The 60,948-nt window shown below is 41.4% G+C and overlaps 3 protein-coding genes across 10 annotated transcripts in view; all 3 read right to left on the bottom strand.

Moving 5' to 3' along the window:
- Positions 1-523: 523 nt before the first annotated feature.
- Positions 524-29,382, bottom strand: pcp4b (Purkinje cell protein 4b). Its single transcript, XM_086035787.1, has 3 exons — positions 29,234-29,382; positions 10,716-10,767; positions 524-1,118 (listed from the first exon to the last, which is right to left on the bottom strand). The coding sequence occupies exons 1-3, from the start codon at positions 29,240-29,242 to the stop codon at positions 988-990; spliced, it is 192 nt and encodes a 63-aa protein (XP_085891913.1). The 5' UTR covers positions 29,243-29,382; the 3' UTR covers positions 524-987.
- A 15,789-nt stretch (positions 29,383-45,171) lies between these two features.
- Positions 45,172-59,158, bottom strand: igsf5b (immunoglobulin superfamily, member 5b). 2 transcript variants are annotated; one of them, XM_086036663.1, is made up of 10 exons: positions 59,033-59,158; positions 57,573-57,669; positions 55,907-56,215; positions 53,394-53,521; positions 52,329-52,494; positions 51,518-51,649; positions 49,430-49,454; positions 47,530-47,618; positions 46,531-46,595; positions 45,172-46,295 (listed from the first exon to the last, which is right to left on the bottom strand). In XM_086036663.1, exons 2-10 carry the CDS (start codon positions 57,619-57,621, stop codon positions 46,185-46,187), a joined length of 1,074 nt encoding a protein of 357 aa, XP_085892789.1. In that variant the 5' UTR covers positions 57,622-57,669; positions 59,033-59,158; the 3' UTR covers positions 45,172-46,184. The 2 variants fall into 2 exon arrangements, with proteins under 2 accessions (XP_085892789.1, XP_085892790.1); XM_086036664.1 differs by lacking the exon at positions 46,531-46,595.
- Positions 59,159-59,626: 468 nt separating this feature from the next.
- sh3bgr (SH3 domain binding glutamate-rich protein) overlaps positions 59,627-60,948 on the bottom strand; it is an 11,208-nt gene continuing 9,886 nt past the window's right edge. For all 7 annotated transcript variants that reach the window (XM_086036206.1, XM_086036201.1, XM_086036207.1 and 4 more), the window contains one exon: positions 59,627-60,270. The gene's annotated coding sequence lies outside the window, so the exon portion shown is untranslated. The remainder of the gene's footprint in view (positions 60,271-60,948) is intronic.

The following is a 60,948-nucleotide window of genomic DNA, read 5'->3' as shown; positions in this document are numbered from 1 at the left end:
AATGCATCTAATTTCCTTTTTTTTTTTTTTTAACTCATTCACATTTTCAGACCCTCTTTTACCTTAACGTTTGAAAAAATTTGAAAAAAATATAAATAAATTCCTGGGATTGAATGGTTGGACTGTGAAAAGACGAGTAAATCTGTCAATGGCAGTGAATAAGTTTTTTTAAAAAATTTTTTAAATGTATTTATTAATTTAAATCATAAGTTTTGGGCGGACATGCTTGCTTGAATATGCTCTCCTGAATGCTTCGTACAACTTTTAATGACAAGATTTTGTTTGTTTGTTTGTTTGTTTTGTTTCAACAGGAGTTCAATGCTCAACTGTTAGCCGGACAGAGATTCCTGCCTTTTGTGTTTGTGTGTAAAGAAGAAAGGCTACACTGTACATTGTCATCTATGACCTCATTATGCAAAGTCTTGTTTAAGAAAAGTGTTTCCCGACCGGCAGCAAACCTGCACCACAGTGCTATTCTGGTTTCGTTCCAAATTTAAATACACACTATTCACATACTAGGAACTTGTTCCACAAACAGTCTTTATTCATTCAGTGTGTACATGCGGGTATAGTGAAATCATCTGCTAGAATATGATGCAGGCTAATTTTACTACAAACCATCGTCTCACTCTAAAACAACCTTTTGCTCCATCGACGAACACGATATAGATTCATTTGGGAACTAATGAGGCTGGGAAGTGAACGAACGAAAACATATCCCATCTTACTTACTTCAATGATCTAAGAGACAAATACGACAAGGAAAAAAAAAAAAAAAAAAACACAGTTTCTCATACGTTCTTCCAAATACAGCAATTGATTAATAATAAATATGACTGGAATAATAGTGTTGTTTTTTTTTTTTCTTTCACAGACATGTGTTTAAGAGGCTATTGCATTCCTTCGCCTTCCCCCAAACTCCTACTAGTGGAGTTCAAACAGGTATGACTCATGCAAATGTCACTGTGCGGTCACAGTGGCCGTCAACTAGGACTTCTCGTCGCGCTTCTTCTTCTGGAACTTCCTGAACTGCGACTGGATGGCTACGGCCGCCTTCTCAGTCTCTGGGTTTTCCATGTCGATGTCAAAGTCTTCCGGGACGTCCGTCTTGGAAGCGTCTGGAAGGAGGGGGGGGGGGGAGGAAAGGAGAAATGTGACCAATGGAGTAATTCTATTACCAAAAAAAAAAAAAAAAATCCGACTCAAAGCTTTGCAGTTTCATCATTTTCCACTCTTTGTGGAGAAATAAGGCGGAGAGCCCATGTATAAGACGTGGAATGTCCAAAGTTGAGGAGTATTTCACACTTAAAAAAGACCAAAAAGTGCAATGCGTCCAACTGCAAAGCAGAACTAACTACCGCACCACAGCAGCATGTCTACGATCACCGACAAATTAAGTCTCAACTACCACTGTTAGAAAGCATCGTAATACCCCCACAATTGGTCATGGATAGACACAGCGACCGGTTCACATTCAATTTCTTTGCTGAATAAAAACATCATACGCACATAAATAAACAAAGTAAGACTGGCTAGCCGGTTAACAGCCAGCTGCTAACCTGAGCTCACAATCGCCAACTCTCCTCTTCTCTTCGCCAATTCTCTGACTCCCACGTCACTCACCAGGCCAGGCCTTACCTTTTAAAGCCACATACTGTACATTCAAAGTGACAGATAAAGAGTGGAACGGAAGGATGGATAATATATGTGCCCGGCATGCGTATTTTGTTGTTTAATCATGCAAAATCATTTTGTATCACATTACTCGATGGGATCATGCGTAAAATGATCGATTCTGAAATTCGATCGCTGCAGCCCTACCATGTTGCCTGCTCTTTAGTTCTAGCCAAGTAAACCACAAAGGCTACCAGTAACTTATTTGGAACATCATATTTATTTACATCACAAATGATGAATTCTGTTTGTTATGCTTAACACGAATCCAAGAAGCAATGTATGGTCAAAATTCGACAATACGGAATTTTGTCGTATTCTACATTTGGGACACTTGAAGGCTTTATGGAACGTTTGCAAAATGTATGAATTGTGACTACATATGGGAAAGGCGCATGCGGAATGTATTATATGCATCTGAATGAGTTATGAATCATTGAACAGTGCTGTCATGCAGCACAGCCTTCAACTCATTCCACATTAATGTATGTCATCATTCAATGGTAAAGATTTCGCGAACTGCGATGAAAATGTTGACCAAAAAAAAATGTATTTGTGCACGATGAGACCTATATGTGTTGCGTTCCCTTCGTTGACATAAACACAACGCATTTGTCGCTTTGCTTAAAGAACGCTTCAATAGCGGCAAAAGGTCCAATGTCCATTGCTCACTTACAATGCCACTTTTTCTCAGGTCAAAGACGATTGATAAATAGCATTTCATCATCACCAAGGCGCCATAACTGCGAAACGAATGAATCCAAAAATAATGAAGTCCAAAACAAGAGGGACGGTATATTCTTCTTATCTATTTAGAGGCATAGTGCAAAAATGAATAACACATGATGTGCTTCACACACACATGCTTCTACATAGAATACATTTCTGTATTATAAGATATAAGGATAAGATGCACGGTGTGTATTTTAAAGCTGGCTTTCATAATGCATAACAAAAATGAATGGATTTTTTTAAAATTCTTTCAAGCTTAGCTTGCCTGTATGTTACTGTGAGTGTTATGTCCGTTTGAATCCGTGAATCCGTTTGAACGTCGTCATTACAATGAAAAAGGCTGCAAATATAAAGAAATGAAGAAGAGCAAATAACGTTTTTTTACCCCCATTAATTTTAATGTAATGTAAAATTTCCCCACATATGCATGTACTATATGCAGGGATAGACACATATGTTATTAATCCTGGGGAAAATTCGAATTTAATATTAGCAAAGTAGCATCTAGGGCAGCTGTTTAAAAATGGACGATGTCACAGTTTTTGCACACATTTACTCACAAAGTAAACCTTTGTGAATAGTGTAAACATTTGATACCAACACAGAAAACGGATCTGACATCCACATCGTATCCGAACAAGAAGTGTAATCCGCAATTGCCTCGGCAACAATGACACGTCATCAATTCCCATTATTGGTTGAGGTGAGCGCATACGTCAGTGTAACTGGGATCTCCGGGGCTTTAAAAGCCACCGCACGCTAACATTTACACTCTAAATGCCACTGAGGTTCAAACATCTGTCAATTTGAAACCCTACCAAGCACAACCAAGGAAAATCACCCTCCATCCACCATTTTTGTTTCACAATGATGATGCCGCATGTGTGTTCGAGTATCCATTCCTGACTAATTAAGGAGCAACAAACAGCAGAAGCTGAAAATCCACGGGGGCATTAAAACGAGCCTGCTTGTGCATTGACAATGTTGCTAATCCCCAATGATCCCTGGCGGCTGGTCACAACTTCTACTTTCTTGCTGCTCAAGTGCGACTCGCTAATCACCGTGTCGGGACACGATTCCAAAGCTACATTAATTGCTATTGAATTTTCCACTGGTCCAACGACGGCTGTTTGGAGCCCCAGAAGACTATTGAGCCGGGCCCTTGATCGTGATAACAACACTAGACATACCAGTGCCGACATCTCATTTGGAATACAAACGAGCGCGCAATATTGGACGCCCGAGCATGTAATGATCTGCAAAATTCTTTTTCCAAAGAATACAAAAAAAAAAAACAACTTCTGAGAAGGTGGCTGACTTCCTGTTCCTGCTCTCAAAAACAAAACAAATCCAAAATGTCCATACAGGGAATGATGCAACGTGACGTCATTTGATCCAAGCTCAACCTGTCACCATCATAAAACTTTAATTACCGTCAACCTCAAAATTATGTTCTATGCAGCTACATTAATCTAAACACGTCATTCTGATTAATATGACGTTTGTGGAATATGAGTTAAGCAGTAAAATCCACCCATTTTTGTCCATCTAAGGGGACGGCCATTTTGCCACTTTCTGTCGACATTGGCCCGCCTTCTTCTTCTTAGATGTTCCTTCTCCATATGCTTAATTTCCGGTTCTATGGTTAGCATCACACACGTTTTCGTGCTGGCGCCACGAAAAAAACAAACAAATGAAAAAGCAAAACTGAAGCTGAAAAATCATTCACATTGCAAGTCTTAGTTTGATTTTGGAGGCATTTGAATTTCTGTAGCGTTCCAAGATCCTCCGTACTTGGACTTTCATGTGCATATCATGTTGACAAAGGCCTGAGGTCAGCTCTCACTGTGTCTCCCTCTGTGACAATGACAGATCGCGTTCCCTCTGAAGATGACGATCAGCCTATTACCTCTGGCAGAACCATCAGTGCCCCCGTCTTCACCTAATGAGCGTGTAAAATCGGCTGTCAGGGGGCCATTTGGATTCACCTCCACTTTCCTAGGACGGGGGATGTATTTATTTTTAGTGTCGTTGATAACCGGCGGGATCCATGCACCAGGAGATGCGCGGCTTTAAGGATCTAACGTCAGACATGACTCCCCAATTTTTCTCCAGAGTCGTGTGGATGGAATGTGTTCACGAGTGACACGATAAGGCCGCGCTCGCTTGGCTGTCTTTCACAATGTCGTTTAAAAAAGTGTCTGCGGAGAGGCGTGAAATGCGGGACTTCTTATTGATTTCACCGCTTTAAAAGCAGCTGAGCCATGAGACGGGATGGGGTGGGTGGGGTGGCGGGGCAAGATGCATAAAAGAAAGCCTTACAAGACCTTGACATAAGTGAGACAGATTTGGAAAGTCAAAACTCGTCTTCAAGTAATATAATGCAAGGTTTTAGACAGTGAGAGGGCGTTTATTTTTCGGCTTAAGGGGCTACTTTATGTGATTTATTCATACTGGGAGTCCCTGTAGTGTGGAGCCAATTGCAACGCTGAAGCTATTTAGTATGTTTACTGGACAGGGGAACCTTTGGGACAACTCTTGGTCGACCTGTGATTTTTTTTTTTTTGCTTAATTCACTTTATGACCACAGTCGTAAGTCATATCTCTCTTATGTTGAATCTTCTTTCCACATTGAAATGAATTGAAACGCCAAAACAACAACAACAACAAAAACGTACGTGTTTTCAACACGACAACTAAATAACATTCTACAGTGCCGTGTGTAAAAACATGCAGCAATGACATGATTAAATAGAATGTAAACCATTAAAGAGTTTCACACATTTTTTTTTCCATGCTTTAATTCAATGGGCATTGTGCTACTCCTTCTGGTGTGCATGCCTTGGCCACCAGGGGGCAATATAGTACATATAGATACATAATATAGAATGATGGTAGAAAACGAAGAAGTCGAAGCTGCAGTCATTTCTCACAAGGCCTTAAGATTATTAACCTGTGAGTATTGCGAAATAATCTTTCTACATGTGTTGCTACACCACCTGTGTTCAAATATACGTTCTTAAAATGTTAACTACCGCAATATCGGTGCTAATTTTATTAGCTCATCATTTTGCGCTGTGCGTTAGCATTGATAGCTGATTTTCGTAAGTTATGCGATTTTTGTTAACTCATCCACTGCCATTGACGTATTTATTTGTCTTTTCATAGTCCAGCCATTGAATCCCAGTAATTTATTTATATATATTTTTTCACATTTTTTCAAACCTTAGGGTTAAAGAGGTTCTGAAAATATCTGGCAATGAATGAGTTAAACACACCATATGTAATTCTCTTTGTTTTATGTTTAATTTTACAGTAAACCTCACTTGAGAGTGCTAAAACCACTTCCATTTTTTTCACCTTCCAATTAGCACTTTGAGTTGCATTTTATGTGGAAAAAGCGCAATGGGGAAAAAAGACCAGTGGGCGCATTTTAACATGCATACAAAAGGATGCAAGGGCTGACTATATTGTATTGTGTTTTTTCGAAAGGAAAAATACCAAATTCCCACAAATCAAATGTTGAATCGCGTGAAAAAATGCGTTGAATGCAAAAGTGTGCTTGTATGTGCGTTGCAGGCAGCCAATTTTTGCATTTGTAGTCAGGAAGTCAACATGAGAATACAGACGCCCTCCAAAATCCTTGAAGTGCAAGTGTGTGTGTGTGTCAGAGAGACCCGCAGCGATCAATACACACGTACACATGAAGAACTGTATTGATTACTACTGCGGGCTCACACTGTGTCAACTTTTACTTTGCTTTCAGGTGGATGCACAAGTGTAACCTATGGGCTAAATCTGGCGTGTTTAAAAGGCTCAAAAAGAGGCTGCTGCAAAATGATCTTTGGAATTCCTTCTTGTTGCGAATGCCTCTCAAGAGTGAACAGGAGATGAATTCAGCACAGCAACAACTCAGTACAGTAAAGCTAATTAGAAAAAAAAAAAAAAAAAAAGATGCGGGAACTGGGTCATCATCGCTGAGGGCCCACTGCAATCTATTTATAAAAAGGATAACTTTGATCTCTAAAGGTGAGCTAAGTTGAATCATTCCTGGGCCTTTTCACAAAGGGGGAGCGCTTACTCGAGCAGACTTGCCGATACAGTAAAGACACAAACGATGGGACTATAATGAATGTGATAATCAGTGGTGGAAAGTACAAATACTTATTTACCGTACTGTACTTGAGTAGATTTTACAGGTATCTGCAGTAGGCATATAGTATAGGCCTTTTGTCACTTCTGCGGACTGGAAATGACATCACAGATGCTCAGGTAACGGCCAATCACGGCTCACCTGTTTTCAGAAGCTCAGTAGTTTTTCAGTAGTTGTGACGTCATTTTCAGTCGACAGAAGTGACAAAATGGCCGCCCCAAACATATTTTGTTCAAGAATATGTTCCCAGCAGGCCCACTCGTTGAAACATTCTGATTAATTTTGTGTTTGGGGAATATAAGTTAAGCGGCAAAATGCACTCGTTTTTAGCCATCGCTGGGGGCGGCCATTTTGTCTTCTGTGGCCAGAAAATGACATCGCAACTGCTCACAACGACCAATCAATCATGTCTGACCTGTTTTCTGAATCTGAGGGTTGACTTCCGCTTCAAGTACAGTGCACCCATGTTTTGAACATTCTTCGGCCACAATATTAGGAACACAGATGAAGACACATTTCTATTCTTTGGCTTTCGATCCGACGTGAGACTGAGAGTTGCCTGCTGTTTTCTGGTGTCTACTCTATCTAGTCGTTTTGTGTTTTAATGTATTGCTTTCACTTGTATATTATTGCCATTGCTGTTATGTCAAGTGCTTTGATTTTGCTGTTATGCTTTGACACAGCTGTAGCTGCTATGAAATGTGCTGTCTAAATAAAGTTGTATTGTATTGTATAACCCTTACAGCGTTCTCTCTGAGATTGTGTTTTGCTATTCCAGTGTGAGATAAATCTTAAACTCATCAGTGCACCCAGACAGTCAATGTGGAGCATAATGGTGTGCTGCAAATCGACTAAAAGACAACATCTGGACACCGCCTGAGTTGACCAAAGTCACAGCAGACAACGTAGAAGGCTTTTGTGTACATACACATACACACCTTTGTCTTTGTTTTTTTTTTGTGTCTTCGCACTAGAAATGCATCTTTAATAACGTTGTAAAGTTGTCCTATGCGTAATATGTCAGATAAAAAATGTAGTATTTTGCCCCACTTGTATCGGTACATCTGATTACTATTCCTGATGTAAAACGCAAGGAATATCTCCCCCCGTTTTGTGTTTATTAAACCAAGGTGATGCGTGATCAAATGCCATCTCAACAGCAGCGCACGTCCTCAGACATGACAAGCGGTTGGACTTCAATCGTGCGTCCTCGGGCAGTGGTGATGCGGCAAAGTGCTACAGGTTCGATTCCACCGCATCCATCGGCTCAAATGTCACTTTTGCAAAGTAATCCTTCCCATCCTGGTGATTCGCGGCACTTCTCTAATGAGGCAAACAGCCTTGCTGCGTGACTGAGGGACACGCGGCGCGATTGTCTCGCCTCGCGCCTCGAACACGTCCTGTTCAAATAAATATGAAGAAATTCATATGTGCTGCTGTCCTTGAGCCTGTGAGAGGTTGTCTGGAAAGATGAACCGCTTGAGATGGGCTGGAGTTTGAGCCAGAACCGGAGCCGTTGTTAACACCTTTCTCCTCGCCCACCCATTTTTAAAACCTCCCACCCACGAGCATCTCTCTAATAAGAAACAGGCAGAGTCACTTCCGTCTTTTCACGCGTTAAATAAACTGTCAAGGTCAGACGACAAACGTGTCATGGATACTGGATACTGAATACCTTTCCTTTTCTTCTTTCCTCATTCACTGAATACAAAGGTGGTGAAACATTAAAGAGATACTTGAGAACATCAAAGTGACCCTTGAGCGGGCTGAACATTGGCACTTATATAATAGGTCTGTATGTAAAAAGTGATGTCAGCACTGAAATTCACCCCCATCCCCCCCAAAAAAAAAAATCTGTAGTGATTTAAGGGCTTTTTGGGGATGAGATTTACCAGGAATTGACCTGCCGCTTTTGGGGGCGTGGCTTGTTTTTATTTATTGATTTATTTATTTTTAATGGGGAAGTCTACCAAAACATATTTTTTTCAAGAATATGTTCTATGCATGCCCACTAGTCGAAACAAGGCAATATGATTGATATGAAATATGAGTTAAGCAGCAAAATCCACCCGTTTTTAGCCATCTCGGGCTATTTTGACGCTTCTGTGGACTGAAAATGACATCACAGCTGCTCAGGGCTCAGCTAACGACCAATCAAGGCTCACCTGTTGAGCTGAGCTATGATTGGTCGTTATCTGAGCCTTGAGCAGCTGTGATGTCATTTTCAGTCCACAGAAGTGACAAAATGGCCGCCCCAGAGATGACTGAAAACGGGTGGATTTGATTGCGTAACTCATATTCCACAAACACAATATTAACCAGAATGCTGTGTTTCAATTAGTGCGCCTGCATAGAACATATTCATTAAAAAAATGTTTGGGTTGACTTCCTCTTTGAGTAACCCTCCCAACCCTGTTAATAGAAGAAAAAAAAAAAGTACAGAAAATGTGTGCGTGTATGCATAGGCAAATGACTTTTTAAACAAACACCAAATCTCAAACTGATTGTTTCCCCCTCTTTGCATAAAGTGATTATCTGTCTTATTGTGCATTCCAAATCGATTTAATTAATTATTTAAGGAATTTGCAGCACGCTACAAAAGATACGACCAGTCCATGTCGTGGTTTGCTTTGCTTCTGCGTTGCCGTATTGACAGAGAGCTTAACATTCAACGCGATTGGCGAAGTCATTATTTTTTGTCGCCCCCCCTCACAGGCTTGAGCAAATACGGTAAATCGCGGTCCAATCGTGCATATTCTCGTCAGAGGATTTCAAACTGAGGGGTCACCTCATCTTTGCCTCCTTACGTGTGCTGCATTGTTTTACCCGACTGAGTCGGATCATTCTAGCTCAAAGTGATTCGTGACAACGGCGTAAAGCACGGCCACATATTCTAACAAAGGTTACTCGGGAGTAAAATTGGCTTTACGAGGCAGCCGCCGTCGCCGCCGCCGCCGCCGCTGCCGCCGCAGTAGCAGCGGCGGCGGAACATGGGCTGAAAGGTCCCATAGTTGCAGAATGTATTTTGCTGAACCAAGTGTCATTTTAAATAAATAAGCGTGGCCGCAGCAGCCTGGTGATGGATGGCCCAGCTCTCCTGCTCTCACTCACACAATCTGAACTCCAGGGGACAACATATTACCAGGAAGTGACAGATGAGCTCTTTTTCAAATTTGTGTACTGTATGTCACCGCCATGTCGACAATGACGTGACACTCGGTTGTGGTCCGTTTGTAATCAGATCTGATGGCAAGCCCGCAGGTCCCTTAACGTGTGTGCGTGCGCGCGCGCGCGCGTGAGTGTGTGTGTGTGATGGCAGCTGTCCTTCAGCCTGTGTTACTGTCAATCATTGGACGTGTGCCTTTAAAAGCTCATCATGAATACATGAGCCATCATGTCCTATAAACTCTGGTGGACTTATCCTTCTTCCCACTCTATTCCGGTCGCCTCATTCAATCATTGCCTGGCATTCCCTCTACGACTTCCTGCAGTCTCACAATTATTGCTTTGGTTTCGAATTTTTTTTTTTTTTTTTTTTTTTCCCGCCAGAGATGGGTTCTTTACTCTTATCACCCTTATTTTCGAAATGGAAATGTTAGCATCTTTTACCTTTTTTTTTTTTTTTTTTTTACCTCGTCCAAATCACCTGGCCCATCTGTTGATTTGTGTGGACCTTGATGGAAACATTTTCCCACCACGGCTTGAGCTAATGAACGGGAGGCAATCGGAAATCTCTATTATGGTTTTCATGTGCAAAACACTGCTGTCGCAGTCTTCAAAGAGCATTCCCAAACAACTCGCCTCAACCACCACAATAACTTCTGAACGCCCCACCAACAACACGCGACATGTTTTCTTTTCTACGCTGCAAAAGTGTAAACGCAACAAAATGTACAAAGTGAGTCGTCATCATTTACTGGCTTGCTCTACAGCGTATGCTTTTCAAACTGTCCGGGGCAAGGGAAAAAAAAAAAAAAAAAATCAAGGTTGCAGAGTGTTTCAATAACCTGTTTAGTCTCTTTTTTTACCTGCACCTACACAATATATATAAAGTGACAACATCTAAGTGTGGCGAGTGATGCATCATAAATGCACTTTAATATTAGAGTTTGCTGTGTGTGCCTTATTTGACCTCAGGAATGAGAATGCAGCTTACCTTGTCCTCCGGAGGTTTTGTTGTTGCCAGCCGCAGGCCCAGATCCTTGCCTCTGGAGAGAAAAAGAGCAATCGTTTGCTTAGCACTATTTTTTTTTTTTTTACCTCAAAAAGTGTGCAATGGCTGTAATAAAGTCATGCACATTCAACCAACATGTTGGGTCTTCTTCTCATTGAAGAGAGCCTGTATGAGTGTTCTTTCTACTATGGGCTAGCATCCCATTCAACATCCCAACAGAGTTGGCGTACTTCCTCTTGCCGGGGTAAAAAAAAAAAAAAAAAAAAACAGGTCATATACTCAGGCAATTTTGAAAAATTTAAGTTTTACCATATTAACTCATGCCAGACATTTTCAGACCTTCTTGTACCCTACGTTTGAAAAAAATAAAAAAATAAGTTCCTGCGATTGAATGGCTGGACTGTGAAAAGACAAATAAATACGTCAATGGCAGTGAATGAGTTCATATAAATTACATTTAATTAAAGTTCAAATTAAAATTGAAGATAAAATACCTACTTTGGTTTTCCCTTGCGTAAAATGCAAATGCATTTAACTTTTTAAAATGTTGTAGTAATAATAATAATAATAACGATAACAACAATAAATCACATGGTGAAATACAGGAACATGTGTAACCATGTGCCAGAACCTTTTAGAAAAGTGAAAAGGCATGGAGTATCATATTTGTGTTTACTTTTCCATCTTCTCCTTCTTCGTTCATGAAGAATATAAATAAGACAAGTCTTACTATTTTGATGTTACGGTTGGCATATTCCACTGATGCCACGTCGCCTTTCATATTTTCAACAATATTTAATGGCTTATTACTCGGCCCACAGCCCCGGCTCCACCGACCCACCCCTTTACAAAGTTTCCATTAAGAATTCATTTAGTGTGTGACCTTTAGTTATCTTATTTTGAAATGTGAGCTTTTAATTTGGAAGGTTGCTGCATTTTTTTTTTATTTTGGGGTTAGCGTTAATTTTGCGAACTCTGTATCTGACTACTGTGTCAATACAACACAATATAATTAGGGAACATTCACTCAACCTGATATGTATGCATGTACTGTATGTTCATATGCAGGGAATCTCTTTTTTTTTTTTTTTTTTTTCAAAAATAGTGAAGTTCCACAGTAATTTAGTGCCTGATTTTGAACTAAATGTCCCTTTCTTGACAACGCACACTTTCAACATATCTGTATTGTTTTACCGGAAAATACCACGAAAACGTGTTTCGCAAGCCGCAGTACAGTATATGCCCGATTGCATCACATTCTGCCCTCTTTGCTTCTCTTCCACATCTGCCACTTGTTAAATAATTCAGCGTCAGCTATCCGTCTCTCTCAAGTGGTGTCCCTGAGCATGTGTTTACAAACACCGTGATGGGCCATCCATCTTCACGGCCGCAGCTCATAAACAAATTTACCCTGCAACCCACACGTTTTTTCAACAAAATTACAATCGGCATATAAAATTCAGCCCAACAGCTGATTGCGTCATTTGTCAAAGAACGAGTGATCGGTCAAGTCGAAGAAAGCTTTCGCACAATCGAATGAAAGTATCTGTCCACTCATCACCAACATGGACCATTTTAATAGCGTTCTGACCGCCTGGTTGTCATCTTGTGTTTCGACTGAACAGTCTGGGTGGGATCTGCGATGACAGAGCAGGATCAATACGCCCCCCTACCCTTAAAGCGGAAATCAACTCAAACATATTTTATTAAGAATTTCTACCACGGCATTCTGATTGATATTGCGTTTGTGGAATAAGAGTTAATCCACCCGTTTTTAGCCATCTCAGGGGGCGGCCATTTTGCCGCTTCTGTCGCCTGAAAATCACATCACACACCCTCGGGGCTCAGATAATGACCAATCACATCTCAGCTTCAGAAAACAGGTGAGCCGTGATTGGTCGTTACCTGAGCCCTGAGTAGGGGCTCACAAAAGTGACAAAATGGCCGCCCCCGGAGATGGCTAAAAACGGGTGGATTAACTCTTATTCCACAAACGCAATATTTATCAGAATGCCTTGTTTCAGCTAGTGGGCCTGCATAGAACATATTCTTGAAAAAAATATGCTTGGGTTGACTTGCTCTTTAAGACTTGCTTGGAAAAGCATTGGCACTGGGACTAAAAACTCATCATCTGGAGACCAAAGAATAGAGCAAAGTAGGAGTGGCAAGGAGGAAGAACAGTCGGCATTCTGATTCTTAAGATAATTACTTAAGATTGTCTGAAAGTTGATGAGATGTAACACCTGCTGGAAACTGGTCTAAGTTTTGGTGCAGGTGTTGAAGATTTGGGCGCAGGCAGCAAGATTCTGAGGTCCACGGATATGTGTGGTGGATGTCACCACATCAAAGACTTCTGAACGCGCAAAAGTGTTCGGCATCTTCAAAGTAGCAGAAACCAATTTTTTTTTTCCCCAGCAGATTTTTTGGGAGGTTCCGCGCGAGGAACACACTGGAGGATGGGAAGGATAACGAAAGAGAGAGGAACTGATTCCATTTCAGCGCAATGTATGCACTTGCGCCCTTGGTGACTCAGAGGCTGTCGCAGCGACCACGTCATTGTAATTCCCCCCCATTCGTTCTGCCACAGGTTCCTATTTGTTCATGTCAAGGCTTTAATAGCCGAAAGAATCGAGAAGGCATCATCGTATTTGTCCTCTTTTCTCAGCTTGTCTCTCGTCATTATTAATTCAACCCTTTCAATGCATTTCCAACGGCGCGTGCTGCGATTGAGTGCCAGGGGAACGAAGAGGGGGATGAGCTTGGAAGTTTTACTCTCTTTTACACCAATGCCCTTTTTAATTTGATTTTTATCAGTTTACTGTTGTTGTTTTTATTTTACCTGTCAACCATCATCCTTAAAGTTAAGAGAGTATATGAAAGGTGACTTTAATTAATGTTTTGGAAAAATATGCGATATGGGTGTTGAGGATTACGATGCGGATATTATTTCGATATGCAACATGTACCGGAAAAAAAAAGACGTTTATTATCTAATGATTTTTTTTTTTTTTTTCGTATGGAAAAATAAGCAGCCTCAATGCATTCATATCTAATGGACTTATTTAACTCATTCACTGCCATTGACGTATTTATTTGTCTTTTTCACAGTCCAGCCGTTCAATCCCAGGAAATGATTTATATTTTTTTCAATATTTTTTCAAACATTGGGGTAAAAGAGGATCTGAAAATGTCTGGCAGTGAATGAGTTAATATTGTTCTGAGAAAATGCAGAAAAAAAAAAAAAAACAACCTAGTCAGTCTGGACATAAACATTCATTCAATTCAAATGGATGTACCCGACAATTAATTGAGAAGTAGCTAACGCGAAAGTCATTGACAGTAGTGATCAAGTTTGAGGACTGTGTTTTAAAAAAAACAATTCCTTTGCTTATTTGTATTTATTGACACAATGGCAGATTGTAGCAAGTTTGTTGCAACTAAGCCTAACTAGAAGCCACAACTTGCGGTCGTTTAGTTGACGGTACACATGCTCCATGCGCTGAGGTGTTGGGGACCTCGCGCGCTTATCAAGGCAGCAGGAAGAGGAAGAGGCGTTCTGCTTCACCAACTCTGGGACCGAGCCAAGTGTAAATTGCTATAACGGCGAATTGACGAGCAAGATTACTGAGCTGAGAAATGCTCTAAACACACACACACACACACGCAGGCCACCAAATCAGTACACCTGTCAGCAGAATGCACAAACACACACACACACACACACACACACACACGAGCTGTGAGAAGAACAAACAAGCGTGTGGATGTGAAACTAATCAAGCGGAGGAAGAACCTGTACCGTAATTACACTGATGAGGGTGATGGAGAGCAACGAGATTCAACTCGAACCTCTCGTTTGTCATGAACGGCCTCAGGGGACAAAAGGTGCATTGAGGTAATAGGCGTACACGCACACGCACGCACGCACGCACGCGCGCACAGCATGCGACTGTGGTGCAGCTGCATGAGGACTTGTGCCAAGATGAATTTGAAAGAAAAGATGTGCTCTGCATATACTGTACTGCAAGGCCGCTGTATTTCAGAGAATATGCAAATATATCTTATCTGGGGTTTTATATCCCTCCTCTGTCCCTTTCTTACTAGATGGAAGCTGCCATCCCCAAATGATCTCATTTGTTGATTTTTTTTAATTTTTTTTTGTTTTTTTTCAGTGCAACGAAGCACAATAGACTTCACGTTTTCAAGTCCACTTTGACTGGGATGCGCATCGAGAGGAATATGCACTCATGTCCACTGATCGCGCATGGCCAGTCCAATTGACTCTTATATCATATGTAAACAAGCAGATCACGCCAACGACACTTACTCCTTAAAATGTCCATGCATCTTTTAGGGATGGTATCATTTGAGTCAGAGAAATGTATTTATAATGTATTTACATTGTTATTAATAAACCAAAAAAAAAACATACACCATAATATGATTCTTTTTGAAAAAAATAATGTGTAAAAAAAAATCCTATACAGAAAATATATAATCCTATATTTAAACCTATTAAATTAAAAGTGACATTCTGCACTTCCATCCTTGACTGTTGTATTTTGAATTCATTGTGCTGGTGTCTAAAGGCCAAATTTTAAAACTGACATTTATTAACTGCATAGTTACATATTTTCATACCATATACATATACATACATATATATATATATATATATATAAAATATATATATATATCTGTATATATATATATATATATATACGCAGTGTGTGTATATATATATATATATATATATATATATATATATATATATATATATATATATATATATCGTATTTAATGATTTCCTTGGCTTCAAAACGTAGTGAATGCATGTTAGGGCGCTTCAAAATGTTCTGTTTCCATGACAGTGACATATCGCATCATTCACTATGATGTGCCACTCACCCGGCTCTAAAAGGTGACGACCGGAGTATGGTGGGTGCGCGAAAAGCCGTCGTATTAAAACTCCCTCCACTCTCCTGCTGCCTCTTAATCTACTCAGAAGCAGCCTGCACAACCTCACCACAGTGGGAGTGAGTCCGTATGCACCCCTTCGCTACGAGCACTTGCTGTGGAAAACCTTCAACTCACATTTATCTGTGCGAGCTGCATTGGCTGTTACATAAAGCATACTGCCATGAAGGCCACAGGGTATCGTGAAACATTGCTAAATCAGTGCTGGATCAATAAGTCCACGCTGCATTTTTATTTATTTTTTTTTTTTTACATCCTCCTCTTTTTGTTTAACTCAAGAAGAGGAAGTGGTGTAGGCGAGTAGTTATTGTTGTAGTGCTGCAAGGAGGTGGAAGACATATGCAAGTATATGAATTCCCCTGACGCCCTGCAACAAGTGAAGTTTGGAATGGTACAGAGAAATGGACTGAATTAAACTATGATGACATTTTAGCTGAATTTACATCCTTGAATGATGAACTGTAAAAAAGAGGTTTGCATCGACTATATATTGAGAATATATTGATTCCTGTGGTGGAGGGTGCTAGCATGATTTTTCCACTCCCTGATCTGCAGTCATAGCACCAATCTTAAAGTGGAAGTCAACCAACGTATATTTTTTTCAAGAATATGTTCTTATGCAAGCCCACTAGTTGAAACAAGGCATTCTGATTAATATTGCGTTTGTGGAATAAAAGTTAACCAACCATTTTTGCTCAGGGCTCGGATAACGACCAATCACGGATCACCTGTTTTCTGAAGCTGAGCCGTGATTGGTTGTTACCTGAGCCCTGAGCATCTGTGATGTCATTTTCAGTTGACAGACGAGACAAAACGGCCGCCCCCTGAGACGGCTAAAAACGGGTGGATTTTATCAGAATTTTTCAACTAGTGAGCCTGTTGGGAACATATTCTTGAAAAAAATATGTTGATTTCACCTTTAAATGCCAAACCTGTTCTTCAATCTTCATCAATTCTTTATGTGTGTAGTCCAAATCAAGCCACAGACTCCATAATTGGAACATGGAACTGTCTTCCTCACTAGCTAGCTACTCTTTCTTCTTTATACTTTCTGGCAGTCCAAACGCCCTGTGGCATCATGCTGCCTCCTACAGGTCAATCTTGGTACATATATTGGCGGACATCTAGTTTGGGAGAGGAAATTCTCCATTGTCAGCAGAGATGCAGACCTCATTAGAGCAGTAAGACCGCGTACCGTTTTTTTTTTTTTTTTTTTTTTTTTTCCTCAAAATGTGCAGGGGCCTCTCACGTTTCAAAAATCGGTTATGATGTGAAAATTGGGTATGCGTGTAGCCCCGCTCAACAAAGTAAGGCAGGCTGACTGCCGCGCAACCATGGAGACTGATCAAAGTGCCTGGACTGAGTCATGCAAACTGTGCCTGTTCAATAAAATAAATAGTTGTTTTCCTTTGAATACAGCTAATACTCGCTGGAAAACATTTTTTAATTCACAGCAAGTCCCGCGGAGAAGAGAGGCGAGGGAAAGAGACGCGGGGAAAACACATTACATCGCCTCGTCCAATTATTTTTTTCAAAGTCCCCGTCTGTTACGCAACTTAATGAGCCTTGAAATTGACGAGATTACATTTTATGGTGTTTCATTCATTAGTGCAAGCTTTGCTAGCGTCTGGGGATTACTTTCCTCTATTTGGGATTGTGGTCATGTTGGGACCTAGCAAAGCAGAAAGCGAGGGAGAGATGAAGTTCTGCATGGTCAGGAATCAAGATGGCTTCAGGTTCAATCAGCCAGTCAATTTATAGAAGCCAGTTACTGTGATTCTCACCGACACACTTTTAATCATGAGGTATTTCGCTCCGTTTTTATTTAAGGAACAACTAAACCAATCTGTGGAAAAGGGCTACACATGCTTGTTTGTAGTGATTAAAGGAATAGGTCAACCTTCTGGGTGAAGTGAAGTTAGAAGTGGAAATTCCAGTCCATAGTTCACACTTAATGGCGTTATACATTTGCGTTTGCTTGCCTCATTGTAGTATGTAGCATCTTTTTTTTATATCGCATCACTCGTTGCCCTTTAGTATTTGGGAAGATGACATGATGACAGTTGCGAGCTGTGGTTAAGTATTAAAAACGCATTTTAGGCACGGCTGGAGGCGCTAACGTGTCCGTACTGCACTTTAGCATGCTGCCGACTGAAAATGGTACTATTTTGAAACGTATCTTAAAGCGGAAGTTATCTCAATATGTTGTTGTTGTTGTTTCTGTTAAATGTCTAAAAATGCCGATCTGTGAAACGGTGATACCAACTTTGATTTGGTGCTGTTTATCAACATTTCCAACAACTCCTGTCTGTTTTACAAATCTCATCATGTTTGGCTTGTTCAAGTGGAAGTCAATCAAAACGTCTTTTTTTTTTTATAACAATATGTTCTATGCAGGCCCATGAGTTGAAACACGGCATTCTGATTAATATTGTGTTTGTGGAATATGAGTTAAAAGCAACAAAATCTACACATATTTGTCCAACTCAGGGGGCGGCCATTTTGTCACTTCTGTCGACTGAAAATGATAGCAAAGTTGCTCAGGGCTCAGGTAACGACCAATCACAGATGATCGGCCGTTCTCTCTGACATCACAGTTGCTCAAGGCTCAATCATCTGTGATTGGTCGTTACCTGAGCCCCGAGTAACTTTGCTATCATTTTCAGTCGACAGAAGTGACAAAATGGCCGCCCCCTGACATAGCTGAAACACAAACATGAATCAAAATGCCATGTTTAGACTAGTGATCCTGCATAGAACATATTCTTAAAAAAAAAAACAACGTTTGGGTTGATTTCCCACTTTAAGGAGAGATCTGGTATCCAGCGAACAGTAACATTAATGACACTTCTCACCTCCAGCTCTGGAGGTGAGAAAGGTGGCCCCTTTTCAACAGCCATAAGTATGACCACTGTTCTCTTCCTCCTTTTCTTTATTTTCTTTCCAAGGCGCATAACGCTACTATGGCAAGTGCTAAATTACAGCTCACTGTTGCCATGGCAACAACTTGAGGCGGACACGCACTGATGACGCCATGACGCCGTTTACATGTCCAAATTGTACAGCACAGACCACATTAACACTGTTGCAGTTCTGCCCCCCAAAAAATGATGTTCCGCACCCAAATTCTCACGTACTCGCTTCCTGTTTGTCAGAAGATGAGAGAATTAAAGAATCAATGGGCCGTGAAAGCTTCTTAGTTGGTTAATCTGCGATATCGGATTCATAAGCCATGTTGGCGTCAAGCAATGATATATGTTTTGGCTTCAGCGGCTCCATCCGGATCAGCGATGTTGACCCTTTTGAGAGGCTCGCCTGTTGGCAGTGAACTCTGCTGCTTGCTAGTTCCAGGCGGACATCAGCTGCGAGTAGAGCCACGTGACATCAGGCTATGTAACAATGCGACCCAGATAACGCTCCCGTCTGCTTTTGTGGGCCAAGCGGCAGGAGAGACCAGGAATGAACTGCAAGGAGCAAGGCGTTCAAATTAAGAGACTAATTATGAGCAGCGGTATTGAATCCGTCCTCTCCCTGTCCTGTCCTGTCCTGTCCTGTCCTTCCACACCAGAGACGACCGCGCATGTTGGAGAACCCCTTAGAAAATCTTCCCCAAGATGAGATGCTACCGAATTAGCAATTCACCAGGAATAACGCAAGTTTCCTATTGTGCATTTTGCCAAAATAGGATGCTGGATGTGGGCACAAATTAAATTTCAACAGCGTGACTTGGCAGTTTCCCAACGCACATCCAAGAGTTAAAAAAAAAAAAAAAAAAAAATCATAATCATTCATGCTCAAGTCTATTCTCTTATTTACTCAAACGAGGCCGTGAGGCTGTGTCAACAAGACCAATTCCTCAAAAGCCGCAACGAACTGCAACTGTCAAGTCATGTAGAGGTCAAGCTCGGCCCAAGCGCACGAGAGAGGCTCGAGACAGGGATGCTTTGAGCAGAAAAACAACAATGACAGCAAGTATCTGCTGGACATGGGAGTCTGGCGGAATGAATGAAGGAACGCGAATCATTCCAACAGATTCTGTCAAGGATAGCTTCTAGCCTGCCAGTAGTTTGAGGAATTCGATTCAGTGTCTAATGAGCACCATTGGTAAATCGACATCAGAATTTGGCTACTGGTAAAATGTAAAATATCTTCATATAAATGCAATGGTAAGTAGTGTGCCGGTATTTAATTAAAGTAAAAACAAAAAGACAAACAATGCTGAAGTCCGAAAACAACAAGGATCAAAGAACGAAACAAACATCGGGTGGCCAAGACACAGAGGGTAGGAGGGAGCTGATTGGCTAAGACCGGGGACTGGCATAATAAGCACTCAATAACCTAACGAGAGAACACGCGGAAAAAATCAAGTCAAAAACCAAAGTCAAAAGACAGACTCTGACAAAATGTGTGAAATTCATCATTCATCCATCCAATTTTCTATAATGTTGAACATGATCACATCATGTGCCTACTCTTAGTGCTGGTACTATAAAACTGTGCTGATGCTGTGTACTTATTTTTACATTTGTCTGGCCTTTATTGTATCTATTTTTTTTATTTTTCGCCTTTGAGGCTTGGTGAGTGGAATAAAATGGAGGGGGTCTGGTCATTTATTTGTTTTCTTCCTTTATTGTTCATGTCTCTAAACTTTAAAACTACTTAAAAAAAAAACGCGACATCGAGCTCAGCTGTAAAAGTACAAGATATACAGAATGTATACAACAGACAGAGCTGTGTATTTTACAAAAAATTTGCGGTCCTTTATCGCCGTCCGCCTATACCCTTCCGCCGTCCATTCATCCGCCATTTTGTCCGGTCGGACCAAATGGTATCGCCTATAGGCTGGTCCAACTATCAATTTAATCGGGCTTCCATTACCGTTTCCGACTACCAACTTCAACAAATTAAAAAAAAAAAAAAAAAAAAAAATCGACAAACTACCACTGACATGAATACAAAATCTATACCTGAGACTTTGGTCTTTCATCTGGTACACTTTTTTTTTTCATGTTTTCAGAGTGTAAAAAGTGCGACTCCCCTACATTATGGTCCCCTCCATTTTTAGCTAGCTTACAGTATAGCGTGGATTGGTCGTTACCTGAGCCCTGGATATATAGAGTTACTTCTTGCTTTGTTTTATGTTCCTGTGTTGGTGTACTGTATGCGCTGTTTGTCTATTGACTTTGTTTCCCCTTGCCATCCAATTAGCCTCAACTAGCCCTCCTGTGTTACTACCCTGTTGCCCCGCTAGCCCCACCTTGCACCTTCTCGGCCACCCAATCAGTTGTGAGCCCGCCTTGGGCTTTTTTGTCCGCGCGAGCCGTTGTCAACGTTCACAATTCAGACTATGATCCCACAGCAGCATTTATTTTGGACAAATTATTTAATTTACATGTGTTTTTTTTTTTTTTCATTGTGTACATTCAAAAGCAACGCATATGAATCATTGCTGTCTTTTTACCAAAACAAAATTGTTATTATTATTATATCATGACAGCAGCAGCCACACTCTAAGGAGTCTTAGAAAAACTTTCTCTACATGTATTTTGGACACAGAAAATCCCCCCAAAAAAATATCTTTCTCCAGCTTACATCATGAAATCTATTTTTCAGTGCCAGCATCTGTGCGTTAAAGTTACTCTTATGTAACCAAATTCACAGCGAGAGTTAAGAAGGGAGAGGTTGCACATTATACTGTCCAAAATAATCTTCGGATTTACCGGGGCAGAGTTGGTGATGACTGATGGTATGGAAATGCTCCCGCTGACATCTTTCCACTCGTTCTCACGTTCAAACCCTCTTCGGCTCAAACCTGTTTCTGCAACCTCCCTACTTATTAGCTTGCCCCGCAGTCCCCCCGCCGTCTCTGAAGTGCTATTTTCAGCCTCCAATCTCTGGGGTGTGATGCTGTAATGATTTTGTGGTGGGTAATTCTGCAGCATGCAGCAGGAATGTCGCCGAGCTAATTCAGCCGCTCGCAGCCTCCTCAACTTGGAAGTACGCGACTGAAACATGTACGCCGGCTGATTGTTGCTGAGCTCGCGGAAATGTGTGATTTACACTAGCGCTACATGCGCGGTAAGCAAAGAAGATATTTTTTTTTTACTGACAGGATTTAAATAATAATATTCAACCGCGTTCTATAATCGCGATGCTTTTTTATGGCCAATTTGGCACTATTATCTATCCGGATCAACGTGTGTGTTTGCACGCATGCTGCTTCCCTATGATATAGCTTAATTTATCAGCTACTGTAGGGGGAAACACTCCCAAAGCACTTCACCTGAGTAACAGGCTTAATAGAGATGGCTATTTATTTTATTGATTCACTATATATTGTGCAATGCCCGTCGTGCAAGTTGCAGTTCAAGCCGTCCAGGAATAGCATCTGGCGTATCGCCCCAGCCCCCACCCCCTCTGTGTGTGCACAGCTTGTTAATATATGGCTCCATAATAGTAATCAGACTCAGGTGCGTTATAAAAAAAATAACAAATAAAAAAACACCCCGGTCACTTAACCACCCAGTGTGTAATAGCAGCAATTTCAGTGTCGCGCAACGCTGCAGGTGACTTTGTCATTGTCATTCATGTCTTCTCTGCCGTGTTGGCTGATGGCATGATTGGTAATTAGGCTCAGCCTGTTGGGAGTCAGTGATGATAAACACTGATGAGTTCATCCGGGCTGCTTGAGCATGGAAAACGGGCGACTGGAGTTTTACAGCATACTAGCGAACGTCGCAAAATAAATTGAAAAAAAGGTTCAATAGTTTCAAAATCACGTTATGGTGTGTTCTCGAACTGCACGTTAAAAAGAAACAAAGAACACTCCGGAAAAAAAAAAAAAAATTTAAATTAGCATTAAAGCGGAAGCCAACCCCAACTTTTTTTTTTCAAAAATGTTCTATGCGTCTTCAGTAGTCTAAACGTGGCATGAATAAAAGTTAAGCAGCAAAATCCACTTGATTTTAGCTGTCTCTGGGGCGGCCATTTTGTCACTTGCTGTCGAGTGAAAATGACATCACAGTTGCTCAGGGCTCAGGTAACGACCAATCACAACTCACCCCTTTCCTGAAGCTGAGCCATGATTGGTCGTTATCTGAGCCCAGAGCAACTGTGATGTCATTTTCAGTCAACACAAGTGACAAAATGGCCGCCCCCTGAGACGGCTAAAATCGGGTGGATTTTGCTGCATAACTCATATTCCACAAACGCGATATTAATCAGAATGCCATGTTTAGACTAGTATAGAACATATTCTTGAAAAAAAAATAATTTTTTGTTGACTTCACCTTTTAAGTCTCTGTCCAATGAAAAGCATCTTCAGACCACCAAACATGCTAACCAAGAATGGACAGTTGAAATCAAATATGACTTTGAACATTCGATTCATTCATCGGAGACCATGAATGCCAACAGTTCACAAACCGAAGAAGCCCAAAAAAAAAAAAAACCCACGATTCATGCTTTTGGAAAGTCAACCAGTCTCTCCGGCAGGGATCCATCTACGTTTTGAACACGCACCCACCAACGTGGGAGACCGCGACACAACAGAATGACACAATCCACAAAAGTCCCCCTAATCCTGCAGAACGCGCTCTAAAGCTGCTTAGCATCTGAACATAGTGACACACCAGTTCCTCTTGGAGCTTTGCCAGTCGGCACAGACGAGGCCGGACTTATCTTGTGGCCTCTATGGGGGCATGAATGCAGATTTCCACCCTCAGATACATTTGGTGGATTAAACGCTTTATGACGCTGACGATGAAAGCCACTAATGTCACTTTTTTTTTTTTTTTTTTTTTTTTTGTGGGATGGAGAGCAAGTGCTTGAAACCCAACGATGAGAAGAGGACCAAACAAGAGAGGAAAACAATGGGATGACAAATGCCTTAAATGAACACTTGTTGGATAATGAGCCTGTGTTGTTTCCCCCCCCCCTTCATTATTAGTGCATTGCGCTCTATAAAGCCTTAACTGAAACAGATACTTTTTATGAGTGTCTCATTTGTGCCAACAATCAACGTAATGACCACTTTACACCCTGTCGAAAATATTTTTGTCCAATTACTTAGGGAAGTCCCAGCGCATGCTTGAAGTAAATTAAATAGCTTTTTCCGTCAAATTTACGATTCCTGTCCATATGTTGAATTTGGGCCAGAACAAAATCAACACAAGGCTGATTCGGAATAGTCGCGAAGCTCAACATCATCATTAAAAAGTCTCCAAGCAGTCAGTCCAGACAAAGTGGATTCAAAATTGCAATCAGAGCAGTAAAATGGTCCCAACGGGGGGCGGCCATTTTGTCACTTCTGTCGACTGAAAATGACATCGCAGTTGCTCAGGTAACGACCAATCACAGCTCACCTGTTTTCTGAAGCTGAGCAATGATTGGTCGTCATCCGAGCACTGAACAGTTGCGATGTCATTTTCAGTGGACAGAAGTGACAAAATGGCCGCCCGCGGAGATGGCTCGAAACGGTGGGATTACCTCCCGTTCCACATACAAACACCTCCATTCTCAAGTCTGCTTCACTAATTAATTGATCGCAGTTAACGTGATTATTTCACACCCCTCGTTACGGTATCTCACAAAAATAAATACATCCCTCACATTTTTTCTTTTCACTGGACAATTCGTCCCCTTTTATACTTTGCGACGATGTAAAGAAGTCAATGTACGTGTTGAATAAACAGAGTAAAATCTTCCCTCCCCTCCAAATAACTGGACACAGAGAGAGAGATAAACGTCTAATCGGAACAGAAGGCAAACAGAAGTGAGTACACTCCTCATCGAAAATGTCCAAATTGTCTCAATTAGCCATTTTCTTTTTCCGCTGTCATTTGACTTGTTAGCGTTCCATGGCCTCAAGTGTGAATGGGGAGCAGGTGTGTTACGTTTGGTGTTTGTCAATCCCACGCACTCATACTGCTCAACAGATGTTCAATTTGGCACCTCACTTGCATATCACTTTTGTGAGCTACAGAACATTAACCCTTATTCGATGAATACCGCTCAGACAGCGTCGATTGAAAGTGAGCATTACACTCTTTGTAGAGTCGAATTTTTTGACACTCCTGCGGAAATGTGTACACAAGCACACAACAAGGCAGCTCTGTATTCAATTAGAAAAGAGCTCCGTATGGATGGAGGGTAAAGCGTAAATAAAAGCAATTAAGCATCAATTTTAACACAACTTTAACACAGTCACTGATGACACTCATGCGCCGGTGAAGGTACAATAGAAACTACAGAAAGAGGCAGCAACTTTTTGAATGTCAACATAGCATACTACTCACGGATTCAATGTTACTTGCGGTAACCTTATTTCGAGTAACATATTTTACAGCGGAAGCCCTTGATGAGCGCGGCAGTGTTATTATGACGTCTAGTAACAGTGTCACTAGCTTAACCTCTTGTCTGCGCAGAGGGCGAGAAAGGGATTAAAACATCGCAGTCAGCCATTTTGCACTATCTGGAGCAACTGACATTTTTTTTTTCCTGTTGTCAGCTCGTTCATTTCTCTTTGACACGCACACGCTGACAGAAGCTTGAGGGACTTCTTCTGGTGGATTTTTAATCTTTTTTGAAGTTGTCGACTTGCCTCTCTGGTAGGAGACATAAACGGTGGGGGCGGGGGGCTGATGGGCGGGGGGGGGGGAGGGGGGTTCGGGAGCGAGAGAGTGGAGTATAATTAAAAAGTAAAGATGGAATGAACCTTGGGGGTATTATGCAGATGAACTCCTGAACATTATATTAGGCACAACGGCAAACTTATCCTGGAATATATTTTCCGATATTAGTCTACAAAAAAAAAAAAAATAAAAAGTAAACTTCCTACTGGTAGTGATGCTGAAAAAGAAAATTGGTCCAACCTATCCGAGTCTCCCCCACAATTCTGCACCACAGCAAACTACAACCTGATGATGATGATGATAAACATTGTGAAGTTAATAGCTCTGAAAAGTAAAAGTGAGCGTTATGCCTTCCGCCAAGGAGGTTGCGCTTTCATTGCCAAGTTGATGACTGTGTCAAACAGCCTGCCGACATTTTTTCATGTATCACCATTTTGTTATGATGACGAGACATTTTTTTTTTTTTTTCAAAGAGCCAGCTAAAAAGCCAAACACTGACGTTTCACACCTTTCATTCGTGATGGAGATTGCATATTTGGCAGCAGTTCTACCTTTAACCCTTACAATCCCAAATGACATTCTCAAACACTTGGAGTGAAAATGCAAAGTGAATCCACACCTGTTTAATTGCCTTTTTTTCTGTGAATACATTTTTTTTTTTTTTTTTAAATAGTAAACATCGAGATTGTCCTTGGGTGTGAATGCGAGTGTGAAAGGTTGTTGTTATTCGGGGTAGCCCACCTCTCAGATGGAATAAGCGCCAGCTCGCCCACGATCCTCGCGAGACTAGATGATGGATGGACAAACAAAACTATGCCATTCAACTGAAAAATAAACAACAATCCAAAATATTGACAAAATAAAACTGAAAACGATCAAGAATACGTGTGTACGCTCTAAGCCTAATACTTTGTTGAAGCATCTTGGATTTCCTTTCAAAAAAAGAAATCCTAGCATTTATTATTCTTGCAATTCCAAAACAAAGTGCTCTGGGATAGGCTCCAGTTCCCCTTTGGCCCTAATGAGGACATGCGGTGAATGGATGCTCGGATCGAGTGTACGGTACCTAATGTTGTTACTGGTGAATTTATGAAGGCCGGTGGTGACTCATTCATTTACAACCACTTCTTTTTCTTCCTGCTCATGTTTGGAGACGGAAACATATTTGCGACGTCCATTCAGCATCGGTCTGCTCTTCCCTGCTGCGACTGATGTCAGAATCTCATTCTCACCTCATCCTGCTTCCATTCACACGACAGCCACTCTAATGTAACACCGTTATTAATCAACAGGAAGTGGCGGCGTCCCTTTACTTTGCATATTAACGACAAATCAAAGGCTCTCGATTTTGCTGCGGGTGAAAGGCATTCAATTATTCAAACAGCTCCTATTGTGCGTGTTTTTGGTGTGTGTGTGTGTGTGTGTGCGTGTACACCCAGCATGCATGTTTTATTAAACCACCCAGTGAACAATTTGTAACAAACAGCTTGAGGCGAAGTGTGCTGATGTCAACATTTGCCATTTAAAGTAATGACGGACATACATTCGAATGGAGTCGTGTGCCCAAAGTCAAACTGCCCTTATTTTGAAGCTTGCTATCAGTGTTAGCATAATTTCCCTCTGACCTGACTTTTCTTTCCTCTTTCTTGGAATCGCGCAAACAAAAATTCCAGCAGGTGACAAAATGCTCCCCCAAAAACATTGCTGCATGGATAAAAAATGCAAAGTGGATGCGAGAGCAATTCCCTGGCGCAAACTTCACTTCGCTGTTTTCCTTCCATCAAAACCCCCTGGATGAATTTCTTGCAATGTTAGACGATAATCGCAGTCCTGCCTCTTTTTCTGCAGTAGCTAGCAGGCGTCTGGCTCTTTGGCTCTAATGAGGGATAACATACCAAAAGCAAAGATCGGCTTTCTGCAGTCGTGTTGAAAAAACCTGGCATACAAAAAGTCTAGTTTACCATCTTAGGGAATTTGACAAACTGTGCTACGCCTCGCCGGGTGTTCCGGCAGACTCAGGGTGTTTTCTATTCCACGCCCCTGGCGCGTCTGATAATTTGGTGACGGATAGTTGACTCGACTTTAGACCAAGTAAAAAGCAGGTCTAAGTTGTGGCGCAGGTGGTGCAACACAATTTAGTTGGATTTGATTCAGGCGCAGGCAGACACATTCTGCGCTCGGCTGACGTGTGGTGGATGTCATCGTATTCGGCGTGGATCGAACCTTGTGAATCATTGTAGAAATCAATTCATTAAATGCATTATTATTATTCTCATCTCTGACATATTTTTTAAAACCGCAGCACAACTGGCGGGGGTGGAAGGCGGGCTCCAGTATGAGGGGGACCTAATTCAGGAATAGCTTTCACACATACTACTGAAATGCTCTCATGCACACTACTGAAATGTTTGATGTTGCTGTTTCGAATGATATGCAAGGATCTCCCTGAATGTTCTGAATTCATATGTCAATGTCGGTGTTGTATTGCATAACCAATGATGTCCAGAGAATTTTACAAACAGCCCAAAATTTTTCGAAAACGCTGTAAAAAATTGATTCGGTGTTCCCTACAGGGGACGGGGTGGAATGAGGAAAAACATTTCTGGAAAAAAAATCCAAAGTCAATTATCTAGGGGGGTCCAAGCATATTTCAGGGGGTGGGGCAGTGCCCCTGCGCAACACCCCCCCCAGCTCCGCCTGTGGTTATGCCGTAGTTCTTCTTTAGACAGCAAATTAGATGAGGTGGAATGAATGTCAACTCCGCTGGTTGTCTGCAGCCACTCCATTTTGCCTCAATTGCTCCAACACGCAATTTATCAATGATAATTGTCAGAATTTTCAATGGTCAGTGAATTGACTAGGTCGTCCATTTTGAATGTCTGTACTGGTAGTGCCAATCAAAACTGAGCATCATCATCTTTGCAATAGCTCTTGTATTGAAACGTATGGTATTGAACAGATGTCTCTAATATCATCTTTCACATTGTGTAGGAGCATAGTGCAGTAAAACTACTCTTATTCGTTTACACGTACACAAACAAGCTTATTCTCTCAACTAGAGCTCCCATTAAAAAATCAAATAAAATAAAAAAGATTCCATGATGATGTTGACGGTTATGCTTGGTGCAACAAGAGACACTCCTATCCCTTGATGTAGCCAACAATTTCACGCAGAATGCACAGCACAAGATGTTCGCAAATGTCCATTAAAAACTTTCAAATACACCCTGTTAAGTGTCATATCGAATGAGAGCAGGTGCTTGACATGAAACAATTAGAATTCAATAAGTCCAATAATCAACTAACTGGTTCTGTTCCAACATTGACAAGTTGGGTGTCTGATTGACGTCTTATTCCATCTTGTGACGTTGTTTTTCAAAGTAATGGTCAAAATAAAAACAAACAGCAAGCAGCATCAAATGTGTTGAAATCACCTTGTTTGCTCATGTCCAGGATTAAAAAAAAAAAAACAGATCAATAGTGTATCTTATGTTATCGGATCAGTTATTGTAATTAAACATTACCAATTGATGCACATTCACCCAAACTGACCCAGTTGTACACTTTCCGACCAAACACACTACAATTCTTCAACTCGCAAATAGTTCCCGGATTTTGCAAGACACCACCCAAAACATTGTGTCACTTTTTTTTTTTTTTCGCGTCCAACTGGCAGATCGGCAAAAGCATCATCACCCCGAGGGAAATGATGTGTCCTATTTGACGTTCCAGATGTGAATAAAAGATCATTAAAAGCGACACCACGTGACAGATAAGAGCAACGACGAGCGAAAACGCTCAACAATCCTGGCTAATGACGCTTGCCCCTTGTGCGTTTTACCGCAAATACCGCGCGTAACAAACCGCTCAAAAGGCGTCAAATAGTCTCACCTCGCTCATGGTGCACCTTTAGGTGGAGGTTGGCAGTTGTTTAAACGGGCTTGCTTTCGTAGAGAGTGGCTCGCCGCGCGCACAGATGCTTTTATAAAGTCCTCAAGCCGACTCCTCCGTGTCATCACGTCACGGATAAACCAATCGCAGCGCCGTGCATGGGCGAGCGGGTCTCCCCCAAGTTACCACCCAACTCCTTCAACTCTTCATCATGTGGTCGTGGTGGAACACCCCCCCCCCCCTGTCGTGATTAGCCTAAGGGGGGAGCAACATGTTCATGAATCACTTGGAAATATTTCATGATCACATTTTCATGCCCACAGCTGTCATTTTGTTGCAGCAGCTCATTTGTCCTCCCTTTCCAGCAGTCAGTGAAGTAGTTTTATTAAGATAAATATTTCTCTTTCAGTCTACTGCGATCCGACACAAAAGTATGGCACTGTGTATCAAATGGGATGCTTTTAAAAGTTTTTTGCTATTATATCTCAGGGGCGGAGCCATGGGTGGGCCTGGGTGTGCACAGGCCCACCCAAGATTGACAGACTGCCCACCCAGTGAGATTCATGAAAAAATAAAATTTTAAAATTTTTATTTACTAAAAATTGTATCATTATTAAATTTGTATTATTTATTATTATTAAATTATGTTTGAATTTACGTTTCTTCTTGTTTGTTTTATTTTATTGCATTCAATTTTATTGAATATTTAGAATGGCACAATTGTGGTTGTCTAAGGACTATCCGAAGTTCATATTCAGTTTGTCATTTTATTTGAATATACGACGCGTCGGAACAGTATGATTGTGCTCAGTGAGAGAAATATTTAGGCCCACCCTGATTTTTCCAGACCCACCCATTAGCCACGTTCTGGCTCCGCCCCTGCTATATCTCAGTGGTGGCAGTGCAGTCTACTCTGCTGGTCGAAACACTTCTCTGAAGCACTAACCCACATTTACAAAATTCAAATATTTGCTCCAGTAGTTTAATCTCTTTGTTTCATAGATTATCTCTTGACTGCACTGCTTCCAGTGGTGTATGTGGAGTTTTTTTTTTGTCAATTTAGATTTCAGTCCCTCGGTGCTGCTTTGTCAATCTAATCTGCCCTGGGCCTTTAGAATTAGTGTAACTGACCCGTTTACACAAACTTGCAAAGTTAATTAAATTCAAAGAAACAACAAATCATCGGCAACATCAAACCAATTTATCTCTGTATATGGGATGCAACGATTGTAAAATGTAACGATTGGTCGAACCAAACTGATTTTCCAATTCAGATTGTTTTTTTTGTTACACCTGTCCAATCAGATTTCAAATGTGCCCTCACAGGGCCAGCAAAACGACCCTCAATGATGTCAGCATTGATCCCGCCCTTTTATGGATTGGTTCAAGCAAAATTTGTTACAACCAACTTCGACTAGCAGCACACATCTGTCGTGATATGCACGCAAATGCGCTGCACAGTGAAAGCGTGGATTTGTTTCTAAATACCTGAAACATGTTTGAACATGAGTGATGAGTTGAACGAGCAATGTTTTCAGTGCATTCAGCGGACACGCTTAAAGTGTTTGAGAGTGTTTCATTCCATCGAGAAATATCCACAAATGGGTCCCCGCAAGCTAAACCACCAGCATGTCCCTGACTTTTAACTGTCAATGCTTCTGACAAGCTGGATTTGCTCCCAAAAAGGTTCTCCGTTCTACAGAAATATTCTTCAAAATTCTTCTCCGGAGATAGTTGGAGTTATCCTCTTTAAATAGTTTCCGGGTACTATATCTGCGACCTCTGAAACGTTTTCTAAAATGTGATGGCGGAATTGAAGAGAGGAGCGAAATATAATCTATTACGCAATGGGTGTTTTTAAGTAACACGCACCAGTTAAAGCGTTCTTCTTAAAATAGAATACCGTCCACCTATCCATGTATCTACCCAAGCCAATATGTGCCCGGCAACATAAGCAGACCTTGTGTATACAGCAGCCATTAGAGGAGAGGAAATGGAGACATGCGAAGAGAAACAACTATTGATTTTGTCTTCGGGGAGGCAAACGGTGAAATATTTTAAAACAGGCAGCATTGGGAAGCAAGTGGATGAACGTTTGGGGAAACAGTAGACAGTCTCACAGGAGACGGTGAACATTGCCGTGAGGCAGGTCTCAGCGCAGGACCGAATCGTGTGCCAAGTGGATCATGGGAAGACGCAGGAGGGGGCACTTCAAGGGAAAAAGCACACAAGCGTTTCTTTTCTTTCTACTCTACCTGGTAACTGCCTGATTAAAATAGCTACGTGAACAAAACACACTCTGCTTATACACTGCAGAGGGAGGAAACCGCTCTGCGTCTAACATGATGATGAAATGTTGTATCATTAATCGGATTATTGTTAACGGGAATTGTTTCACTGGGATACGATCAGCGGTAAACAAAGACTTCCCGCTTATTTCTTTTTCACCGGACAAACTAGGTTAAAAAAAAATAAAAAATTCAGCTGACATCGTTTCTGGGCTTTTACAAACAAACAGAAGGAACAGAAGCCATCCATTCTGTTGCAGCAATAACATTCCCAAAGAAAAGTGAGAACCGTCAGAGTTGTCCACGGCGGAGCAAGCTGGTAGCCCGCAGCACAGCTAATGTAAGACTTTCACCTCCTGTCAGCCACAGATTTATTATTTTAACACCATATTAACAGTGAAAACAGCTAAACCTGTCACCGGGAATAAAAGTGGGTTTGCACGGTTGACGTAACATATCGTCGTTATCATTAGATCAGAATTACGGTGCACGTGTGTGTGTGTGTGTGTGTGTGTGTGTGTGAGCTAGACCATGCCCCAGCATGAAAATGACAATGCGTGCGTTTTTACGCCAATTACATGCTATCTTCTCTCACCAAATTGTCAGATGAGTCGGGGGCGAGGCAACCCCCAGACAGGCGCAACCCAGCCCCAAACACGCTAGACTAGACTTGTGCTGGCACGAAAATGAAGTTACGCACGTTTTTATGCCGAGCGCAACGGCATCACTCCCCCAAAATAGGACCCGTGATGTGTTAATCTCATTCCCCGAAGAGCCTTTTCAAAGTATGATGTCAAAATGGTTCACTTGTTTTTACACTTGTGTCGCAGTTAAGCATGGAAAATGCAAAAATGTACAATTATTAAATGTTTAATGATGGTTTGGAGTTTCCATTAAATCCCTAAGGAAAAATTATATTTAACCTGTATTTTTTTTTTTATGCTGTCAGTTTAATACTTTTATGCAATGCAATGCAATTTTCACAACAACTGGTTGAATTTTCTTACCGTGAAGGTATATTCGTGTCATACCACTCGCAGCAGCCATGTTTTATTGACAACGTCTTACAGCCGGTACTTAAATATTTGATGACCTTACAAAATGTGTTTTTAATGACTGGTCACGGCAGAAAGTCTTACATCAAGTACTATACGTTTTTAAACGCATGATCTTAATGGGTAGATAATACGTGCAATCGCTCTACGCTCCTAAGTGCGTTCTGCGCAAAGTGAAGCAACATTAACATACGAGAACGCCTATTGTATGGCACACTTTTCGCGAGCAAACAGCACTACAGTCTACAATGCTGCCCGGTGCGCACAAACCGCCTGTCTTCATTCTGCCCATGTTCCCGACAGTGCACATTATTCTTTATATCCAGCTCCTCTCGCCCAGACCGCGCACACTGACATTAAATCGGCATCATTCTCAGCAAATCTGTGTGTAATTATGGCAATAAGGGATGTTAAGAGCTTTGAAGCCTCTTCAAATTTGGACTAATCTGAGCCGCGATGCATGGAAGTACTCATAATTTTGAAAGGACTGAGTCTAACCTCTGCTCGATGGTTAAAAATTGGTACATTAAGCAAGGATGGATGGATGGATGGATGGATGGATGGATGGATAGATAGATAGATAGATAATCATTATCTTGAATTGCTCTTGATGGATATTTCCATGATATTGAAATATATTGAAAATTCAATGATATTGAAATATCCATATGTAAGCCCCCCCGGCCCCAGTTAGTCAAGAAAAAAAGGCAATGACAGTACTGATATAATGAAAGAAAAGTATTGTGCTACAGTATATCTTCATTGTAACTATAACGAAAACACTTTCTGGTCGTGAAAATTGTGAATTTCCAAGTATTCCAAATGTGACTCTATATTACTGATTGTATTTTTGTGTGCCAATGGGCTTCGCAAAAAGGGAAAATGAGCATGTTATTTGCATCCACAACACACAAAATGGATTCCCATTAACTGCCAAGGTCTCTCCAACACGACAGAACAGTAAAAGAGCTTTCAACACATGACTAAATAATCCCAAAGGTTTAACTCGTTCACTGCCAGACATATTCAGACCCTCGTTTACCCTGACGTTTGAAAAAAATATACAAATAAGTTCCTGGGACTGAATGGATGGACTGTGAAAAGACAAATAAATACGTCAATGGCAGTGAATGAGTTAATTAACAGATTGTAAAGTGAAGTGATTCCGAGTAGAGCGTCGCGTTTCCGCATGACTTTTTGATACAAGTCCTACAGTAAAGCAACAAGCTTCAGAGGAGAGTCAGCCTCATTTCCCCCCTCGTATCAGGTACTGTCGCTCATTTCGCAAGCGCTTGGAGCATTTTAGAGCTCAATTGAACATTTCTCATCTTCACGCGTTTGATTAAAGTACAAGCAGGCGGCGCTCACCACAGGCCCATTCCAAATGCAGCTTTTACAATTCCGTGTTATTTAAAAAGCCCGCTGCTTTGGTTGAAACACTGGCGAAGAATGAGCTAGAAAATGCTTTCATGATAGGGTGATTGTCGAAGCAATAATCCGCTCTGCTTTATGCTTGTTTGTGAGTCGGAAAAATGTGTTCTATAATCATGCTGCAAGAATATTGATATAAAGTTAGCTAAGGCAGCCCAGTGGGCTAGTGGTTTGTATGCTTGCATGTTAGGCTTAGAGGCGGGCATTCCGTCAGACTGACAGCCCGGTTCTTCACTGACGGACACCTGATTTGCTGACGACTGACGAACGACGGGACACCTTTTAAAAATGACAGACCGACGAATGGTGGAAGTGTTTTGGTTTTTTTTATCGTCATTAAGCGGGTCCAGTCCGTCACCGAATGACCGTTAGTCGGTCATTGGCGGACGCCCTTTTTTCTGACGTTTTTTTTGGGGAAGATGACCGACCGACCGACCGAAGGACTTCTGACGGACTTAACTGACGGACCGACGATTACAATTCGGTTCGTCACGAAAAATGACGGACTGACGAATGGCGGACCCGGCTACATTTTGTAAAATTCACCTCGTAAGCTATTGGAAGACTTACTTAATTGTCCTCTAAAGTCAAGTGCCCTTCGTGTCATCAAAATCAGAAACTTACTTTGTTTCACAAATGGAAAAGTAGACCAAGGACATATTTCATAATTCGTTATTATACATCAGCATATGCATCAGTTCCGGCAGGTAAATTATTAGAATATAAGAATATTTATCAATTACGTGAGATGTAATAAGTGGACTCACATTCAAAACGGTGTACCAGAATCCACGGACGAGCTTTTTCCTTGCTGTCAAGTTTCACAATGTTGAACTTCTTTTTACGTATGTGACAAGTAAGAATGTTAAAAAATTAGAGGGGGCATAACTGCGACACGGCTCACCTTCATATTACTCTTTTGTCATTAAAGTTGAGACTTTCATTATGTATTACGTCTCAAATCTGTATTCGCTGTATTAAGATCAGTCCATCCCGTTGTGGTCATCGGAAATTACGGGAAAATTCGTTTTCCCGAACGGCCGAACAGCTGGTGTACTTCCGGGCTTGGCCACCACGCCCGCTAGCTAGTGGTCATATATTTGTATTCAGAGTTGAGAATGTGAAAATTGCTTGAGCAGTCAGTAAAGCTTTTATGATGGCAAACAGTTTGACTCCAGAACAAATTCTCAGCATCTTTTCTTTCCATATATGAATATATGAGACCAGCATCCCAGAACCAATTGTGTTCAACAATGGAGGTGCCACTGTATTTCAACTTTAGTACTAAGATGGAGTGTCGGATCTTGGAGACTTTCCGCGTTTTAATCTTCCCCTCGCCCGCAACCACTCGTGGCGAGGCAGCAACAAAATGAAATCACACGCTGGGACAAGCTGACAGCTCCGCCTGCCTGTGATCATCTTCATCAAGATCCGCTGTCACTGAAAGCCCCCACCGTTCTGACTCCCTCCTTTTTTGGGTGCTGTCATCTCTCCGGTGTCATCCCAAACGTCTCGCCGCCGTCCCTCACCTCATCACTGTTCTTTTCTGCAGCAACCCAGGGCTACGCTGTCTGCTGGTGGTTATGCCATCCCATTGCGCCATATAAAGACGGAAAGCAGCTCACCAACATCGCAATAACACAGAAAGTGTGAAATGAATAGCACTCGATGCTAATCTTTATGGCTTTTTAGTCAGATGGCAGCAGGGCGGGGGAGGGAAATAAAATGTTAAGTGCTCAGAGTTAACAGTCAAGGCATAATCAGATACAATTACATTCTCGATAAGAAGGGAGGGGGGCAGGGGGGGGTGCGGTGGGTATGGAACACATTGTTAAAATAGCTCAATATGATGAGATTGACCTTGCTAAATGAGATTTAGTCTGGTGATTTTTGATATGTATAAACTGCAATGTGATAAGACAAAACGGCGTGTGATTGCTTTGGCAGGGCATACATTAAAGAGAGAAATGATGAGGATGAGAAAAATGTTTGAAAAATGCCATTGGTTGGTATTTACTGTGCATACCAGGCCACTTGATGCTAAGCAAAATTATTAGTACAGCAAAATCATTTGTGGCCCCAAAGCTCAATCAAATATTGGCACTAGGCCCTTAAATGAACACAGCTGGCAGAAACATGAAATTAAATCCATGACAAAGGAAACTGGATATTATTTCAACTCAATGGTTAAATTAGCAACGGGTAACTTTCTCTTATACTCATTTGCAGTCTGGAGACGGAGGGGTGAACAGATCGCACTCTGGAGGGCATCTCAAGAGTCACCAGAAGTCTCCAGTACCCCCAAAATGGTGTGAATTTTTACCAGAGTGTGACAAGTGCATATGAACTGTGCTGTAATTCTTCATCCTTTGAGCGTCTTGCTCCAAAAATGCCATAAAGCTTTTAGTGACACTTTTAGGAACTATTTTAAACAGTGAAAAGCACAATTTGTCTGCTTTAAGAAATAATACATGAAAGTTTAGCGTTTTGTTTGAGATTGACTCTATGGACAAGATGGGCGGAGTTACTGCAGTAATAAAACAAAAAAACGAAACACTAGCTGTGTAATGCAATGAAACTATGAGGATTATGGCCAATCACACTAGCACCGTTTTTAACCGTCTTCCGTGCAGTAGCAGAGAAGTCAAGACAATACACGTCATGTCTCCTCCGCTACACCACACGGGCTAATTAGCAAGAATGATGCCAGTCAAAGGGAAGTGAGGATCTTCCGCCTTGATGTCTCACACCAGATGAATGTCTTGCAGTCAAAGACAGACAGCGATGAATGAAGTGGTAACAATCAGCCTTGTGAGTGGAATTAGGGTTTGGATTCACATCATCATGCCTTGTCGAGGCTGCTGATCATTGCCGCTTGTTTGACAAAAACGTGCCGAGTCATGAAAAAAGAAAGGAATGATAGAAACTGAATCCATCGTAAACCAATCTCTCATCGCTCACCTCGGGACCAAAGTAGGGTGGGTGTATCGAACGGAGGCGGGCATTTGACGAAATTTTGCTGGTCCGTCATTCGTCGTCCGTCTGTCATTTTTGGTGACAAAGTGAATTGTAATCGCCAGTCCGTTAGTTAAGTCCGTCAGAAGTCTGTTGGTCCGCCCAAGAAAACTGTCCGAAAAATCCCCGACGGACGTGGTTAAGGACGATTACACCGTCGGATGCAAACCCACTTCCGTCTTTCGTCAGTCCGTCATTTTAGAAAGGTGTCCCGTCGTTCGTCAATCGTCAAGCAACGGGCATCCGTCAGTCTGACGGATTGACGGACCGGTCCGTCAGTCTGACGGAATGCCCACCCCACATATCTAAGGTTGAACAGAACATATCCCGAGACAAACAAACATGATTCATCGTTCAGGCAAAGAAATATTTTGACATTCTTAACAGAACGGGTGTAAAAAATCAAGATCGCTCAAAACGATGCACAGAAAACATGTGCTGGACGCGCAATTACACTTTTCCAACGCCCTTGGCTCGAGCAAAAAGACGGAGGCAATAGAGTTTGACATTTACAGAATACTGGTGTAATTCACGCAAACAGCAGAGCACAGACAGCCATGTATAAAAGAGAGAACAGAGACTCTCCACAGTCAAGCAAAGACAAGGTAAGTCAGTGCTTTTTGTCAGCCCCACAAGTTCGAAATCATAAATCAGGCCACTGGATATAAAGATTGCTTTAAGCAGTTTTTTTTTTTTTTTTTTTTTTCTTTTCATCAGACAAACCGAAGGACGTCCTGACATGTGCCACAAAAGACTGCAGCAGAGCACAAGGGACCAACATTTGTTGATCGATACACATTAGCATGGAGACCAATGCATGATTATTCATTCACTATACTGACATGAAAGAAGAGAGCATAAAGTCTTATTGTGAAATCGGTTCCAGTACAGAGCATTAAACAAAACACAGTCATTAAATACACCTCGTGGTTTGACAACAGTAAGCATTTGAGCAAGGTTGCCCTCTTTGTTGGAAGCGTCCCCTGAGCACAAAGCCAAAAGGTAAAGCAGGTACTTTGATGCAATACAATCACAAGTTAATTAAATTTTTCAAGAATATGTTCCCAGCAGGCCCATTAGTTGAAACAAGGCATTCTGATTATTATTGTGTTTGCGGAATATGAGTTAAGCAGCACCCGTTTTTAGCCATCTCAGGGGGCGGCCATTTTGTCACTTGCTGTCGAGTGAAAATGACATAACAGTTGCTCAAGGCTCATGTAACGACCAATCGCAGCTCACCTGTTTTCCGAAGCTGAGACATGATTGGTTGTTATCTGAGCCATTGTCATGTCATTTTCAGTTGACCGAAAATGACAAAATGGCCGCCCCCTAGATGGCTAAAAATGGGTGGATTAACTCTTATTACACAAACGCAATATTTATCAGAATCCCCTTTAAAGCAACAAAATAAACACAAGGGGAGAAAAAAAAAAAAAAAAAAAAAATCGCCATAACTGGGAATATCACGAGTCAGAGACACGACAGCAGACAGCAACACCAAAAGATTCAATGAACCGACCAAGCCAGAAAGAAGCCAGGGAAGTAAATACAAGCAACCTGATGGGACAACGAGGAACACCTGGACAAGACACGAGTGGCTCAGGGAGCTGATTAGTAGACACAGTGGACCAGGCTGATTAAAACAGGTGCAAACAAACATTTAACGAGCAAGAAGTCAAGGCACGGGGAAAAAAAAAAACGGGAACGCAAGACAAAACAAAACTAAATCCAATCAAAATCAAATCAACAAAAGCACGGATCATGACAGGTTGTACTTTTCCCAGGCATACATAAGACAAGTGTGAGAGGTGACATGAGTAAGTGCATCTTTTATTTCTATTCCCACAGCGTTTCCTGGGGGGGGGGGGGGGGGAAGTCTTGCTCAGTCCACCATTACCGTTTTGTGTTTTTTTTTTTTTTTTTTTTTCTGGCAAGTATGAATGACTGAATGTGAACTGACATAAAACAGTGAGTCACAAACAGAGTGGAGGAAACGCAGACAGCATGGGATTGGAAATGGCTCGGAGGCAGTGGAATTACTCCGCTCAGCCAGGCAGCAGAATTCGGTCAGTGATGATACCCGTAGCACTGTCGCCAAGGCCACTAAATCAGCTGCGGTGAACCGCCTCAGAGACAAAAAAAAAAAAAAAAAAAAAATCTTATATCTAGATTTCTTTTTTTAGCCCCTCAACCAACTGCCCTTAGTCGTATATACTGCGATGGTAAGTTGTGAATCTCATCCGTATCCGTCAAGGGTTTTAGCTCAATCGCTGCTAATTGCATTTAATGACCCCAAACGCATGACACAGTGGCAAGAGTTGCTAGTGTGAGGTCGATGCTTGAGACGATGTGCTAAGTTATTCATCTGTGCTGCTGTTCCGCTTCCAGCCTGGGAGCACAAAACAAAGCAACGGTCACCTAATTGGCCCTGGCCGGGGCTAACAGGCCCGTTTGGATCAAGTCATCCGCAATAGAAGTGGCCGAGGTTTTACACATTGCTAGGCACGGTTAGGCGCAAATTTGCAGAGAGATGACAATGCTTTCTCAGGGTTTGTTTCAATGTCATTTTGGTGGAAGAGCATTTTTAGTTTAAAGTGTAAGGGACACGGGGAAAAAAAGTTACCCTAAAAACTTTTTTTCAGAAGGAGTACACATACAAATAATGAGATTCCAATGATTACTTTGGTAAAAAACGTGACGAAGGCCTCAAAAAAGATGCGGAAAACTCGATGTTTTCGTGAGCTGGGTCCGCCCACCCAGTGCGTGCGTGACGTCACTGGCCCATTCGCGTCGTCTTCAGAATGAAAATGGTCATGACATTGGTCGCTCGTTTTTATTGTTATTATTGTTGAATTAAAGAAGAAACGAAATGAATCAGAAGAGCCGGTTAGAGATCGGCTTTCTCCACGATTTCTACTCGCCCGGAAGATTTTCAAAGCGTAATGCTAATTCAAGAAAATACTCGGTTAATGTGTATCAATTCGAGAAATCGTTCATTGCGACATGGGTATCTTATTGTTTAATAAAACATATTAAAATTTGCAAAAATCTTGTCCCATACTTTTAAGGCTAGCAACACTTCACAGCTCACTTTTCGCAATGATACATTACATGATCACCTACGATAGGTGAATTCCCGCGAGGTTGTCTTTAAAGCCCCTATTCCACCAACATATCGGACTGTTGGCGAAGGTAAAAAAAAAAAATGTGTGTTCACATCAGGGTTCATTCAAGGTTGCAAATGTTCAGTCTTTGAACAAAATCACTAAAACTGTCGCAGATCATCTGGCGAACGTTTTGCGAGCATTTGCGGCATTGGACGAACTCTGACGTGAACGCAACATTCGCTGCCTTCGAAAACGCTTGCAATTGTTCGTCGCTCAGTGGGATAAGGGCGAATTCCCCCCACACACAGCTCCCGCCCTTCTAAACACTTGTTACACAAATTAAATGTAACTTTTATAGTGCAAAATGAAGAAAAAATACCTGCGCTGTAACTTTGTAATTCCAACGGAAGTTGTTTTTCTTTGTCTTCAATTTAGAAGGAGAAGAAGAAGAGCAGTAGTCATGGGAACAACCGTCTGCTTTCCACAACAAAGATTTACAGAGTCAAAACCCACCAAGGTTTTCAGTCAAGGTCAACCTTTGACTACAAAACTAAAAAGAAAAGCTATTAAGCGATGTTTTGTCGAGGCAGAGCACATTCCACTCAGATTAATTTCGGAACGTAGCCTATAATCAGCAGCTTGTGCTTCACCTGTTTACTTTCCGCTACTCCGTTTTTTGGGGCACTCTGAATACCCGAACGATAGAAGTGAAAAAGTAAAATAAGATTGCAATTATATTAAAGTGTTTTGGGATCATATTTTGTGGTATAATGAGTGTTTAAACTATTAATATAGGCAAAATAAATTGCGGCAAGGTGGTGAAATTACTCAAAACTTTTCATGATTTGCGTCTCTCACACCCACAAAAAGTGAGCTTTCACTGTCTTATAGCAAAGACGTAGAAGTATTATCTGGATGAATAAACCCTGAGAGGGAGACCCTGCGTGATCCCTCTTTGCAAAAATTGTGCTTAGCTCGTTTTGAGTCAGCAACATCCTGCTGTCATTAATGCTCAAAGTCATGTCCCCCTCTGCGTTAGGAAATTATACTAGTGGCCCATTTCCATTTTGTCTTCAAATCTGGTCTTTCTGTGGCATTTGTACATTAAGAGAAAAATACCAAATTTATAAAAAGACAGCCATTGGCGCACTAAATACTTTCATGTGGTTTTTATTATCACTTTTTGACCGTTCGTCTTTTACCGCAGCGCTGTGGACACTAATGAACAGGAACTGGAAAGCAGACTATAACAAGCCACTTGAGATGGCATGCCGCATGGGCCCCAGAGAATCATTAGCCAAAGTTTCCGTTTTAAACATGGACTAAGAAAAGAGTGTAGCCATATAGCTAATTGTCAGCAGGAAGTTGTTACGGTGCCTTGGGATCTGCGTTCCTCATTATTGTCTCTGATGGTTCGGTTCGATTTACGACATTTTCTATATTTCGTGGGGCGTTGTTTACCAGCAACATTTGACAAACAAGTTGGCATGTTGCTCTATCACAGGTGGTTAAGTAAGGTACATGACACAGTATCCAGTCGACTTAGCAAGCATGCTAACTGCAGCTGTGGCTGCTGGTGAAATATTCTCGAGGATAAATACGTTATTGAAATTTTCCTTTACAGTCTATTGCTGCCACAAGTAACCCTAACGCTAACCCAAATTTAGTTTGGATAGGCTCCAGCCCACCCGATGAGGATAAGTGATAGAAAAATGGATGAAAGGAAGGTGTGAGCATGACGGCTGCCAATGCACACATGGACAATATAGATTCATTTATTAGGCACCACAACAATTGAACACACGGGACATTTTCATGGCCATGCCATGGTGGGGATTGTTTTGTGACTCAAAGGGCTAAAAAACCGAACAAACAAACAAACAAACAAAAACTCTTATCTGCATTTTTTATCCAGATTTGCACCAAAATGTAATGGATTTTCTTCACCCTTTTATAGAAATATGCAATGCAGGTTTTTCTTTGAACGAACATAGCAACCAATCAACAAACATCATTTAGATTTAAAAAAAAAAAAAAACATGAGCTGAACTTTTACAGATTTGCCAATGAAATGCAAAACTGACAGCACATACAATTGTGGTTGCTGCCAAAAAATTGCTCACTGACTTTCCCCTTTTTGATCAGCGTAAGCGACACCTATCGAGTGCCCCGAGTAAGCCCGAGGGAGGTTTAATGTTAAGCCCATGCAGGTCATATAAGAGGCATCTCAGCTTCTGCCTATCTCTGTCAGGCCCAGTGGAGGAAATCTAATTTGTTTAATAGCCTGCCGCTTCGACGCCAAGCGTTTGGGTGCGAGGAAACAGAAGGTAGCGATGATGAAAGCTTTGCAGTAGAGAGAGAGAGAGCGAGAGAGAGCCAGAGAGAGAGAGCGAGAGAGAGCAAAGACACTCTTCTCACATTCAATGATGAGTTGTGATTTCCAAAGTCAAGATCTGTGCCAGCCATCTGGTGACATAGAACAGCACAAAACTATGCCAGCATTCTATTTTCTGTTTTCCATAATTCAAGTATGGGTGCTGTCTTTGCGTTAACGAATGTCACAGTTTCATAGATTTACATTTAAATAAGGGGCTGTTGTCCAGTTTCTCAAACCTGAGAATTCCTCAGAGCCACCTTGTCATAAGATAACCTGTTTGGAACACTTTCTTCGCACAGCTTTTTTTTTTTTTTTTTTTTTAAATATATATATAAATTCATCCACTAATAAATTGTACACACCACATCATGACAACTTGTACAATCTAATGAAATCGGACTCAAAATCAGTATCAAAAATGCGCTGCGAAAATTTAACAATATGCTTATTATTACCAGAGCTGAGCATTTTACTAAAATTTCGAGCTCAGTTTATCATAAAGCAGTGGCGCAACAGAGACCAACGTCATTTTGTGTCACTTTTTGTCCACTAAAAATAATTCGCCAACTAGCGCCATCGTCAAGACACTTGCCTGACACCCCTTCTGCCTTTTCATCCGCCATGTTTGTTCACTCCGAAATCTCGAGGGGTTTTGCGAGATTTAAAGAAAAAAAAAAAACTTTATTTAATAATGTCAAATATAATAACAAATTGAACACAATTTGCATTTTAACACACACATGCAAAAAGAAAAAAACGACGCTAGGCGGTAAACATAAAATACCATACAAGAAGAAAATTAGTTATTTATATAAAAACATTATTCATTCATTATTATATAATGTTTGAATTCGTTAATGAAAACAGTGAAGCTAGGAATCCTTCCCATGACCTCACATTTATGAATACGAAATTTTGCCATTATTAAAAGTAAATTAATCAAATACAATTTAGATTTTCTCACATTTTTTCCACCAAAACCAAAAAGCTCTGACGTGAGAATATCTGCGAATGAAACACTGTCGTACGACGTGTGGTTTTTCAGCAACAGAAATGATGTTTCTGTTTTCACGACGACTTCATTCATGTGTTCCCTGCCTTCGTCCATATTGAAAGATCTTAACAGTTATTGAATGGAGTGAGTTATTATCGCCCCTAAAGGTAATTCATTCAAATGGATTTGCTGATCCCCTGACGTTTCGTACCGTGCCAACCGCAATTTACATGTCTTTTTCTTTCCCGAGAAAGCTCATAGCTTCAACGCAGCACTCGTATCAAGTTCAGCCAAGAGGTTTGACCGTTAAATATTTATGTATGTGCTTTGGGTTGCTGCCTGCTTGATCCTGACCCGACGCCCACTATACGCCTCTCCCTGATAGGCTGAGACGTATGCAGCTAATCAATGTTGCCAGAAGAGATCAATCAAACGCGCATGCAAGCGGAGCTCCAATCAGGATATGCATCAGCCTTCAATGAAATGAAAGTGTGTTTTCCATTCAACAAAACGCAACCCTCTGATTGGTTTTTTTTTCTTCTTTTTTTTTTTCTTGTAAGCACTTCCAGGAGGTGACAGATGACGTAAAGACGTTTCAGCAAGCTAGGTGACGCACGGCGAAACGACTTTCTCATCATTCCTTTTGAATAATCATATGTGACGCATAATCAAATAAACGTGGACCTTGGTTTAACCCTTGTGGGGGAAAAAAAGCAGAAATATGAAAATGGATGTACGGTCCTCAGCGGGCAAACCGCTTGTTTATGTGAGATGCATGTCATTTCCCCAAATGAAACGATGTGGAGAAGTCTGGCATATTCATAGACCTTCATCACCAACACTCCACCCTTCATCCTTTGCCATTATGAAATGCAAATGTTATGTCACCCTCTTCATGCGGAGATAAATCTGTTGTTGCGTGCGTCACTACGGAGATACTCTCGACCCTGCCACTGCTCAAACAATCACACTGTGTTCATTTGCACTCCGCTGACAGTTTCTCCTCAAGTCCTCCGTGACTTGAACAATGAATCGGAGACCCATAAAGAGAGCGAGAAGCAAGCGCGTATTTGATTATGGTTGTTCCGAAAACGCACTTAAACACCGGAACGGTCTTCCGTCTGCGGATTAGATGATGATGGCATGCACTTCCAGTTCAGTTCATATGCTGAAATGTGTCTTTGTCTGCCTCCGCATGCATAAAATCAATCCAAGCTAAGAGGGCCACAGAGAGACATCCTCGCCTCCACCAGGGCATCAATCAATGTGCAGCACAGGTTCCCCCCTGCAGTGGCACAGAGATATTCTTAGTAGCCAATTATTGAGCATGTGAAGGCAGGAAAGGAAGGAGGGGCTCCACGCGAACACATTTGCAGCAATATGGTTGTTTAAATAAACTGGAGGGAAATTTACTTTTTATTTTACCTGCTCATTATCAGGAGAAATGCTCCTGCAAAACCGGACTTCCACAGTTAACCGTTAAAATGTCAAATGCAAATGTTAGAATGTGTGAATTTTTTTTCAAAACTTTTTTCAATGTTATCCAAAGTTTAGCTGAATTTAATATAATTTCATATCAAATGTATAGTTGATTTGAAGCTTCTCTATGGTGAGTAAAAGGTACTGTTGAGAATTGTGCAAAGGTTTTCCTCAAAATAGTCAGAACATGGATATGATTCATTTTAATTTATTAATTTGAAATTATACCAAAACATGAAAACGGCAAATACCTAACAAAACTTCTTATATTATTTTTCCACTTTTTTTTAATGCAAATTTTAAAGTTTATGAATAATTTGGTTAATAATAATGTCTTAGAAGATATGTGCATGTATTTGCAGAAGATTTACAGACTGTTAAGTAAAATGCAAACACTAGAAATTGTATTTTTATTATTTTTGTTCATTATTATGTGAATATAAGTTGAGACATTTGTATTTATATGATCATTATATATCATGTTTAATATACTGTACATTGTTGTGATGATTTTTGGACATAAGTGCACTTGCAGCATTCACAGTGCATCCTCTTGACCGCTTCATTTGGTTGTGTTTTTACATTTTACAACAACGGTGAATTTATTTCCAAAGCTGGGCATTTTACTAAAAATTGAGCGTCTTATATTTGTCATCCATCTGCAGCGTGGGTACCCTTTCGTCGTCCGTCATTCGACTTTTTTTCCGGCGGGGGAAAAAAAATAGTACAGTACCCGTCTGTAGGCCGGTCTGCCTCTAATTTGAAACGGGCGTCCGTCGGCGAGTCTGACTAAGCTCCTCCCCCATGAAAATAGACTAATGACGGACTGCACACGAATGGCGGACTAAATAAAAGGTTTTCCATCTATGCTTATTCCGTCTATTTTCCCGTCTAGGTTTTCCCGTTAACCGTCAGCAAAACGGGCGTCCGTCAATGGACCGTCCGTAGAATGCTCGACTCTGCTTTTTTTCTACACTTTCTACATGAATTCAAATGTTACTTAAAATATTGCTTGTAGAGCTATTAAAGGTTTTGTCATAATTACGGAACACATTTTTTTTTTTCTCTAATCTTCTGTTATTCCTTTGCCATTAGAAGTTCCGCTGCAATGAAAAACTCTTGCAACTGCGGAGTGGCTTCCAAAAAAGCTGGACATCTCGATGAAAATACTTCGTATCCACATTCATGAAGCACATTGAATGTGTTCAAACGGTCGTGACTCTGCGGATGTTCTTAGAGTTCCCCTCTGAAAGGTGGAGGTGGGCGTGACCATCGCTATGTAAAGACAGGCTGCTAGATGTTACTACGTCAGGGACCTGAGGGACACAAAACGTGGATTTAGTAGAGAAGGGCTGGATGAAAACAAAAACTCCGTCTTGGTTGGTATTTTGTAAAAGGTTGAGAGCAGCAGTGAGTCTGAAGATGCTTTAGTGTCTTCATCCAGATCAGGTCAACCCTACCCCGGTAAATCAGTGATTGGAATCTTTCACCACTAGCAGACCAAAGAATCTTTCTGTCTCCCTATTCCGACGTTGGCTTCCTCTAGCTTACCTTTTCAACGCTGACCAAATCCATCTTGCTATGAATTTCCTTGATTATCTCTTTGTAAACAGCATCTGCAGGGTGTGAGAAAAATCCATTTAGCCCCATCTAAGCTAATTTTGGATTAGGTGTAATGCTTCAGAGGACTCGTGAACACAACGTCCAAAATTTGCCCCGATCTCTAGATGTGAATAATTTAATGAAGGTTAGTTGGGCCTATATTATGTCACTGCTGCTCATGTCGCAATGCTTTTTAACATTTGGAGGCTTGGACAAGAGAGCAAAGAAAATTGTCAACATTAAAACGTACGGTCATACACACGATAAAAACAGACAGGCGACCAAGCCGTTGAATCGGGTTGTCACGTCAAATGCGGCAATCTTGAACTGTTGCCAGACTTCAGAAGCAAAACTGATTTACTTGTTTGTATCATGCAGGGGCGTGGCGGCCATCGGGAATTTCTGGAAAATGTCTGGATTTTCCAGAACGGCCGATCTGTACCTGTATCGCCGATCAACTCCCATAGCATCACGTTCGCCGTCGCAACCGCACCCAACGGCCTCCCAACCCGCATCCCCCCCGTCGACCATTACATTTTGGCAATTCCGTACACAAATATTCCCGGGGCGAATTTTGGACCAAGTACATCCCTGCAGGTATCATGTGTCATTAGGATGCAGGTGTGCCGGATTAAAAATGAACCACAGGGGAGCTACAGAAAGAGAATCCGAACGAATCATAATTGTGACGTTCATGTTTTCTGGAACCCAACGTAATGAGCGTTCAGAGCAAGAATCCATCAGGGTGTTTGCGAAATTGGAAAAGCACTTCAATAAATCTGAAGATGTTCACCACGCGATCAGTCCCTGAGTGTTTTTTTTTTTCACGGAATACTTAGTCTCACTCGAGTAAGTTTTGAGGACTACTTGTAATTTTTACTCGAACCTTAATATTCTAAATTGGACTTACTTAAGTCCAATTTACCCACCTCTGCTTATGATACTCACCTGTTGTGCTCTCACTCATATATCCCAAGTTGACCCTTCCACCAGTAGACTCAGCAGGCAAACTTTGTCCATCGCTCCTTTCCTCACACCTGCAATTACCCAAATGCATAAGTAAGGCTCACATTTAGCACAGAACCACTTCAAAAAAAAAAAAAAAGGTTCTGATGCTCCTAACCTAAGGTAGTTTATTATCAGATGTGCTTATACTTTGCCGTAACACGTGACAGCAGTTTGAAAGTTCATGCTCCATTTCAGTCAATTCCCTCAGTGTGCTACCCAAAGCTGTGACGATAGTCGCCAGCTCGGCCGGGCAATCCCGGAGAGGCGTGTTGCATTTGAACAGAAAGTGCCGTGCAAAAAAAAAACGTCTCGTGTGTCTCGATGTTTTCCAATTGAAGGAAAACTAAAGCGGCGTCCTGAGGCGAGGAGTTTCTCGTCTGCTCCCCGTTGAGAGCTGGACGGACCACATGGAGCTCTTAGGGTCAAAAGCAAAACACGTTTCACTTCTCCAGTGTCACACTACAGCAAGTGTGCCCAGCCCGCAAGATCATTTTATGGCCCACAAAAGCAAATAAGTCTACTTTTTTTTTTTTTTCTTTAGCTTGTTTTTTCGACGGTTCAAATCCTCCTTAAATTGAGAGGACAGTTGCCATGGGTTACCACCTCCACTCAGTCGTAAACAGTGTTTACCAAACACGGTTATCAGCAGTTAAGTATCAATGATACTGCTTCGGCAACTACTCGCAGAAATCAGTCCAGGAAATCGTTTTTTTTTTTGTTTTTTTTCACTTTGACCTCCACACAATCTTCACTTCCTCTTTCTCAGAGCCACTCATGTCCCAGGCCGCTTGATCCTCGACGCGGGCTTCGTTTCCAAGAGGAGCCAACTCGGGGCATGATGATGACATCACGGGCTCTTTTTAAAGGCGTTCCTGTGAATGATATCTGCGCTGCTGCAAGTCGGACCCTCGCCGCACCCATTTGTTCAGTTCAGAAGAATCTGTATCTTATACCAGAGCTTTTACACCTTGTCTCTTTCATTCGGGGAACAAAAGTGATACAAATTTATAACCTTTGCGTTGAGCGACGTTATGTACGGATTTTTCCTGAAATGTTTGGTTTGGTCCGGAGTTACGCTGTGTTCTTGGAATGGGGACGAAACTGCTTCCTCTTAAAGATGCTAACATTTCAGATTGTTAGCATGACTGCTTCAAATTTCAAATCGCTTCTACCGTGTTTGGCACTGACAAATTGTTTTCTGCCTTTGCGCCGCAACAGGAAACAAACGGAGAAAGAAGGAGACAGACAAGAAAGAGGACATGACTCTGACAGCAAGAAGACGCCAGCTGTGCTGCCAACTCAGCAAATTTGATGCCATAATGAGCAACTTTCCCGCCCCCGTGTAGTGACTTTTGTTTCGAAAAACAGCAACAAATCTAGCAATTGTGAACTCTGGTTATAGACTTGTTGATGTTCATTTTCGGAACATCACGATAGACCCGATAACAGAGATTTAACATTTTCTAACAGATTCATCTCTAGTTGGGAACAAAGAATGTCCTCTCAAAGCAGTCATTTATCACAGGCCTTTTATTGTTCATATCATTAAGTGCACTGTCAGTAAGGAATATGTTTTACGAGACTCGGTCCTCTTCCCTGGAAACGCAATAAAATGGAGTTCAGCGTGTGGAGCAAAATGTTGACAAAATATGCGCGCTATATCTGCCTCTTAAAGAAGCCAAAAACATTCATGTTTATTTTGGTGCAAGCTATTTTTAAAATCACAACTGACAATAAAAGTACCCTCGCTTTTAAGGACGCTTTATTGGCAATTAATTGGCCCCGCACCAGTTAAGAATCCACTATTTAAGGAAATCCCCAAAGACATTTGAGATCTTACCTTATTGTATCCTGTGTGCTTCTCTCTGAAAGGCAAAGAGAGAGTTTTTTTTTTTGTGGTTGGTTTTTTTTTGTTTTTTTTTTAGCACAGGACTACTCTAGAAACGCCCGAAAGTTCCCGTTCCATTGACCACAAAGCCACTGTGCCATTTCAGTGCATCGAAAAAGCAGGACCTCTGTAAAATGCGGCAGCAATGATTAGTTTTGGATTCCGCTCTAATAGCCTCCAGTTAGCTGATGTGTTAATGAGTTTTGTAACAAGGCTTCTACATCAAATAACAAGGCTGTAGACAATGTTAGGCCCCGTGAGACGTATAAAACCGTTACTGTTGCGGGGAGAGAAACTGCCTCTGCCGTTATATTAGAAAAAAAAAATAATAATAAAAAAAAATCCCCCTCGCTCAAGTGTCTGAGGGGAACCAGGGCAGCTCGTTGTATTTTTCCAACAATTGCAAAGCGCAGTTAACTCCAACATATGGCTTGATTAAAGGGAACGGTAAAGCAACTTCATTGAGATGCAAAACGTTCCTCCTGCATTTCTCGGGCTCAAGCTTTAAGATGTAAGAATCCGAGTCAAAAGGAGCAGTGAGGGACGGAATCAGCTGCTCGGGATAATCCCTTCGCCCCGAACCACAGCCGTGAGTCAGTTACACTGCTTTCCAATCAGTTACAGGGATTACAACAACTTCTAAATGCGTGGCTCCAGGCATTTTTTTTTTGTTTTTTTTTTGTTGTTGTGCTGGGGAGAGACAAGCTTCCTCGGCCTTTAATGATCCCCTCCGAGTGGACACTCCAGAGCCATTTCTGCAACACACCTACTTCTTAGCCACACTAATGTATAGACTGCACTATTTCCAGTCCCCAGCCTTATTAAAAGCTTCCAAAGTATTGACCACATCACAAATCAGATTAGGAGCTGCAGTAAAAGTGTCACACTCAAGACTGCAGTGACTTTAAACATTAGTAATGGGGTTTGTCGCATTTCTGTAACCAATTGCTTTTTGTACACTTAAAAAAAAAAATGGCGGACCAAGCATAGCCCATCTTTTCCGTCTATGTAATCGTCTATTTTCGCCCGTGAGGCTTCAAAGGTTTTGTTGGCCGAGGTCCTCAAAGTTCCTCAAAGGTCCATAAAGATCCAAAAAGGTCCTGAAAGGACACGCATTTAGTCGACCGCGGTGAGACTTTTTTCCCGTTGGACGCAGCCGAGGTCCTCAAAGGTCCATAAAGGATGAAAAAGGTCCTAAAACGAGACGCATTCGGTCGAACCGCCGTGAGGCTTCCATGCCACGGTGAGCCTTTCGTTTCAAATATCGCCCAGCGGGGGGTGCTAGTGGTAGTTTGTCAAAGTTGGTAGTCGGAAACGCTATCGGAAGCCCGTTTGAAATGATGGTCGGATCGCCCTATAGGCGGATAAACGTACACATTTTTTGTCAAATGCCCAGCTCTGCAGTATATTTTTGTCGTGATCGCAATGCATTAAATGATATATGTTACCAATAATATATCAAATAATAGTTTAGAATACAGGAAGGTGAATTCAGTTCCTTGAAATCCCTCATTCTGTTCAAGAGTTCACTGAAATTGAAAGAGTCTGCATGAAAGCTCTTCATGATACTGGATGGTCTGCTACATAATATACATTATGTATTTCTGTTGCCTTCCATCCCGTGTCCCCGCAATACCCCCCCCCGTTTGAGCACACACCTCCAGTTTATAGTGTTAGTCTATAGGAACCTGTGAAAAGACTCCAAGTTGTTGCTGGTCGCCTCTTGCACAAAAGTCTCTCGTGTAGTTGTCGGCGATCCTTGTTGACCGCATCGAACCAACCCTGTAGTCATCCGACTGACAAACTTACATGTTCAAAAATGCTCATCTAAAAGTAGCAATACATCCCCGCTGACAACTAATGTTCTCTATACACGCCGAAAAAATATTGCGTGTCCTTGGTGAAGGCCAACATCGCACAGTGTGACCGCTTTGCTTCTTCATTATACTTTAATCATAGTCTCTGTACAGAAGTGAGAAGGGGAGAGGCGATACTTTTTTTTTTCTCCCACCCTAAGCAATTTAAACAAAAAGTGCATACTTGCTTGTCTCCTTTCTTTGTAGCAGAGGACAGTGCAGATGCAGAGCAGGAGGAGCAGGAGAAGCGCGGTGAGGGAGGACGTTACCGCCAACGGGACTGTGCAGCCATCTTCATCCTGCACCACCTCCGCAACTGAGGAGAGGAGGTCACATTGGGAAAGAGACCGAAACTTGGGATCGTGTACCGATAAGTTGACTGCCGTTTGGTAAACAGGCCGTAAGGAGAAATAGTGTTGCAGCACTGCACAACTGGTTCAAACCAGAATAAATCCACTGATCTTCCTTTTGTCTAAATGCTATTTCATTTTGAAAGAAGAAAAATCCCAAATGCTTCCACACCAGAAATCCGGTGATTTATTAAAACATGTTCTGAAGTAAAAAAATAAATAAAACAAAAGTAACTATCTGGCAGACTCATAGCAACAGATCAACAGAACTGCTTGATTTTCACTTGGAGGCAGATTGTATATTTCAGTTTTCTCACTGGCCAGTATAGGGCAGTTATAACTGCGCCTTGTGAATTCCGCCCGGCAACAAGCAGCTGCACCAAAATGAAGTAGTACCACACCATTTTTCTTTCGGTAGGTATCATTCTTAACCACTTGACCACGGCTGCCCCCAAGAAAGAATACTCTAGGTTTCTTGACACAGTATAGCCTGCTTTCTTTTTTTTACTTTTTCGCGGCGACTTGTTGCTAGGCAGAATTCACAGGGCTTGAGCCTGCCAGCCACACACCTATTGCAGGTGGTTCTGGAACATATCCGCCAAGGTAATCGGATTTCACTGTAATTTGACGCTGGCGGTGTCTCACCTACTGTCAGACGGACGCTGCTCATCAGTGGCGCGGAGAGGGCGGACACTGAGGCCAGACAGTTAACACATGAGGTTTTTGTCGCAGTCATGCTGAGGTTGCTGCTCACAGTGAACAGTGTCTTTCCGCTCTGTTCACTGCTCAGGTTGTATTCACTCTGGCTCAACTCCACACCATAACCCAGAGAGACAAACGTATTATTATTTGTTACATATTAGCAGACTGAAAACATTTTCCGGAAAAAAAAAAAGGATGCCTTGGTTCTAACTCAGCCATGTTGTTATCAAGGCCAGTTCTGAATGTAAACAATCGGCACAAGGACGCTTCAGGGTGGCCGAACACAAGTGACTGAAACTGAAACAGCTATGGAAGCCCAAAGTAGTCAAAATTAAAGAAATAAAAGCAACAACTTGAAATAAATACTATTTTGATAGATAAGAGACAACTATATCCTATGGCCATTCAATTGTTAAATAAAGTAATATTATCATGGAATATGTTCTTAATATTCTTTAATATCTACATTTTAAAATTTCATCATGAGTAAATATTTGGAAAAAAATATCTTTGGGTTGACTTCCGCTTTACATTAACTTTTTATTTTCCAAGATTTTATCAAATTAAAAAAAGGTTCTTTTTTTTTTTTTAACAAAGTCAATTTTTATTTCATAATGTCCTTTTCCACAATGGTCTTTTTATTTCCTAATGCCATTTTTCAGCACAATGATTTGGTCTGTCAATCAGGTCACATGAGGCGGAGCCAGTGATATGACTGGCCGGGCCACGGACAGAATGGCTGCGGGAGAGAAGTCTGTTAATTATCAAAATAAGATCTATTTCAAAATGTTGTTTTTATTTATTTAATTTGGACACTTTTGGGCTTCCCAAAAACATATTGTGTTTGGGGATGAGAGCCGCATACTTCTTTTCTTAAGCCGCTGTACATAAATTTCACACATAAGAGCCGTGTCGCTGCATAATGTTAGCCAGACATCAGTATCTCATTCTAACAGAGACTGGTATCACAAACATGTCGAGCAGGTATGATTCTTCTTCTTTGTTTACCTTTTTACCGTTGACTTCCCAATACAAAGAAGGCTCAGGGTACCATCCCACGGCGTCACACTCAAACTGGACCAACTGCCCTTTTAAAGCTGTTGTGTTGCCTCCAAAGACTTTCACAGTGCCTTTTTCTGAAATAAAACAACAGACGCACATTTATGTAGTGCTTTAACGTCTGCCTCATAGTTGAATCCAGGATCAGGCCCTCCTGTGCGGACTTAGGTTCACTGAAGTCTCCAAATCGTCCATAGGTGTGAATGTGAGTGTCAATGTTGTTTCACGACATGTCTATGTCCTGTGATTGATTAGCAACCAGTCAAGACTGTCGCCCAAGGTATGCTGGTGATAGGCTCCAGCTCACCCTTGACCCTAAAATTATGCAAATGTGACAGGAAATAAGTCCAGGTAATATTAAAATGAATATCTGTAACTGTATGTCCCAGCCAACAAGATTAAACAGGCTTTTGAAAAATAAAAATAAAAATTGAACCACAATTCTAACGATGTTTTCAAACCGATTTATACCCAGTTTCACGAAGCTTTACACATGTTCAATATCTTACTTGCCTCCCTCTTTTTTTTTTCTTAAGCCACAAAGGAAAAAACAGTTAAACAAAAACTTAAAGCCGAAGTCAATCCCAACATATATTTTTTTTATGAATAGGTTCTTTTGTAGGTCCACTAGTTGAAACACAGCATTCTGATTAATATTGTGTTTGTGGAATATGAGTTAAGCTACAAAATCTGCCCGTTTTCAGCCATCTCCGGGGGCGGCCATTTTGTCACTTCTGTCGACTGGAAAACGACATCACAGATGCTCGGGGCTCAGATGACGACCAATCATAGCTCGGCTTCAGAAAAAAGCTGAGCCGTGATTGGCCGTAATGTCATCTTCAGTCGACAGAAGTGACAAAATGGCCGCCCCCGGAGATGGCTAAAACGGGTGGATTTTGTTGCTTATCACATATTTCAAATGAATCATATTGCCTTGTTTCAACTAGTGGGGTTAAACAATGTGGCAAAGCATTAAGAAATATTTCATATATGAGTTCTTCATATAGCGCATTTTCACCTTTTAAAGGTGGTCTGGAACATACTGTACCCATGATAAACAGCAGCTCACTGTAACACTTTGGAAAAGAGATCCATGAGGTTTGTTCACTGCAGGGGATCTCTTTGTTGATACGTTGGGCCGTCATTTGAGAGCAGCTGGTCTGCATCAACAGCACCGATTTGCTCAAAAGGAGCATCTTTAAATTACAACAACAAAAAAGACCAAGAGTGGCAGAAGACATCCTCCCTCGCCCCTATACGGACAATTAAAGATAGAGAGAGGATCCGCGGCAGATTTGTGGCTCCCTTCCAGCACTGTGTGTGAGGCTGCAGTACACAAATCACAGAGTTGCTGACTGTTAAGTGGACGTGCCAGGATGCACCGTTAATTCCAAGGCTGTGTCAGGTCAGAGCAATCGTCTGCTTCCAGCCAGCCAGAGGGGCGTGTGGTGTGCGTGGTGTGTGTCGTGGAGGGCGGAGTGCTGCTTCACTAACAGTACTATTAATGAGCGAACATGTCAGCGGGGGATTTGCAGTTCTGGCAAGCTAGGGAGGCTCTTTTTTTTTTATTATTATTATTATTTTTTTTATAATATATTGGAAAAGGTGATGGTTCTTTGGATTCCTCTTGCTTTTTTTCTGCCGTACAGTATTTCCCACACTGTTCGCTGGTGTTTAAATTTCGCTGAGTTCTCAATTTAAGGGCTAGGATGCAAACAAGCGGAAGGATAAGGTCACTGAAGCAAAGGTCTATACAAATCTTGTGGCATTTAATGACTTGTCAACTCATCGGAGATATTCTATTTCCATGAGGGTGAATAATGAACGCTGTGTCAGCAGCAATAGTCGATACTGTATATTTCACGACATGGTTTATTTGTGATTAGAGGAAATATGGCGTCTTTTAATCACGTGTCCTATGGGATTGTACGTAGGTAAAGATCCATGCGCAAAGAGTTGTATATTTAAAAACACGGGCATGGGGAGCACAACTATCAAGCGTTTAGCAGTTATTATCTTACAAGACTTTCAATTTGTTCTCATCAACGGTTCTAATCAAACGTAAGTCTCCAGTTCCTTTCAAGGGAAACTACAACGCAGCTTGAAAACAGCAAAATGCATGTTTTTCTCTGGCTGAGCTCATACGCTGAAGCAGCAGCAGTGCGTGGGTGGCTGCAATCAAAGCAACATTTGCTACTCTTTTTTTGTCCTCATCAAGGTTATGTTCAGTGCGTTTTGCAACTCGCGGTGCGGTGGGTTTTAGTGCTCGTGTCTTCTAGACGCAAGAAGATGCGAAGCTGAGGGAAGTCTTTTTTTTTTCCTGTGAAATTTCAAACATCTTCTTCCCCTCAAAAAAACTGATTTCAGTTAGGTACACTATGTCAAAATGAACTCAATCGTTTTTTTTTAGTATCCTAAAAAAAAAAAAAAATTAGAAAATTAGACACATATGTGATATTGACCTTGAACAAAGAGCGTTGCTGTTTTCTTGTCATTGCCTTCGAGGTTACAGCTCACTTGTCCCTCATGGAGACTCTCCACACGCTTGAGAACAAACACCCAACCGTCTCCATTGCGGCTTTTCTCTGCCGTCAGATTGGGGTCGGGGGAGGAAAGCACGCCGTGAATTCTGGAGATGGTGACCACCACTGCGCTGTTCAGCTCCCACAGCATAACGTCCCACACTGCACTCTGGGTAGTGCAGGTAAAGCGGGCCTCGTCCCCGCTAAGGACTGCCAAGCTGACGGGAGACAGCTTTAAAAGGGTGGAAACTGCAAAAAAAAAAATCAAAGGAGAATACTGAAGTTATTGTTTTGACACTTTTGAGGAAATTAATAAAAATTATTGCTTTTGTCTAGCAAAGCCAGAAAACACATCATGTACAAGATGCTAACTTTGTATCACCTGCACGATATTAATTACCTGAGGGGTACATTCCGGGTGCCCATTTTGCTTGCCGATTGACGAATGACGGGACACCTTTTAAAAAGTGACTGACGAATGACGGAAGGCTGGTGTTCATCCGTCACAATCATAATCCGTCACTGGCGGACGCCCGTTGGGGAGGTGGGGGGGGGGGGGGGGGGGGACTGACTGACGAACAACGGACTTCTGACAGACTAACTGACGGACTGACGGTTACAATTCAGTTCGTCATGAAAAATGACGGACTGACGAATGACGGACGGCTACCCTGGCCGCTGACGGATGCCAAATGACGGACCAGCAGAATTTTGTAAAATACCCACCTCTGTTAATTACGTTCAACACGAATTTCTGAGAAAAATGCGCCCTAAAAGCTCATCCAAAAACAAGTGTTCAAATATGAGTCGGGCATAATGTCACAGACGACCTCAGAGTAAGATGCTAACGCCGAAGATTTCTAGCCTCATTCGGCTACTTCGTCCATTATATTGTTTTGTTTTTATATTGCTAATTTTAAATTGATTAATAACCAAAGCAGACTCTACAAATCCCTGCATATTCAAAACAATAAACGTAGCTAGCTAGCTAGCTAGCTAGCTATAGCTAGCTATTTGAAAAATAGACTGAAATTGGCAAACATTCTAGAATGGATTGGACAAGAGGTTCCACACATTATTAGCAGTCTCGCATAAAAGGAGAAAGCAAGCTCATAACAACGCGCAAAGAAATATGGACTAATTGGTTCACACCACAATACTAAGGGTGATGTATCACTCCTTTGCGGTGAACTTGGCATACAGCATCATAAATTATGCATCCATTTAGGAAATGAGGCCTGCCAAATCGAAAAAAAAAAAAAAAAATCTGGGCCAAACAAACAGTTTATCGCAATCAGAGAATGGCACACTAATGAGCATCATTTGAACTTACTCCTTTTGGGACTAAAGAACCAGTGGCTGAATTCCCATGGCCACTGACGCCGTCTTACTGCCATTATTTGGAAGGAAATTCATAACAAAGTGCAGCGAGATCATTAGCTGCTCCTCTAACTAGATGGTCCGTGGGTGTAAACAGAAGTAGTGGCGCACTTCAACACAAGCACTCTGGTAGTTAATGCATACTTTACTGGCCTCTGTGACATCATCATCATCATCATCATCACCAGTCAGACAGGTGGCAATTTGCTTTATGTTCAACTCTCACCTTGAGTGCTGCACAACAGAAGAACCACCGACAGAACAAAAATGTCCATAATTATGCATTTCAGTGGCGGTAATCCATTAATCACAGCAGAGGGGACCTGGAAATAAAAGAATCAATGACTGCGTAGAAGCATGATCAGTCGTCATATTGGTTTGAACATTTTTTTTTTTTAAGTTGACACAAACTACATCCGGCCAAAACAATCGGTATGTCGATATACACGCGCATGAGATCCATTAAGAGATGCATCAACGTTTCTACCTTTCAAAATATTGCTCATGAGTTATTATTTTGGTAATGTGGTTGTTGCTTGCTCTTAGGAGCCCAAAAGAAATACATTTCATTGCTAGAAAAGCAAATTGCAAGCGCACTCTTTGAATGCATCAATCAAAACTGAGCAATATAATCAAAGTAAAAAGAGACTTTCTGCTAAACATTATGTATGTACTGAATCATATTAAAGCATTTTAATGTGCGGGTATGAAGTGTCCCGTTAGTGTGAAGTCATGTCTAATCAGGCAGAAAGTATTGCACATTAAAGACAGAATAATTACTCAACAATAATAAAACTGGCTATAAAACAATACATTAAAATAGCAAAGGATTAATTAAAGCAATGGGAAAATGTGGCCACTTAACAGACTGTACAGGAAGTCCTGTGGGGAAAATAAAATGACATGGTGGTTCCCATAAAATGTAGCTCATCTTGGAGTAAATTCATTTTTGCTAGTGGGAAAACACAAAACTACATACACGGCATATAATAATTTGTGTTACCTCTGCTACAAGTAACCAATTTAGTGTTACATTTGGTTATTATTTTGTTGTGGGTAAGGCTGCTCGATTATGAAAAAAAAAAATATGAGTCACGATTATTTTGGTAATAATTGAAATCACGATTATTCAAATGATTATTTAATTTTTGGGTACAAAACAAGGAAAAAAAAAAAAAAAACATTAAAAAAAAAACACAAATAAATACTTTTGGACCAAACAAAATTATAAAATTAGTTATTATAAAATATAAAAAGGTGCAAATAAATTCAAGTATGATTTCCTTGTGCAAACAAACTGTGTGTTGGCTATGAATGAATATTAATAATCGTTTTTTACGATTATGCCAATTTTGTAATCGTGTCGTGTAATAATCGTAATTGTAATTGAATTTTGATTAATTGCACAGCCCTAGTTTTTTTTTAATTCTTTCTATGATTGTTTAACACGTTTATGTATCATTTAGCTTTTTGGGGGTATTTTATCATTTTCGACTTTGGTGTGATGCATACAGAGATCAGCAAAATAAATCCAATCTAAATAAACTCGACTCTTGAGTATTTTTTTTCTCCCAACCGTGCAGTGCAACACACTCAAATTCTAATGTGCCTGTACAAATGACGATAAGTCAATATTGTATTGTATTCTATTCTATTCTAAAGTACGATTAAATGTGTTTGACTTACCTCATTATCACTGTGGAACAACAGTAAAAATCGCACGCGAGAAAAATATCTTTCAGTGATACGGAACTTCTAGATGTGTGGGGCTCCGCTACATCACCCAAAAAAGTCTTGTTAAATATTAGCCAAATGAACTTTGCCCAGCAACCCAAACTGATGCTGGTACACACAAACACGCACACGCACACGCACACACAGTGTGCCTCAGACAGCAAATAGTGGCCCTTGTATAGGCACATTTCCCACGGGGGCACAAAAATAAAACCCAGTAAGTGAATGGATCCCCAAACTGGATAATGCTTGTGTATGTTGTGCACCGCGCTGCAAGGTTTAATTGAAAATCATCATTTGTCAACTTTTGCGACAGCTCTCATATGGGACCGTATGAGATTGAGAGGTGTGAGAGAACAAAGGTTTCTTTGTGGAAGTGCGGAAACGGCCTACTGCTTTCAAAGAGCACATACATCATTCCGCTCAGTGAAGGTCAGGCGGCAAAGAAATATTTACCGTGGAGATGCATGGTCCCAGGCTCTGACTAGTGTTCTATTGATCTATAAATATGCAAAAAGCTTACTAAATATAGCCACCAAATCATGATCCATTTTACATTTTCATTTTAATCGTTTTTTCCATTGCATCCATGTCTTAAGTCACATATTTCTTTGAACAAAGTGCATTGTTTTCGGCAACAGTTTTGCCACAGGTCACCGTAATGGCGGACTTCCTCATTAGCGATCTTAGCTTGTAGTATCCACGCGGCTGTGTGTTTGCATTGTGTTGAGAAGAGAACTGAAAAACTAAATAAAGGGTGGGAGGGAGTCGAACGCCTTAAACGGAACCCGAGGTAACAAAAAAAAATGTATACTAGGGTCAATTGTTGTCTTTAAATGTAAAACGTGCAAAATACGTTTGTCAAAAATGACATTAAAGACATGTTTGCAGCACGATGCCTACTCTGCACATATTTGTTAATCCTACAGTAAGTGTCTAAATGTAAAATATAAAAATTCAATCCATCGTTGCAGTCAAAAGGGAAGAAAAGGCGATGGTGACTTTTCACATCTTCAAGCACATGAACAGTGTTTTTGTTTGTTTTGTTTTTGTTTGTTTGTTTGTTGGTTTGTTTATTCCAAGGCGGGTGCAGCGCTGCCTTGTGGGAGGAGTCGAGATGCTGCCTAAAGGAGCCGAAGTGGCCAATGGTCATGGGGTCAGGGACAGATGTCACGGGAGGCTCCTTCGGGCTGGACAAACAAGAGCAAAAGAAAAATGAGGTCACTCATTTCCCAAGTGGATGTGACGGTGGAGGCAGCCGCCACCACTCTGCCTGTGCGCCACCCAATCCGGCCGCTCCTCCGCGGGCGCATCCCAATCTCACTTGGCAGCTTCCGCTAACGCACTGTGACAGGGGCTGGCAGGGCTCGGGAGGGATTGCAATTCCCGCAAAGCTCGCTCTTGCGGAACCTGCCTATTTTCCTTGACTGGGTCACAACAGCCCAACATAGAGAGACGAACTAAAAGAGAGGCTGTGCAGAGCGGGATTATGTGGCATTGTTAGCGTCGCTGCCTGACAGGAGGCAAAAATTGAGACTTTTGGTCCTTCAAATGTGACGACAGATCACCCTAAAGGCATGTTTGCGCTCAATGAAGGGGCTAGCGTGTGAGCTTTAGTTTGTTTCCACGAACCAAGCCGACGAATGCTGAGGCAAATACTGACACTAATGACATGCGCCTCGAATAAAATGTAAAACGGAAAACCCAGCAGTGGAGCGAAATACCAGCACAAGTGGGTGCTGAGCATTTTTTTTTTTCTCATTCAACAATATTTGAAAAAACGTTTAGAAATGTAGCAAAGCGGTACACGGGCGCATGGCCTGGCCGACCGCATAACAGACTCCGCCGACGGCTAATATTTCATTATG

Source organism: Filicampus tigris, chromosome 7, assembly GCF_054856515.1.
Source record: "Filicampus tigris isolate MCC_2025a chromosome 7, RoL_Ftig_1.0, whole genome shotgun sequence".
NCBI lineage: Eukaryota > Metazoa > Chordata > Actinopteri > Syngnathiformes > Syngnathidae > Filicampus > Filicampus tigris.
Note: the sequence above shows the minus strand (reverse complement) of the source record. Positions and strands in the feature narration are given on the sequence as shown.

Coding starts and splice junctions, on each gene's coding strand:
- igsf5b (XM_086036663.1), bottom strand. CDS start 57,621: ATGGACATTTTTGTTCTGTCGGTGGTTCTTCTGTTGTGCAGCACTCAA. Junction 56,216..57,572: donor TCTGTTGTGCAGCACTCAAG/GTGAGAGTTGAA, acceptor TTTTTTTTGCAG/TTTCCACCCTTTTAAAGCTG. Junction 51,650..52,328: donor CAGCGTCCGTCTGACAGTAG/GTGAGACACCGC, acceptor TCCTCTCCTCAG/TTGCGGAGGTGGTGCAGGAT.
- pcp4b (XM_086035787.1), bottom strand. Junction 1,119..10,715: donor CAAAACCTCCGGAGGACAAG/GTAAGCTGCATT, acceptor CCCTCCTTCCAG/ACGCTTCCAAGACGGACGTC.